This window comes from Haemaphysalis longicornis, unplaced genomic scaffold (assembly GCF_048455015.1).
Source record: "Haemaphysalis longicornis isolate Haplotype H1 unplaced genomic scaffold, Haemaphysalis longicornis Haplotype H1 scaffold_11, whole genome shotgun sequence".
Lineage (NCBI taxonomy): Eukaryota > Metazoa > Arthropoda > Arachnida > Ixodida > Ixodidae > Haemaphysalis > Haemaphysalis longicornis.
The window spans coordinates 3,926,110-3,998,198 of record NW_027526214.1 but is presented as its reverse complement, the minus strand read 5'-3'; the positions used below and the strand labels follow the sequence as shown (position 1 = coordinate 3,998,198).

The window sequence follows — 72,089 nt, the reverse complement described above, 5'->3', positions numbered from 1 at the left end:
AATCCGTTCACTTCAAGGGGGATCGCTCCTTTTTCTGGCCATCTGAAGTGTTGGAGAAGAGGGGACCTGCCTCTTTCCGACTTGCAGATGGCCGCACATGTAACGCCTCCAAGCTGTCCCGGGTTCAAGAGAGGGGCACGAGTCCACCATAGCAACGTTCGTAGCTACCTGCACCGCAGCTTCCGGTTCGAGTGCCGCAGCCTGCCCTGCCACCACCGCCCCCTCCCGGGTCGCAGCCGCCTCCCACTGCCATACTGAAGCCTGGCGTACTGCAATCATCTGTTCCGGATCCGCAGGTGCCTGTTCCGGAGCCTGCCGTGCAGCAGCCGCCTTCTCCTGGGCCGCAACCACGGTCTCCTGGCGTGCTACAGAGCTCTACGAGCTCAATAGCATCTCCAGCCGTGCAGCGTCCCCATCGGCCGTCCCGAGAGCGCCGGCCACCGGCCTGGCTCAGACTATCAGACCCACTAGTTGTCTGTGTGTATAGCAGTGTGTATTTAGAGTGTATATATATATGTGTATACAGCGTGTAAATATGTATAGTGAATGCATAGGGGTTTCTAATGCTTACTAATAACTAATCACTAAATATAATGGAGGGAGTTTGTTATATTCAGTTTCGGTTTTACTTTGTATTCTTTCACCCCCAGGGGGCGCGTCTGCCCTTTATGTATATATTTGATGTGTGGTGTACAATAAACGTCTTTCCTACGGTGGTGCTGCAGTGCTTCGTACGTCCTTCGCAAACACCACAATTCCCTTCAATCGTTCTGCACCGAACACCAATTCTTTCAATGTTTTTGCAGTTTCTGGCTTTGCAGAATGGAAAGTATCCCATAAACTGACCACGATTTCCGCTGAATTGCCCAGAAATCCTCCCTTTCTCTGCGATGCAGCCGATGACCTTCCTCCTCGCCATGGCGGAACTTCTGCGCCCTCCATGGACACTTTGGGTGCCATAAGCGCTGCTACTGATGTAGCACCCAGGTCTGCGGGTTTGTCGTCACCGAATAAAGGAAACGTCTTGGAATCAGCTTCAAAGAATGGGGTGGAACACCTGGAAAACCCAGCACTCATGGGCGTCTTGAACACAATAGGCCGGGGCCCACTAACGGCAACGATGGATGAGAGTTTTGGAAGAGTTGGCCGTCAACCTACACCTGGCTTTCCGACAATGCACAAACCAGTAAGATGTATTGTGACATCTGCGTACGTGCTACTGACAAAAAGCTTCCACTCCAGCGTACATTTCGAGAAAAACACTAGTTGATCGCTTTTGTCGAAACTGGCCTAATCGGCGATAATGAACAGAAAATCTTCAAGATCCTGCTTGCTTTCTAATAAAAAATACCGAAGCTTCCCATGGACACCATGATTCGCGTATGACACCCTTCCTCAAAATGTCTTGAACTTGTTCATTGATGATTTTGCGTTTTCTTAGAGACACTCGAAACGGCTTTTGTCGAATTTGTTGTGCGGTCACGGTGTTGATAGAATGAACGGGGCGAGAGGGTGGAATCGGGGATGGCTCTTCCTTACTTGAGAAATCGAATAGTGATGTGTACGTAAAAATGGCATTAGGCACGATACATAATTTACTCCTGGGCAGATTCTTCTTGATCATGTGTAAAAAATCCGAGTCGTCGGGGGAAAGGGGTGGCGGCGTAGTCGTTCACATAGAACAGGTACTGAAGGCGACACGTATTCGTCCAAGTGGGCGTGGTTCAACCCACAAGGTAAAAGGGCCGGCTGAGGTGAGTAATTCATCGCCCAAAGCGCCGAGAGCCCTAGTTCAACCTCAGGACTGCAGTAAAGAACAACGATGTTTTTCTCAGCTCCGGACACGCCGACAGCATAAATAATAGCGTCCAATTTGTCAGAAGCAGCGTTTGGGGCACCTAGTGCACAAACCTAGCGCACAGTCCCGTAATAACCCTTTACTCAAATACGGACAACCTGCCGAACCTTCCTCTCTTGCAGTCCTACACGAGAGCCGAAAGCGAGAGCCATTGACATATATTTTACGACTTCCACAATCAACGGATCACCACTTCAACTATAAACAGACGCAAGTCACTGAAACTCTACTCGGTCGGGCATGTGTATGCATTGAGCTCAGCTACGTAGCTCTCATAAATTATCGGTGCATATATTTGCACTGGCACGTCACCGTGTACTTCTGCGTGCGAGCCCAGATAGCGTACTAGACGGTCTTCGCAACGTCGTAGAAGCACTTCCGTTCTCTTCGTAACAGATTATGCCGTTACCCCAAACGGCGTTGTACGGCCTCCGTACCATATTTCTTCACGATAGTTCACGCCCCCTGTTCATTTGGCTACCCGAGGGTTGTCTTGCGATTCTGGATCACCGGTGGCCCAGACCCACCAACCCAGTCATTCACTAACCTGATGCCTAGAAGGCGTCCTAATATTGCCGTGAACCATGTATGGCCTCGCTTATTTATCGTTTGTTTTTACTTCCGGGCCACGACCGGCTGTGTTATCTTCATTCCAAGCAAAGCCCGTCTTCCATTCTTTATTTTTATGCCTCACGGGCTATCACATTCAGATAAGCAAACTGTTCTACCCTAAAGTCGCTAGCCAAGAATATTCGCATGTGATCTACAATGTTGTGGATGTGAATTGGCGGTTCCAGAAACACTCGCGCCGAAAGATAAAAAGCCTGTAGAGCAGACGCCTCGGCCTTCGATTCTGCAACGCTCTCTGACGCAAGTCACTTTTTTGACCGCTGCTTCGCCGCCTCTGTAATCTTTTGAGTTGTTAGGGGAGCACAAGTTCGCTCCAATAAACTTGTTTCTCCTTCAAGACAACTACGCCGTCGTTGGCTTTGTGATATCTGGTGGAGGTGCGGGGTACTCACCCTTTATGCTCTATGACATCAAGAAGCCGCCAAGCCAGCCCAACCAGAGAAAGCCGCCGAAAGGATTGCTACCCGAGTTCGGTGTCATGCAAGAAAGGCCCAAGAGAAGGAATGCTGCAACCAACACCATGGTGCAAGAAACAACGTCGCCAATCGTCCTGCAGCAGCTCCGGGAACCGCTATCGTTGCGTGGAGCCCCCGCTGAATACCCCGAAGAGTGGTTGGAGAAGCTGGAGCGCGTCCACATCTTCAACAGGTGGGAGGACGGCCTGTCTTCTTTTACTTAGAAGATGCTGCTCGAACATGGTTCGAGAACCATGAGAGTTCTTTGACCGACTGGACTAAATTTAAAAGTAAGTACCTTAAGACCTCCACTACCGTTGTAAGAAAAGCGCGAGCTGCGCATTTGCTTGAAACTCGAACGCAGCACGCCACCGATGGTGTCGTGATCTTCGTTGAGGAGATGAAGCGATATTTCGCCGTTCGGACCCCGAAATGACCGAAGGAAAGAAGCTCAGGTTTTTAATGCGAGGAGTGAAGCAAGAGCTTTTTGCTTGTCTAGTCCGTAAACCGCCGAAGACGGTGGCTGAATTCGCGTCTGAGGCGGCCGCGATGGAGAAGACGCTAGAAATTCGAACGAGGCAGTACGACCGCCCTGTCAGCGCGCATTTCTCGGAGACCATCGGTGCCGCAACTGGAAGCTCGCATACATTGCACGAGACCATTCGAGCAGTCGTCAAGGAGGAGCTTCAGAAGCTTTTTCCAAGAACTCCGCCACCTCAAGTGGCTTCTCTGACCGACGTCATCCGTGAAGAGGTTCAACAGGCGCCGGAAACTTCTATGCCTTCAGAAGCACCCCGTCAGCCCCAAGCGATGACTTACTCTGCAGCTCTTCGTCAACCCCGCACTGCTCCAACCCGTCGTCAAGAGGCCAAGCCATACCGCCGTCCAATGCCGCCCGCCCGACGCCCAGTACACCCATACCAGACGCCACGGAAGACCGACGTGTGGCGAACGCCCGATAATCGCCCGCTGTACTTCCAGTGCGGAGAGGCCAACCACAGCTACCGTCGCTGCCCTTACAAGAGGCTCTGTCTGCGAGGATTCTCCGTCGACGCACCACGCCCCCGACCCGGCCAGCGCCCTACTGAGATGGACGAATACCTGTCCAATACGAACCGAGGACCTACCCGCCTCAACCGTTCGCCATCGCCCTACCGGTACCAGTCGCCAAACCGCCATAACACCGCTGACTTCTCGCGGGACGTGACTCCCGAACCCGACGATGACACGACGCGACGCGTACCCGAAACGAAAGAGCCTGCCGCTGAGAACATGACGAGATTGACGACGCATGGTGCCCGACCGTCATGTTCCCAACCGTCATGGTGCCCGACACACAAAAGCCGAGATACAACACGCCGACGCATCAGAAATAGGCGTCCGACGTCCAATTGTCCATCGGTGGCTTTGACGTAGTCGCCCTCATCGACACGGAAGCCGACTAATCGGTAATGAGCGGCTCATTCGCGTCGAAGCAGAATCAAGTTACGACAACATGGGGCGGTCCGCATATACGCACAGCAGGAGGCCATCTCGTAACGCCAATTGGAACGTGCACATCACCCGCACCATAGGCGGCACCACGTACCCTGCTGAGTTCTTTATTTTGCGTAACTGTTCCCGTGACGTAATTCTCGAAATGGACTTTTTGACGGACAACGGCGCAATAATTGATCTGCAGACCAAGTCGATAAGTTTTTCCTCCGACCACTCCACGACGCCGCAGCCGAACCTGGCAGCCGACGATCACATCACCCTGCCACCCCCAGCAAGCTTGATGATCGCCGTCTATTTTGAGGATCCTGCTTTTGACATCGACGCTATCGTAGAGAGTGATCGAAGGTTGCTTCTCGACGGCGGTTTCTCTGTCGGAAGAGGCATTACGCACTTTAGGCAACGCCAATCTCACGTTTTAGTCACTAATTTCACCGAAGTGTACCAGCATTTAAACAAGGGAGCTGCAATTGCGTTCCTCGAAGAAACGCAAGAAGCAAGTGACGTGATCGCGCTCGCCGACTTTGAACGCACACCGATGACACCTTAAAAGCTTCGGCATCCCTTCGACGTGAATCCGACGCTACCGCAAGAACAACGGAACAAATTATTGGCTCTGCTGCGTCGGTACAGCGAGTGTTTTTCGTCGAGTTCAAAATTAAGTCAGACGCCCCTAGCGAAGCACCGTATTATAACTGAAGATGGAGCCCGACCTACCCCCCAGTCACCATACCGCGTCTCTTCTTACGAACGGGAAGCCATCTGGACTCAAGTCGACGACATGCTCAGCGACGACATTATACACCTATCGAAAAGCCCCTGGGCTGCTCCGGTCGTAATCGTAAATTGAAAGAACGGCACAGTAAGGCTCTGCGTAGACTACCAGCGACTAAACAAAATCACCAAAAAGGACGTGTATCCCCTGCCACGAATCCACGACGCCCTTGACCATCTCTGCCATGCCAGTTACTTCTCATCGATGGATTTGAAGACCGGCTACTGGCAAATTGAAGTGGATGAGAGAGGCCGAGAGAAGACTGAGTTTGTAACCCCGGACGGCCTATACGAGTTCAAGGTGATGCCTTTTGGGCTGTGCACAGTGCCAGCAACGTTTCAAAGAGTAATGGACACGGTGCTAGCTGCCCTGAAGTGGCACACTTGCCTCGTATACCTTGACGACGTTGTGGTATTCGCCCAGAATTTCGATGAACACCATGGAAGTTTGGAGTCTGTACTCGAGGCCATTCGTACATCGGGGTTAACGCTCAAGCCTGAAAAGTGTCGTTTCGCGTATGAGGAGCTGAAGTTCTTTGGCCACTTTCGTGAACGCCACGGGAGTTCTACCTGACCCGGCAAAACTTCGGCCATTGCGAACTTCCTAAGGCCGAAAGACAAGAAGGGCGTGCGAAGATTTCTCATACTGTGCGCATACTACCGGCGCTTCATCGCAAACTTCACCCGCATTGCAGAGCCACTCACACGGTTGACAAAAGATAGCACGCCTTTTAGCTGGGAAAAAGACGAAGAAAAGGCATTTTGCAAGCTGCAAAAATGCCTGCAAAGCCCTCCCGTGCTCTCTCATTTCGACGAAAACGCCCAAACAGAAATGATCACCGACGCCAGCGATATAGGCTTGGGTGCCGTTCTCGTCCAAAAGCAAAGCGGTAGTGAAAAAGTGATCGACTTTGCCAGCCGTGGTTTGTCGAAGGAGGAGAAAAATGACTCAGCCTCTGAAAAAGAGTGCCTCGCAATTATATGGGCCATTTCAAATTTTCGCCCATACGTATATGGTAGACCATTCAAGGTTTGAATCTTTGAATCTGAATCTTTATTCGACATCAGACTTGTTACAGATGTCCAGAGCACAGACAAAAAGCCTCAAAGGATTGGGCTTGACGAGGGTCTGTGCCCCTTCGTCGGATGTTTGTTTATAGTCAAACAAACAAGGATGCTTAGCAGCGGGAGTAACACAGAACTTATAAATTATTATAAAGAACATGAAATGAGAGCAAGGTGTGCATCAAAGGAAAAAGCAAAAAAAAATAGTACAGCAAGAATTTTTTTCCGAATCATAACATACTGTATGTAATGCGCAGTGTACGTGCGACAAAGACCAAAGAATTGAACAAAGCACTGGCAGTCACAAGGTAACAAAGTATTCACATGACATTTACAAGTGCAAAAATAAAGCAAGGATGCCAGAAACCAGGGTAACAAAAAATAAAAAAGAAACAAAAAAGAAACACCGGAGCGTGATGGGCAATGTCCAATCTCTACTATTTGAAAGGCATGCACGATTATTCATTTGTGTGATTATTGTGCAACTGTGTTTAAAAGAGTTGGTAGGGTATGCTGTAACATCTGAAAACCACAGTTAGTGCGTGCATGAAAACCATAGTTAGGTTGTCACAGACCACCATGCGCTGTGTTGGCTCGCCAATTTAAATGACCCCACTGGCCGTCTTGAGTGGTGGAGCTTGCGCCTGGAAGAGTTCGACGTTACAATCATCTACAAATCGGGCAGGAAACACTCCGACGCCAACTGCCTGTTCCGCGCCACCGTCGACCCGCCACCACTACACTATGATGAAGACAGCTAGTTCTTTGGAGTCGTTAAGGAGAGTGACCTAGCCGCCCAGCAACGTGGTGACCCCGACTTGCGAGTCATGATCGACTTCCTCGAAGGACAAAATGTCGCCGTGCCTAGGGCGTTCAAGCGGAACTTGCCAGCATTCAGCCTCAAAAACTCCGTCCTCGTGAAGAATTTCAGCCCCGGAACGAGACGCATTACTTGCTTGTCATCCCTGCAGACCTCCGTGACGAAATTTTGGAAGCGTGCCATGACGACCCGTCTTCCGGACATCTCGGCACAGCTCGCACGATTGCAAAAATCAAGGCGAACTACTTCTGGCCCCCCCTTACATCCGACGTCAGCCACTACGTGCGGAGTTGCCTGGACTGCCAGCGACAAAAAACGCCGCCGACAAGACCCGCCGGCTTTCTGAAACCGATCGTCGTCCCGTCGAGGCTATTTCAATAGATTGGAATGCACCTTCTAGGCCCGTTCCCTACATCACATTCACAGAACAAGTGGATTGTCGTGGCTACAGACTACATGACGCGCTACGTAGAGACCGCCGCTCTTGCGAGGGGCACTGCACAGGAACTCGCAAAGTTCGTCATAAGCCAAGTTGTGCTGCGACATGGAGCCCTGGAAGTCATAATCACGGACCGCGGAACGGTCTTTACTGCGGAGCTGATGCAAGGAATATTACACTACAGCAACACGGATCACAGAAGAACGACGGCGTATCACCCCCAAACGAAAGGACAAACGGAATGTCTGAACAAGACAATCGCAGATATGCTGTCAATGTACGTTGATGTTGAACATAAGACTTGGGATGATGTGCTCCCGTATGTCACGTTTTCGTACAACACGGCTATCGAGGATACGACGAAGCTGACGCCGTTCGAGCTTGTCTACGGAAGACGGCCAACTACGATGCTTGACGCCATTCTTCCGCTCGCACACGACGACGACCTCAACACCGACGTCCAAGGATATCTTCAACGTCCGGAGGAGGCCCGCCAGCTGGCTCGAGTTCGTACTACGCGCCAGCAGCTCGTGGATGCCGGGCGCTACAACCTGTGACGCCGAGACGCCGAGTACCACCCTGGGGCCGTGTTTGGGTTTGGACTCCCATCCGACGACGCGGAGTCAGTGAGAAGCTTCTCCGACGATATTTCCGACCCTACCAAATTCTACGACGTGTCGGCCAACTTACCTACGAGGTGACCCATGAAGGAGATTCCGGAACATCACGACGGCGCACGCGGCCCTATGTAGTCCACGTGGTTCGCTTGAAACCTGACTATGCAAGATGACAGACTCTTTGTTGTTGTTGTTGTTGTTGTTTGTTCGGACTATCTTTTATTTTAGCATCGGGTCGATGCGCTCTTAGAGGGGGGTACTGCCGCGAACCATGTATGACCTTGCTTATTTATTGTTTCTTTTTACTTCCGGGCAACGCCCGGTTGTGTTATCTGCGTTGCAAGCAAAGCGCGTCTTCCATTCTTTATTTTTAAGCCGCACGGGCTATCACATTCAGATAAGCAAACTCTTTCACCCTAACGTCGCTAGCCCAGAATAATCGTCTGTGATCTACAATGTTCTGGATGTGAATCGACGGTTCCAGAAACACTCGAGCCGAAAGATAGAAATCCTGCACAGCAGACGCCTCGGCATTCGATTCTTCTACGCTCGCCGACGCAAGTCACTTTGTTGACCGCTGCGTCGCCGCCTATAAATTCTTTTGAGTTGTTAGGGGAGCCAAGTTTGCTCCAATAAATTTGCTTCTCCTTCAAGACAACTGCGTCGTCCTTCGCTTCGTGAAATTATTAATTCCTAGTAGTCGTTAGTTAAACAACAATGCTTCTGACCGGTTTGGCGCAAAGTCCGTCAAGTGTAAAGGGTGATAATGGTATGTTTGTGATCAGCGTTGCCGAAACCAACAATTTTTTTAGTTGTTCTTTCCACGAGGTGGTTTTCAACGGCAAGAATTTCGTTCAGCGCTACCGTACTCGTTCAGGTGCACCCAGTCGCCGTCGCGCGTCGACAGTATAACTCGTGGACCCGCCGCGGTTGTTCAGTGGCTAAGGCGTTGCGCTGCTGACCACGAAGTCGCGGGTTCGATTCCCGTCCGTGGCGACCACTTTTCTGATGGAGGCGAAAAGCAAAAACGCCCGTGTGTACGAGATTTCGGAGCACGATAAAGATCCCCAGGTTGTCAAACTTAATCCGGAGCACTCCACTACGGCGCGCATCATCGCCTGCGTTGCGTCGGCGCGTTAAACCCCACAATCAATCAATCAAATCAGTATAATTCGTGGAATGGCTATCATCAATCATGAAATTGCCGGCCTCCGTTGGCGCTGTGTGCTCAGTCTTTCCTTCGAGATTGCATACCCTACTCCGGGTGTTAGGGCTCGGGAATTACGCGCGCGTGCCGCCTATAGTCTAGTGGCGCACATACGGCGTCGTGGTATACGTGCCTTACACGTGAAGCTTGACAACAATTTCAAGAGTCACAAAATTGCCGTATTTGTTTGCTTGTCTTTTTCTTACATTGATACCATAAAGTTAATCCTAAACCGCATCGTTCATTACGCGAACCTTGGTAACCCAGATTACTGCGTACGACTTCGAAGAGGGAGTAGGAAATTTGTTTGGTGCAATTATTTTTGTTTTCTTAACAATCACGTAACGATCACACTGTAGACGTCTATAGTGCTGGCAGCGCACGCCGGAGTGCAATTACGGCAATTTCACAACCCGCAAATGTTTTGTCGATCTTTGTGAATACGGCGCGCACAGACCGACGGCCGTGAATCGCTGGTAACAATAAATAGTACGTCTTGCATGTTAAAAATTCCGTCGCGCTTGAAACCTGAAGTTCACGACCGCGAGCAAACACAGAAAACAGCGGCAATATGCACGGAACTGTCCTCATTTCAAGTGGCTTTCTGCGTAAAAAAATAAAAAATAAAAAATGAGTTAGTGCCCCACCCGATATTCACCCTACAAATAAAAATCGAAATATTACGGACACGTTTGAGGAATCGAAAGAACACAGGTTGGCAACTTATTGCTTTACATGAGAAGGAATGGATTTTTAGTGGGGGGGGTAGTTTATGCTGCCGGCTCAGCGCCAGAAATTCACAATGCCACCCGCGGCGGTATGTATATACTGTAAGGTAACCTCTGAGGCGCATATATATAGTAGGCACGAGAGCCCCTTGAATTTCTTGTGCATACGGACGGAGCAGCAAACACAGTGGGGGCCAAAATGCCAGCAATGCACTAAACCCAGCGGCTTGCCAAGTGACCCTGATGGCGGAAAAAAAGCTGTCGTTAGAGGGATCGAAGAGAGCAAACTAGGTGACACTAGAAAGTCCCTCCTTCCGCTGGCGGTGGAAGGGTGGGACGCGTGGGGATACGCGACAAACTACAAAGGCCGCACAGCAAGCAGTGCCAGTCGCCACGTGAGATCAGCAACACCACCTGTGGACTGCACGTGGCCAACACTGGCAGCCCTATTTTCGTCCGCCCTTCTAGTCACCATGGCACGGTCCAGAAGTCATGCATCGACCTAACCCTGGTGACGCAGTGGGGCGCCTATTCCTGGGAGGCCATCGCTATCACGTGGGATTCTAAACACTACCCCATACTGGTCATCCCTGGGAACCACCGCAAGCGAGCCGACACAAGGGCATACGCAGTCAATAGCTGGATCGACTTCCGCAAGGAAATGACCAAATGCACAGAAGACCCTATAGTCGACTTCATCGCACCAGTCATGCGGAGCGGCGACAAGGCAATGGTGCATGCCACTCCCAGATATGCAGCTGCTACGGCTTCGGGCCCGCCGCCACCAGCTACAGAGGAAGGCTTTGCGAAGGAAGCGCCCAGAGGATTGAACGGAGTACTGGCGAGCGGGCGTCCAATGCCCCCGACGGGCCCGGCAGCGTCGCAGGCAGGGCTGGGAGTCGCTGTGTTCGTCGATGGACTCTCGCAAAGACCCGGTCAGAGCCTCGCGTATCTTTAAGGCAGTGCTGGGGCCTACGACCACCAGCCGGCGTCCCATGCCTGCGGACGCCATCTCCCTTGGAATAACAGAAGGGGTTCTGGCGGAGATGTTCTCCGACCAGTTTGCCACGAACGCTCAAACCCCACCTCCATTTCCTGCAGCCTCACCTGACGCGGCGGCAGCCGCCCCACACGACCAGAGAGTGGTGTTCCTCTGTTCCACGAACATCACGCCCTGTGAGCTGAAAGCCGCCCTGAATCGATGCCCCAAGCGGCGGAGCGCTCCTAGTATGGACGGGGTTACGTACCAGATGCTGCGGAACCTGGAGGCGACTCAGTTGGAGCCGCTTCTGCGACTGTTTTTTCGGGTCTGGCATACTGTTGTCCCCCCCACACCCCGGCTCGTTGGGCTCGTCTCGCCAATTCTGAAGGTTGGCAAGCCCCGGCGGAGCCAGAGTCCTACCGGACCGCGTTCCTGACGTCGGCTGCTGTGAATGTCACGGAGAGCGCAGCACTCTCCCATCTCGAATGGGTTGCGGACCGCAGCGGCGCCTTTTGGAAGCAGCAAAGCGGCTTCAGGCAGCACCGCGGCACGACTGATTCCTTGGACGATGTCATGTTCATGCTGAAACAGACCCATCACGACCAACGAGGTAGCATTCCTGCTCCTGCTGGACATGCAGTCGACATTTGACACGGTTTCCTACGGGGCCATACTGGAGGCGCTGGACGGCATGGGAGTTGTGGGGCACCTAGTTGGCTACACCCGGGCGTTCCTCCGTGACCAGACCCTGCGAGTGAAGGTCAGCTGGGCGACGAGCAGCCGTCGAGACACCGGCTCCCGGGGTGCCCCAGGAAAGCGTGCTAAGCAAGTTTCTTTGCAACTTGGTGCTGGATCCTCCACCCGATTGCATCCCCCAGGCTTGAAACACTCACTGAAGGTGGCGGTGCACGCTGACGACGTGGCATTCTGTACCCACGGCCCCACGAAAGACTGCCACATAGTCAAGCCGTCGCAGTGTTCCTAGAAAGCCGTGGCCTGCAGCTTTGGGAGGCCAAAATGCAGGCCTTTATGCTGCACCCGGCCGTATGCAGGGTTCGACGAGCAACACCGCCCATCACACTCAACGGGCGGCCTCTTCCCTGGCGGCGGACCGTGAAGTGCCTTGGCCTTCTCATTGACTGCCGGCTCACATGGCTGGCAGCTCTCATGGCCCTCCGGGCACGCAGCACATGGGTGCTCCAAGGGGTGCGGCAGCTTCTGCCACGAGGCAATGGCTGCTCACACCAAATGGTGCACCGCGTGTTCCAGGGCATGGCCTCCACATCTGTGCTGTACGCGCTTTCACTCGCCTGCCTGAGACCTCAATGCTGAAGGAGCTAGAAATTGACACAAACCGCGCGATCCCCCTCTGCTTGGCCCTCCCCTGCACGTCCCCGCGGGCGGCCACTTACACCGAGGCGGCACCTGGCTCATCCAGAAGCGGGGCTTGCAGACGAGGCTGCGGCACATTCAGCGTCTGCTGACCGTACGCGATGGGGTGCCACTCCTCAAGAGGTTCCGTAGCCGGCCAAACTCGCAATTTCGAGCGCTGCCCACTATCTTACAGGAGGGCATTGGGGTTCCGAACCGACCCCGTCGGTAGCCACCACCACCAGACACGAGGGAGGCACTGGGGATCCCCACGACCCTCCGCGGGGTCCACAACAAGCGGACCAGAACACCACACGCCACCCGCCACGAGGCAGCCACCCTGCTGCAGCACGAGCTCAGCAGCTACCTGCAGCTCTTCACGAGCGGCTCCGTCAAGCACAGTACGTGTGAGCGGGCGGCTCCGTGCTTGGTGCCTTAGCTGGTAGCCAGCCGGAGTTGCCGTCTGCCCATCCCGATTTCCTCCACACAGGCGGAACTGGCAGCTCTGCATGTGCTCGCCGACGTCCTCCTCGAGAGGGGGTCCTATAACAACCCCATGGGCTGTCATATTCACGGACTGCAGAAGTGCCCAGCTGCGGCTGCACGCGGCCGATCAACCCACCAACACTAGCGGCTATCCGGGCGCTCCCTTGCAACGAAGCTGCGCACTGTGGCCTCCCGAGGCTTTTACCTGCGGCTACACTGGGCTGACGGGAGACAGTGCTATCTGGGGCAACGAATACGGTGACTCCCGCGCCACGGAGGTCCACCAGGAGGGCACCCCAGTCTTCCAAGACGTCATCGCGTTCGACGACGCCTGCACTGCCCTTGCCCGCATGGTGCAGGCGATGCACCCTGACCATCGGGACGTGAGTGGCCTGGTGCCCACACCGTTGCCCGCACACATCAGCAGGGACGCCAGCGGACTGCTTCTCCGCATGCGGCTCAACTGCTGCAATGTGGCGGAACGTCTGCACCTACACGGGCTCAAGGACTCTCCTACACGTGCGGACTGTTCCGAACTGGAGACCCTCAAGCACCTACTCTGCTCTGCCACCCCCCCTCCTGGGGCCGAGAGCAGAGCTCCACCGAGCGCTCTAGCACCGAGGCCTTCCCAGCGCCGGCATGGCAGATCTGTTCTCGAAGGTGCCTGCGGCAACGCAACGGGAAGTCTTCGCTTATCTGCTCCATTTCCTGGAGACGACCGGCCTTGCGCAGCGGCTGTAGCCCAGAGTGCATTGCCTGAATGATGTGCCCGGACCTAAAGCTTTCTATGACTGACAGCTCTCTTTATACCTTTTTCTCTCTCTTTCTACTTTATCCTATCACTCCTCCTCTAGTTCCCTTCCCCTCCACTGGGTTGTTTGAGGCGAGCTCCCTGCCGAGCTCAAAATATTCTCAGTGAATTTCCTTTCCTTTCCCGTCACAATCCACAAACACCGCCACCAATGTATGCCCTCGGAAGGTAAGACACCGTCTTAGGTGAACAGCACCTTGGAGTGTTTTGCTGTACAAGTGCGTCGTTCGGCGGAATGTTTAGTGTGCACGAGTGGGCTGCCTGCCAACGTACCTCCGCGGTGCCTTTCATTTTTTGTTTCGACCTGACAAAAAGGGTGATTTTTTAATGTCAGTCGCCTCTACTTCGTCATGTGGGTTGAAGCACGTGAACCCTCGACGATTGCAGGAGATTCCTTTTATTTGTAGTGATTGCAAGCCATGTTCCTCGGCGAGCGAGTTTGGATTCGTAAACGAAAGGCCTAAGAATGGTCTCGACAGCACATGTGCTCCCGCGGTTTTGGTCGAAGTGTGGTATCCGGTGGTGGGCCCATACTGCTGAAGGTATATGCCTTCCCCCCATCACGTACGGCGAGCTACCGTTTGACTACGCTGAAGGTATTCGGTGATAAAGCCCCGATTGCAGGCACCTTGAGCGCCGCTTGCGCGGTAGGCACGCCCTCCAAGCTCACCGAGTTTTTAAATGCAGCAATAGGGCGGTATTTAGCGCCGTGTGCCCCTGTGCACAACCCGAAACTGCGCACCGGCAGGACTGTGAAGTGCAGGCACCCCTTTTCGGTGAGGGTTGTGGGTTCGTCTGGCATGAAGTGCATCACCAACGGACACAGTGAATTCCTGAACCTCGGAACTGTTATTACACTCATTGCAAAGATAAAACAATAAAAAAGCCGTCTTTTTAAGAACGGTTATCGTAACTTTAACACTTTCTTAAAATTGTGGCTTAAAATTTCTTAAGGTCCACATATTTCCTGTGATTCATTCTATATTTTCTTGTTTATTTCACAATATCTATAAGTCATTCCCCGTAACAAGACCTAAAATAGGGCAACTCTTTTTATTCCTTCTAAACGAAAGTTTTTAGGAAAACTGAAGACATTGCTTACGGAAAGTCTCTGAAGTAGAATTACGCCAACGAAATACATGACTTCAAACTTTCAAGAGCACGAATAACATAAGCACAATTTTTAAGTTGGAGTGGTTAGAATTCGTAAACGTATTGTTAAAATTGTTTATTGTGGATTGGCTAGTGCTCCATAAAAAACTAAAAATGTAGCTACTACACATTTCTTTAGAGCTTTATGTAGCAATCGGCCGTGGTTGCCATGTCATGGGAATGATATAACAACAGTATCTTATATTCTCAGCAAACAACACTTGAAGTTTACCCAGAGCGCATTCAAAAAAACTGTTTCTGCAGTCAGAGTTAAATTGTCTCCAAAAATTTGCTGTCAGTCAAAGAAGATTCAGGCACAGAATGCCTGCAAAAAAACTTTTGCATAGGTTTATTATTTAGCACCGACAATTTAGCACCGACTTAATACTACGCAACAAAAGCACACACCAACGAAAAGGCCATAGCTATATAAGATCACGAAAGCAGAGCAGAGCACCAGGGGAGGAAAACAAAAAACAGTAGGCATTTGTGAGTCTGTACCACATGAACTAAGAGTGCGCGGTGCTAATAGCGCAGACCAAAGCACATGTTCCACAGAACATCAACACTCTGAAGGGTATATGATCCGGCCGCCCACACAAAACATATTGTTGTGTTCCTCTAGAACTTTTCAAGTATAACGGGAATAAGGAAGACGATGCGCACAATTTGTTATTGTCTACCGCATTGTTTTACAGTTAGTAGACCTTGAGTTGCCCCTTAACCCATTAGGATAAAAAAACTACACTGCCAATTTTGTTTATTTTTGCACAAGATGTTTCCTAGGCACAAAAAGAAGATTCCTAAAGTTTCAAGAATATTACTGTATTCATTTATGATTAGCAGTGGTGTAATTTTAAAAGTACTCTCGTTCCTTCACATTGCAAAACGGCCATTTTTGATGTGTTTACTTATACACATTAAACTGATTGAAGCAACCGTGGTTCAAACAAAAGGTAACATTGCTCTTCACGCATGCCCACATGGACCTCTTGTGACAGTACTGGCAACGTAGTTGCTTCTCCTATTTGATTGGAAGTGTCCTCCTTTTTCAAGAACAATGTCACTCACAATAGAGGCTGGCCGCTGGTGGTTCTGGTTTTTTGTGCCAGGCCGTAGGTAGTGCCGTGTGACATTTTGTGGGAACATAAGGAGGTCGACGGGCTCCTCTGCATTTACCTGATGAATTGTACATGCATTTATTATGGCCCCATTCAGAATCTGCGTAAATGAAGACCGACCGCACTTTTTTCCGTGAATGCGAACTCGGTAGTTGTTGGCGGCTTGGTCTAAGAAGTCTACATCCCCCATACCTCAGTTATAGCTGCTGAAGAGTTTTGGTTGTTGCACATTCACTTTCTCCTGAGCTGAAGAGGACCACAAAGCAAGCTGGTTCAATAGTGCCGTTGTTGGCAGCCATTGTTACCATGCTAGTGTCCTTCTACTTCATGAGAAGAAAATCACCGTCAGGATTAAAATTAAAAAATGTCCTTTTTTGTTCGTTTTTTTTATTGCTTGAAAGAGGGCACTTCATTTTCCTCTTCTCAGGAACTTTGCCTGTAGCCCTAAATGTCTTTACCCGCAGGGTAACAAGGAGACTGTGACTGGTAAAAACATTCTTAAAAATTGCAATATGGTCGCTGCGGTCAAAGGTTGCCTTTCGCAGAGAAAGAACGACGCCACTCCCTAGAGGCTTGTTATCGGAGTTTGCAGATTTTCCGCGGTAGGTATCAAAACCATAACAATACCCACCATCACTGCACAGCATCCAGTTCTCGTACCAAGGACGAATGGGCTTGCCACGCATAAGTTGTTTGCACGGATGGTGGCCGATGTGCTTCGCCAAAGAGTCATCTACGGAAAGGTATCGGTGAAAGGTACCATGCTGCTGGAACCGCTCGTTCAGAAGGTTCATTAGTGGACGTACTTCGTGCATTCGATAAGCTGAACTTTCGATCAAGTCCTTATCAGATAGGTGGAAGAATCTTTTCATCTCTTGAAGCCTGTTGTGGCTCATGCCCTCAGCTACGTGACGCCCACCAACATCTTCATCAACACACCGGTGTGCTTCTGACAAGAACCACAGATCAATACTCAGGAAGAAGCCATGTTCGTTTTCTATTTCGCATTGTTGCCAGTATGTACGATTATGTAAGAATGTTACCATCAATAATGTTGCTGAAAATTTGGCTGGTTGAAAAACTGATATACCGTGTTCTCAACTTAGCCCTCTGCACTAATACTCGGTTAATTGACTTTCCCCAAGTGTACTTCGGTTCTTTTCGGCTCCAGTTCACGGCTGAGACATTTGTCCGCTTCACCGCAGGACCCCGCTTGTCGTCTTTGTCTTTAGCACCACAGTGAACTTCCAGAGTGCCTGCGAAAAAATCGCGACTTTGTTCTTTTACACCTATAACAGTTCAATTTACAATTTCACAAGAGTAAAACGGAATGACAGCACGAGTAAAAGCCCAAATGAGCGGTGGCAGAAAAGCATAAACAGAAGTAACAAATGTTCTGGAAAGTACATTGCGCGAATGCATACTGTGTAGCGGTTGTCAAAAAACATTCATTAAGATCAACTCACGATGACACACAATTTCAAATTGCAACCCGTATCCACATACACCGGTTCAACACCCTCTTTGTAATTATAAAGCCCTAATATTTCCACTCTAGAATTACATATATATGTTGCAGAGTGGCTGCGGCACAAAAAGAAAAATCGATGCTCTGTTAGCGCCGCGGTCACCAATACCGATCATTGATAACACCCAAAGTAACCAAAATATTGCAGGCCCAGTACAAAAGAAAACATTTCTCACCAGGCCAGTCACTTACGGGGTCAGAACCCGTGCAGGAGGTTAAAAAAAATTGCTGGAGTGGAAGTCACCTATACCAACCAATGGGCTCGGCTGAAGCCGCCGGCGGCCATCTTGCTCGGGGAAAGAATCCAGATGCCGATTGCTTTGCAGCAGTATTGCCGACTTTCCCAGCGCTTTTAAATTACGTAACGGATTCTAATGCTCTAATTCAACACTGCGAGCCATGTCCGACGTCTCCGTATTGATTTTCACCAAAGAAATTTCGTTAAAAGTCAGATCTCCGAGTACAAGGACATTGTTTTTGTTTCACCACATGGCTCCGATATGCAGCTGCCACAAAGTAAAAAATACATAAGAACTCGTTTATCTTCTTTATTGTTAACTGTTCAAATGCAGAAATTGATTGTGAAAGTTCTAAGAACAACAAAAAAACAAAAACCAATAGAGCTACAACTCTAATGTGAAAAACAGCAGTCATGACCAGAAAATGCAGCATTTTCCGAAAAACAACAGGAAACACCCATAATTATTGTGATAATAGACATAATGAAGTGACAAAAAACCGATACAGAAAACTTTCATTAGTGTAAGATAGCAACCAATGCTATTACGTTCATTGCAATGCTGCCCAACCTAACACAAAAAAAAACTGCAAAAAAGAACCAACACTCTTTCTGGTAAATCACATCATGAGGTTACATTGCCAGTGACATGAACTACCGAAAAAAGATTAACCAATTTGTCTTTTTGGAAACAAAGTGTTTATTTTTTGAAAGAAGACTGGTTTATGATACCAGACGTCAATTAAACTACTAAAACATACTATCAAATGGCAAACAAAAGACACCGACAAAGGACAGTGACTCAACATCTTTCGGAAGCATAGCAGCAAAGAAATTAAACATTGAAGGCGCATACTACGCGACAAATGCAACGAGCATGACCGCAGCTTGGAATAAACTTGCTCGCGTGCATGTTACGTGCGCATTGCGACTCCCGGGGCCGGGTTCACACTGTTTGTACAACCATAAGCCACACACGAACCAACCATCCTTGTTTTGATCTCGTTACATGGCGCGCACACGAATCAATAACACTTTTTCGTGCACGCAAGGAACGCACGCTGCAACGACTACGCGTCTTCACCCCTAGCAAGATGGCGTCGCGGCGGCTTCACTTTACGGGCGCCCCTTCCACTCCAGCAATTTTTTTAACCTCCTTGTGCAGTCCTCCCCTCCTTCTTCCTCGTCTATTTCTGGAGGCGAGTTCGGAGGAATGAGGACAATATCCAGGTTATCTTCAGCATTATGTGTAATATCTGCAGCAGCATCGAGAGCTTGGCTGATAAAACAAAACGGTTTTATTTTAAATAAATCCCCCTGTTTTTTAGAATACAGAAAGTGTAATGATATCTATAAACTAAATAATGAAGTAGGCATGTGCCAAAACAGTGACCTGTAAATTTCCTGCAACAATTGACAGAGAATATGAAGTGTAGTTTCGCAGACTATCAATATACTTATCGCATTGCAAATACGATTGTAATGTAGCCCTATAAAATTGAAAATTTCCTTTCTGTTTACTTTGTGTCTCCTGCATGTTGACTATGTGGGGTTTCTTTTGACTTTTCCTTTGTGTTACCTATAGGAGATAACCGGGATGTGGACTTTTTATAGACTGATGGAAAAACAGTTATGATGTTGTACTTTTAAATGTACTATGGTAAAAAGGAAGTTTAAATTGCTATACGACAGATTTTATTTCGGACGAGGAGTATAAAGCTTTAAAATGACTTGTTTTTTTTTTTCTTTCTGAGTTCCACAATATTTTTGCTCATGTGTGTACTGAAGGCAAAATAAGTCAAGAGACTGGCCTACTTCCCCTGTATTGCCTATCGGACATTGGGTGGAAGATAGAACTTAGATTTTCTGTCTTAATTCTTTTTATGTGGCCCTAATGCTGTTGCTCTTGTATGTAATGAAGGCAAAATGAAGTCAAAAGACTGACTTATGTCATTTGTGTTGCCTCTGGTACATTGGGGGGAAGATATAACTATTTGTGAAGATATAACTATTTGTTGCCTTACATTCTTTTTCTGAAGTGCCGTAATATTAACAATCCTGGTGTGCTTCCTCGACTAAACATGAAGTCGAGCATGTAAACCTTAATAATACTCGAAAGATTACCGTAATTACCCGATTCTAACGCGCACCTTTTTTCCGGAAAAATAGGTCCAAAACTCGCATGCGCACTAGAATCGGATGCGAAACCGAAACTGCTGAAACAGCAAAAATTTCATCCAACCAATCGCCATCGCCATCTCAAGATGGCGCCAAAGCCTTTAGCAACAATGTTGTGAACGCCGGAATTATAGGCACCTAGGCTTTTCTATCGGCGTTCACGGAAATCGTCAAATCCTTCCACTTGCGCGCTTGATAACAGCAATGGCAGCAGCGGCTCTCACGCGTTTAAAACGAGTGGTCGGCTGAAGCGTGCGCCTCTGGAGAATATGGCGTGATGGGCGTGCGAGGCGTGGACCACGATCTCATCGACCATGGTTGAACGTTCGTTCAGAAGTCTAGCATCGCGAATGCGCTTGACGGCACCGAGGACGAGATGTTGTGCTTAGCGGAGAGCGACGAAGAGTGAGATGAGTGAGATTATTTCGGGAAATAAATCACCCGTTTCTCTTGCATTCGTTTTTCTTGCTCACATAGTTCCGTGCGCGTTACAATCAGAGGTGCAAGTTTTTCCGGTTTTCTTGCCAGGAAAATTGGGTGCGAGTTAGAATCGTGGGCGCGTTAGAATCCGGTAAGTACGGTAAGTTTTTTATCTTGGCTAGAGAAGGTAAGAAACAATAATGCCGATGGTTTTTTGGAAATTCTGCCGCACTAGTACTGTGTAGGTTATTTCGTGCTAGTGCGGTCTGATAAATTCGTAGAAATAATATTACGAACTGGTACGTTTGTATGAAACAGTGGCGTAAGAAGGATACATATTGAACGAGGCTATTCGACGTGCCTCCTGCCTCCCCTTACAAAAAAATGGGAGGGAGAAGAAGAGAAAGACCAGAAAAACTAAAAAAATCAAATAGCCGAAAAGAAAACAGAGCAATGAAAACGAAAACAACCTAAATAGCGGCTTCCGATTGTCCTAGCCTGCGTTTTTCTTCAGGATCGTTGTAAAATTGCTTATCCTTGCAACTAAACGCTGAAGCCGTGTACGGCTTATTGGGGTAGAGCTTCCGGTAGAAAGATATTGCGACAGAAAAAAAACAAGGGACACAGCCAGAGGGGAGCAACAACAGCGTCAATATATAGCCTAATGCAAGAAAACGTCAATTAAAACGCACAGTTTCAAAAAAACAGAACAGCGCACCGGCCTGGTTTCAAACCTCCGCCCTCTGGGTTAGGAAGTGAACACTTAACCTGAAAGCCACATAAAGGGGGGGCGAGTGGATGCTAAACGTAGGTCTAAATATTTCAGCTTGCCAAGCCTTGCTAAGCCTCCATTTCAGTGATGCGCGAATAATTTGACGCATGGTGCTTTTGTGTGCGTGTGCGTGCGTGCATGTGCGTGTGCGTATGTGTGTGTGTGTGCGTGCGTGCGTGCGTGTGTGCGTCCCTGTGTGCATGCGTGCGTGCGTGCGGGAAAATCATTTTTGTTATCCGCCCGTTCTGTTTATGAAAAGTAAAGAAGTGAATGCTTGGACGCTGAACAAAACACAAAACTATTCTAGGCACTATAACAAAACAGTCAAGCATGATGTAGATGACGATGATAATAACGCCGTTTGTTAATCGATTTTTATTTCCTTTGAGTAGCAACAACTTACAACAAAAGACGTCGTTCGCATCAAGAAAATAAACCGCCATTATATATATGTTTGCTGTTATCAACTTTAACAAAATACAATAATGGCGTCTGCCTAGTTTGCTTGAGGGGTTATCATGGAATAACTGCTATATAGCCACCTGCAGTAATAAGTCTAGTCTAGGCTAGCATTATGCAGTCACTCTGCTGGGCAAAAAAACGTGGCTGATTCGTTGTGCGTGGTTTTGGTGCTTTGATTTAGATTTGCTGGTGTTACATGAATTACTACCTGCTCCTCCGGCCGTAATATTACCTGTTAGTGCTCTTGTGGCACCTGAAACGTCGTGAGTGCTGGCAAAGCGTCTGTGTCGTCGCCGTACTGCGCTGCTGTTGCAAACGCACATCGACGTCGCCATTTGACAAAACACCTGACCAGTTGTGCGTAACTACGTGAATGAAGAGTCTCTACTGCAAGTTCCAGGCTGTCGGCGCGACGTGTCAAAAATGCTCTGTGTTCTGCCGTACGTGATTGTTTATTGCGGTGCATGTTATCATTTTCGTCCGCGTGGCTTCAGCGCCGTTTTTTTAAACGTTTTAGCATTTTTCTAGGTGTTCTGGTCACCGCGCTTCTTTTATCGTGAAAACCGGCTGCGTCGGTGCGGTCACATGAATGAGTTTTCAGGAGCGGTAGCCATTATGCTGTGTGAGTGATCGACCTCCTTGCCATTGCCGGCAACGAAAATGTTGTCATTCTGACGGCCCAGCGGCCGCCGCTTGGCTTGGGTATGTTCAACCGCTAAAGCTTGTTGCATAAAAAAAACTGCGGTAATGGTTATAAAACAAGGCGGCCACTCCCCGATTTTTTTTTTTTTTGAGGAGGCAGTTGACCCACAGTACATTTTTAAAGGACATAGGCAGCTTAGCATTGTTCTAAGAGGTACTTTTCGTTTAAGGGCAAAAAATGCAAGAAGACTGCATTACATTTGTAGTTATATTAGGTGAGAGATGCATATACGTTGAATTTTCAACATTTAAGCAGTGCTACCAACTTTATGAGTTACCAACTTACCACATGCACAATTTCTTTAGGCAGTGAACATTTGACCTGATGCTTGATTAAACGTCGCAGCTTTAAAACACGCTGTTTCAGCCTGCCTTGCTGGTTCAGTCACAGGGCTGCTTTCACTTTTGAATGCAACAAATTTTTCCACATTCCTAAGCTCATCCAGCATCGTCATGATTAGACAGAAAAGCTTGTGTGGTGTGACGTATTTGTAGCTGGCTTGCATAAGCTGTGTTGACCGAAACGTGCAGAGCATGGGTTCAACATGTTGATTTTTACAAATATGCATGTGATGGGGGTACAGTCACGGTGCGAAAAAGATTAAACACGGTGTGGGCTTACCATCGTGCTGCTTCGCCATCCCGTTTTTTCGCTTCGTGAGCATTTCAACTTGTCTACCCTCGGTGGTATGGCACGCCGAGACGTTAACGATGTGCCTCTGAGAGAATTTTAATGAAGCCATGAAGACAAAATACAAGTTTTTGTTATTCGAAAGATTTCTTGAGTTATAGTGCCCCCGAAACTTGTCGGAACGCAAACGATGCTTTATTCACGGAGAAAAAATATTTCATTGAAAAAAAATTTTTAATTATCCCGCTAAATAGTGCGCTTTCGTGGTCTGCGATGACATCACAGGAACCTACCGGTCTGCAGCCGATTGGGAAGCCTCGTTTACCATTAGTGAACCTAGATGGTGCCACCATACCGTGACAAGCCACATGTTGCTTTTGCTTTGTTTTAGAGCATATTTAAACCTGGCTTGTTTTTGTTCAAGAAGAAAATATTCGTTTCATGAAACCTAGTACCCACTCTACAAATATGGTCAGGTAAGACACCGTTGCTTGGGTCAATCGGCCAGTGTTGTCTGAGACAACCCCAAAGCCCTGCAGTCCTGTACAACTAAACCAAGCATAGTGCTCGCCGTACCAACAGCAGTACGCATCGGTACTTCTATGTTTTACGTGTGCTTTCCTAAATTATACTTTTTGTCCCACCATTCTCACTGCTGTAAAAAGAATGTGCCCTAAATTTAATTGCAAATAGCTTGTTCAGCAAGCTTATAGGCTCTGCCTAATAGGTGTTTGCTTTTGCCACCCTCTTCCAACTGCAGAGCGGGCTGGTATGACATAGGTTCTGTTGCGGGAAATGAGCTACTGGGTCGCGTGGCCATTCCATTTGTTCCTAATTTGTAGCCTATTTGAGTGGAGTTTACATTAAAAATGGTGTCAGTATAATTCTAGCAAAGCAATCCTTTGAAAGAACCAAACTTGTGTTTTCTCTTCATGGCTCCTTTAAAAGCTCTAACCACGTTTCGCACCCTCTGGACCAGATAATATGCTTGCACAGTTGAAATCTGGGGCCACCAATTTCTACCACCTAGAGATATTTATTAGGCTGTGAAGGGGGAAGGAAATACCCCCTCTGCTGGTTCTTGAGTAGGGTGTGTTCGGTGGCGAGTGGGGCTAGCCACAGTCGCCAGTTAATCAGACGAGGGCGCTTTGTGAGGTTACGAAGAAAACATGCATTTTAGAACAAAGCACGATGCAGACAATAATACGTAGACGAGAGACTACCAGAGAGCTAACAACAACCCAAAAGGAATAACCAGTCTACTAAGGCGACATCAAGAAACCAAAACGCTAACTAATGTACAGAAAAGCCTATAAATCTAAACACCAGAAAAGAGCAACAGAAAAGTTCATAAACAGTTCACCGTGACGTGGCGTAGTACTCGGGGCGTCGGGGTGTCGCGTTGCGTTGCGCTGAGGGCCGCGTCGGGAAGTCTCACGCGCTGGGCCGTTGACGGTGCAGCTCCGTCGCTGCTCTTCCAGGAACGGTACTTGCGGGAGCAGTTGTGGCCGGAACCTGGTCACCACCAAGCGCCATGTCACCGAAGGCCGCGGGCAGTCGGCACCCGGTAGCCGCAGGTAGACGATCTCCAGGCCGTGGTCGTTCAGGACGGGGCACGACGCAGCGCGTGTGCCTGCCAAGGGACAAGGCACTGGGGAATAGGACGCTGGTCAGGGGAGGCCTTGGCGTCAGGTAGATACCTCGGAGCTTGGGTCCCCGAGACCCGATGAGCCCTCGATCTGCGCCTGGACGCCACTTTCCTCGAACCGTCCTCTCTGAACTCCACCACTGGAATGGCCGTCCTTCCTCGTCCCCGTCTGGCCTCGTCACCGCTCCGTTGTGGCCGGCCCTCATAGGTCACTCGCGTTCACCGTCATCGGCTCGTGTAGCCTGCCACTTCTTCTTTTTCGGCCCTTTCAAAACGAAGACAATCCCTTCACGGGCATGTGTCCGCGACGTCGTCGTCGTCATCCCCGCCGACTGAGCGCTTCACCTTACATAGGCTTAGTTGAACATTACTTCAGTGTAAAGGTGCTTCGGTTTCTTTAAAGTATGGCTCAAAGCCTTGTAAGGATTGTCATGCATGTACGTATTTTTTAGCCTGAAACAACTGAAGGTGCCTTTCTTGCACTTACCAAAAATAAATTGTGTCATGTACTGTCAGAGCGAGTATTTCACGGCCTTATACCGCATTTTTGAGGTTTGTTTACTATTTGAACATCCATTTTTTACAGGGCCAGGTTTTACATGGAAGATGTACGTTGTGACCTACCAAAAGAATTGGCTGCCTCCTGTGTCGATCTATCCTGCACAACCTGTAAGTAAAGTTCATCACGACTGTGAAATGTATAAAAATCTCTATTTTGAAGGCTGAGAGAACATGAAAACATTTAAAACCATTGTGGCATCCTTGTGGAACCGTAGTGACATTAAAACATAAGAACATTGCAGAAATAGGAGAAAAAATAAGAAACTGATAAGGTTGGTAAACTTCCTGATGCCTTTATTATTATTTTTTGTCACATCAGGGCTCCGTCGTTGCTTCATGAATTAATTAATAACGACTTTGTCAGCCTATAATTATTCATCATTGTTACCTAAGCGTATGAATGTTCTATGTGCAAACATATGCAAAAAACACCCGCATTTCCCCGAAGGGGAGCATGGGGAAGTGCTTATGCATGGCGATGCTATGAGGGGGAGTTATTTTGAACTGTGTTGGCATTCGCCCGTTAGTTGCATTTAACACCCCCGCGTGATCAAGTGGGGATTCACACACCCCGTTAGTCGTTCTCTGGAAACCTTGGTGAATTAAAGTGTATGTTCGAGGAGATCACACACACACGCAAGTAAAGTGAAACGACAGTATTGTTTATTCAGCGCTTGTTGGTGTTGTCGTTGTAGTTGACGGTCATTATGACCGCCTTGTGGTCACTGAAATGTACGGTCAAGAGTTGTTGCAAGACCGCGCGTATCAGACAGTTCCTCGCAAAGGCCAGGTCGATGTAGCTGCCGTTCATGGTGGTGGGAGCCTCTAGCGGTAGGCACGTCATAGAGTGGTTGGCGAGCATGTATTCCATCAACCACTCACCGCCCTTTCGCACGTCCACGTTAAAGTCCCCAACAACCACGACTGGGTCCGAGGGATTTACGCGCCTGGCCACACTCTCCATGCGAAAGGTGGGTGATGCGAAAGAATTCTTCTTGGCCAATCGCCATAAGTGGGTATGTGCTAAAGAAATTAAGAAACTCTTCTTGGCCAATCGCCCTAAGTGGGTATGTGGTGCGGACGGACGGACGGCGGTGGACGCGTGATTCAGGGTCGCTTAAGAAGAGCATTCGCACTTAAAAAGCTTGTGTGTTTTTAGCATTCAAGTCCACCTTACAGAGTGGTCAGCTCACGTTACTCACCGCGGTAGCATGCCTCGTTGCCTACAAGCGTAAACCCTGAAATTAAATTTGCTGTATTCGACCGTTTTTAACTTTTCACTGTCACTGACGTATTGGTTTGTTTTCGCGTTTCCCCTCCACAGTGTCACTGGTATACCGGTGCATTTTTTGTTCTGCTTTGAAAAATTCGTGGCATGATGCAAAGTTGGCGCACCTGCACTGTTTGTGCCATCTGTGGAATCTTTCTAGTAGCTTGTATTTTCACAAAGTAGAGAGCAACCGCGGCCAGCTTTTGTTGTTTGGGGGCATTGTCACTCCGTGCGCTGTACATCTGTCGGGATAAGTGACCACGTGGCACGCGTGCAATTATAGGTGCAACAGTTGTTCCATCCACCACGGTTTTCTAGGGTTGTTTGTAATTTCTGTTCATATGTCTTCTACGGCGCGCCAGGTTAGCCTAGCGCACACCTCGTGTCAGCAACAACCTCTTGTTTCAGCAGCACATGAGGTTGTTGTATTAGGTTTGTATCCCCTATTGACCTCCATCCGTAACATGATTTCTAAAGGCACCTTTTCTGTACGTTGAGGGGCTGCTGAAAGTGCTCCCTCTACATGTGCTGTTACTTTCGAATGGCTGACCCTGCGGGGCCTTCGACTGCGGATACGAGCGATGGTTCTTCGATTCCAAATCGAATACGAGCTGAGCTCGAATTTGCACTCCGACAGTTTCTCATCCTAGGAAGGGGTGTGAGTTTCACAGCATCAGATTCTGATGTTGAAACATTGAGTCATCCTCCGGGAAGTGTGCACGGCAAACTGAAGATATCTGAAAAGGCGAATCTTACCCAAGCTCTTTTCTTTCGACGGGTTAAGTTCCAGATACTAACGTAGTCAAATAAATCACTATGTTTCATCCCTGATATTCCGAAAACCATTCATACCCTAGGGGTGCGTCAGCGCCAGAAATCCCCAACAGTGAAAGGGTTAATACTGCTGACATAAGTATTGAAAAGCCCCCACCCCCCGTCACAGATCTCGGGTATACATGTGCACCTTTTTAAAGGAGTGCATTACCTATCAATATTACCTATTGGCCCACCAATTACAAAAATCGAAGCGAAAGCCGTCAGCCGCCAACACAGAATTAATTATAGCACGTTTATTGCAACCAGTTTCAAATTTGGTCGCCGCGCGGGAAAATGGCCGTTCGAAGGCCAGCCTGCAAACGTACCAGTCTGACGTCACGGTCTCACCCTTGACGTCAGGGACGTTACGGGTGAGACCGTGTCCCGGCCATTCCCGGATGAGTCGCTGCCATCCGACAGACAGAGCAACTTTATTTGGCCAGGCGATTAGGCCGGCGATGTCTTCACCGTCATCCGTTTTTAATATCACTGTGGTTCGAACCGGCGCAGACCGTGATAGCAACAGCTTTTCGCCACTCTTATAATCAATCTGTTCGCGAAAAAGAAGCTCCGCATGCGAGAAAGGAGATGTTAGTGTGGTGAAAAATTGGGCTAGGGGTTGTTATCAGCACTGAGTTTAAAAGCGGCGCTCAGAAGTTTGCCGCGATGATAAGCCTACGCTGACCGGCGGCGGAGGTTCGGCGCTCCCACCCAGCACTGCCGGCACCGCGGTGCGGCGAGCGGCCGAAAGATGGCGCCACTTGCGAGCTAAAATCAAAACAGGCCATGGCAGATGTCACCGACCGCTGAAATGGCAATTATCGCAAAAATAAAGCTGAGTATTCGAAAATGGGGACGATAGTGTGGTTCAAAGTTGTGTAAGGGATGACGAGTCGCAGTTTTCCAGATCTGCTGCTGCTGCTGTTATCGGCTGCTGTTCAAAGGAGTCTAGAATAATTTTCTTAGGTGGTCATTCGCAGTTTTACAGATACCGGCGCTCAAATATTCACCACGATACTAAACCTGAAGTTCCCAACACCCAAGCTGACCCGAGCATCGCCGAGCCCGCTAGCTTGGGCAACAGTTCTTGCGGCCGCCACCGCGCACGAACTAATTTCACGTTTAGCGCTGCGTGTAGTCGCGTGGAAATAAATGCATGTTGTCGTCGTCGTCGATGTGCTCGGACAGGCTTCTGCGAGCAGTACTCCGCATTCCGCGAGCTTGCCATAGCACAACTTGGGCGAGCTCGGCGACGCGCACCTCCGTGTCGCCGTGGTGCGCGTCGGCATCGCGCACCGCGCGGTGCCGGCACCGCGTAGTTTTCGGCACCAGTGCAAGGAAACACCATGCGCCCGCAACGAACTGAAAAGCAAAGACGTCGAACACGCAAAGTGCGCAAACGAATACCACCGACAACAGCAGTGCAGGATATCGTTTCCGGTTCCGAAAACATTATACGACGTCGCCCTGAACCGGCCCGAAACACCGGCCGATGTTTTGTCACGCCGAAAGCGATTTCGCTAGTGCTGCCAATTTCTGGAAGCTTGCGCCCGGGACAATCAAAATCGATTTTAGATGTGATTCCGGCCTCTGATCGCTGCAAAAATTTCTGTGAGGCAGCTGTGCCAACTAATGAAGCCAGTTATATCGTTTTTAGGTGTCAAAATTTGGTGTCAGTACTCCTTTAACGCCAAAAGAATGAATTTATATTTGTATCCAGCAATAATTATAGAATTCACAAGGGGTTGTACACCTCCTTCTGGTGTATTTACCCATGTTCTGGTCGACACCCTCGGCAGAAGGAAATATAAAAAAGTGATGAGCCAACCTAGAGCTTGGTCAGTTGATGGTGATGTGCGTTTAGTCAACTCTGAACATTTTCCTTTTTGACAACAAGCACACAGAAACAAACTAGACAGTGCAAGTGCTGCCTCGTAAACGATTGGCACACTATAACTGTTGCCATAATAGGTTTCAAAGAACGCTTAGACACAAGCAACTACTCATGATGACGATTGATCAATCCCTGTCGTGGCATGTTCATGTAATATGATGTGGCCTTCTATGCCCCCCGCCCTCCGTATTGCTTTGTTCCCACTAGGCCACTTCAATAATCTGAACACTCAAAGTTCTTGCGAGACTGTATGAATCACCGTCATGAGCAGGCCATGAATCTTAACAGTACTTAGTTCTGGGTTATGTTGCCTATGTAACAGTACATCATATTTGATGTTCTTAAGCTCAATAGGTAATTTATTTGGCCTAAATTTTTTGGCTACTTTTGCAACCTATAAGTTGCACCTTCTCTTTCAGCATACTTGGTTCAGTTTAGTATGGGAACACCTCCTCATATTTATAAGCATATCCTGCAAATGTTCCAGAGACATGTTTGTATGAACCCCTTCTTATGCGATCAATGCGTTTGTCATTTCAGGTTCACGTGTGGCAGTGGCAATATGTCTTATGAGGGGTAAAGAAGAGGAAACACCTTGTTGTGGCAGGCGACAGTAGCACTTGTGGATCCAACCTGAATAAAATAGTGAGGCTTGCAAGAGTCATATGTGATTCATGTGATTTTCCCCAGCTTGCTCTTACAGAAACAACTGCACCATGTACCAGTGACTGTGGAGCTGCCTGACATTTTCCGCACGCAGCTGGCAGTTGGGCGCTGTTATTTGACAACATGCGAAGGCACTCAAAAGGGGGAACCTTGTGGGACATGTAGAGGACGGAAGCATAGAAGATTCTTGGAGGACGCAGACAGTCGGTGGGGAAATTTCAATACAGGGGCCACACAAGGGACAACTACAGTCGGTTCACTTCGAGACATACGGGGGACACACAAAGGCAGTATGATGTCTGTTGCCTTTCGAAGATAGACTGGACGCATGCAGGACGGAAACACACAGCACGCTTGGTGGAAATAGAAAGTCGGTGGCGACATGCCAACACCGAGGAAACACACAGGATGCACACCGTCTATTTCCGTCGGGACGTAGACTGTCTTTTGACTGGACGTAGAACCTTTAATAACGGTGATCCCGCCGGCCCCCAGATAACTTTCCAGTGCAGGTTTTGTAACTGAATTTATGTTAAGGTGACCAAAATTTTCATAACGTATATGAACAGTCCCCGCACATTGTTTCCTTGTTCGACTGCTTATAAATGCGTTATTTCTCTGCCATGAGAAGAAATTCTGCACGAAGGCTTTCAGAAAATGCAGACTGCGAACCGTGAAGCAGGTTACTTCCCCTTGCTTTGAAGATTGAGCTATACATCCAAAGCGCTATCGGCGGTGGTATGCGACATCCATCAACGTGATGGGGATCATTTAATATTCTTGATTTTTTCAATGAATATCGGAAATCAGAACATCTTAATTCGTGAGAGAGGAAGGCAAACATTTCTGGATGGCTTCCTCGTGTATTGGGTTCACAGCAGTAGGTAGAGTGTTTTTGATGATCGCCACTGATCGTTTTCCGATCCATACTTTGATGACTTAGGCGTATAATCTGTCCTTGATGTCTGCAATGTTATTGAGACCAATAAAAAGGCCGATCTTGCTGATATAATTATGTTGGTGATAAAATAATACATATAAACAGTGTGTGACAAAAGATTCCTCTTAAAAAAGTGTACATATTATTTTAAATACGATATCTGTAGCCAGTTGCTTTTTGTTCACTTAGTAAGCCATCCTCTGCAACATGATCAACGGGGTTAGGACCACAGAGTTAGGGCAACTTTAGTAATGTAAAAAAGTATGATTGGTGACCAAAAGTTCACACTCGACAGTAAACGTGCCCGACAGAATAGGTACACTAACGTCGGCAACTAGTAAGCCTGGATTTGGGCAGGCAAGATCAATTTCTATAAGTTTACGCTCTAGGGTGAGACATCTCTGAATATTTCAGCTTTTTTTTAAGAGTGGCCAACGATAATGTGTGTCGAAAGGAAACGCAACTACTTTTTTTTTTCATTGCGTTGTGACCATTAGTAAATCAGGAACAATCGAACAATACCTACTGATTATATATATAAGGAAGAGCATTGCCCTTAGTTGTGTTCATAGAATTGTTAACGAGCAAACGCTGACAGTTTAAAGTTATTACGTTTTATGACAAATTGGGCAAGAACTTCTTTGGAGGAATTGTAGAATAAAGTTTTACCAGAAATACAAGCATATTGTATCCTTCCGCTTCAGTAATACTTAATTCCCGGTTGTGTGCGTGCTGTGTATGATAACATTCTCGGTGCGATTGCTTCTCTAAATAAGAAGTTGTAATAATACTGATGTTTTCGAGATGTTTACAAAGTACTAATTTTGCTTCCTTAACAGATACAGAGTTTATAGTGTTGATTGGTGTTTCTTTCTATTTCACAATTTTATTTTCAATTAGGGCAGCAAGAAAAGAATATGTGTAATCTTCGCATTAACCACAATAACCAAAGTATGGCGAGATAAGTGAGATTAGAGAATAAAGAGAAAAAGCGCAACACTTTTTTTATTTTTTCTTCTAGTTTTAAATCGCAGTTTCCGTCTTTAAATTGTGTACTTTCTAAGTAACATTATAGAAAACTACATCGCCGATAATAAACTGAGCGTCTTTCTGTCGAATATTTAAGCAATCCTTTGAGATCCCTGCAACAGTTCTTCTTCAGTCGTGAAAAGGTTTTTGAGGCTATTCGCTGCGATGGCAATGTTCGTCGTACAAAACCCTCGTTTGCAAGCATTAAAACGAAATCACCATTCCGAAGCACCTGTTTATGCCCTCAGGAGAACAGACTGTTGATGGTACTTATATATTTCTAAATGAGACTTCAAGAAGCCCCAGTCACACGCCCGTTTCAGTAAACTTTACCTTAGCTGACGTTCAAAATTGTGTCCTTCAAACCTGCCAAAAAGCTTTTGTCCAACTTGTATTATTTTCACCCACATATAAGTGGCCGGTGTGAGAAGAATCTATCCGGGAACCTGAACGGTCGCTGTCAGACTTTCTTTCTTCAAACTAGCGGCAGGTGGTTCTTAGATTTACAAGGCTCAATATTCATATTTATATTTTCCTTACTCCTGTCAACAATTTACTTTATCTTGGACCATGGATGAAACTGTGGTGTAAATAAAGATTTACCTGTTGGCAGCGAACTTGAGGATTTCCAGATTACTGCCACCATATTGACGAAGACCGAAGTTACGAGAACGATGCGTCCCGTTGGCACAGACAGGGACAGTGGGTGGCACGCGAACGCGTTCTGACTACTGATACTTGATCACCAGTCTCGGCTTATGTTCGCTCATGAGCATCACGTATGACCGGATAGATTGGCCTTGTTGATGCCGTAACCTTACATTGAACCACTGATCTTTAAAAATTCGGAACATCACTTCGGCAATGGTAAAATGATCCCCCCAAAATACTTTAAAAAATTTGGGGTATCTAAGGCCTGTCTCGTCTGTAACGAACGTGGCCGCTTCGAGTATTCTTTCCGACTCTGATCATAAACCTCATAAAACTTGAAGTTTGGTCATGGTTATGTCTTATTGAGAGGCTATTGTGAGTGAAGTGCGTCCAGAGGATAGGCATGACCGCATGAATATCGATTATTTCAAACAGAAAAGCCTTTTCGCGAGTGAGCCCCAACGAGAAAGCAGATGAGATCAGAACAGATGACAACGGGATGTCCGTCTTGCGAGGCACTAGATGAGATTTCGTGTAAACAACAAATGGAACACACACATAATTTCCTTGTTTTGAGCGGTCGTAGACTGCATGGGGAAAGCGGTCAAGACGGGACCAAGTGACCTTGGTCCTCTGGAGCACCGTGTATTCCCTAAGCTACTGCTAAAGCCGCAGCTACAACTCACGCATTTATTACCTGTGAAATGAATCCTGGAAAGGCTAGTGTACCTTCACTAATGTCGAGCTCTCCAGCACGCTCTAACATAAAACCAGCGTGTAATGAATACCTGCGTGCGATAAAAAATGGGGAACTTTGACCAACTGTGTTGAATCGAGGTTTACCTGTTGTTATTATGATGTGCACGCATTGTAAGGCCGATAACAAGTTAAACCTATAGCGAATCATATACATGTGTAGCCGGTTGCTGCCACATTTTGACAGCATTCCGCAAAAGCCAAAGAAAATAGGAAGGTCGTTTAATATGGCTTTTCCGTTCGGAAGATCTAAGGGGGCCAACGAATAGGATAGCTCATAACTAGGATATACCCGCGTGGTCAGGTAATGAACAGTTGAATGTACACAAAGAATTTGAGCAGGGCCATTATATATAGCTATAAAAGTGTGTGGTACCTCTATATCAACTATTTCGGTGACGCCTACTGCAAGAGATAAAGGCTATATTTTTGCTATATCACTTTCAAATTAGGAGGAATATCAGTGTGCGAACAGTATTTGTGCGATACACTGGGGAGGCTTGGTCAGCTCGAGAATAACTCAAGAAACACCAACAGGCCCGGCCCGTGGCACTTTTATAGAACTAATTAGCATGTCCCAACTGCGACTCTTTCCATTGTCGGAGAGCAACCTACAAGCAAGCGATATAGCGCAGTCTGTGTTGCTATCGCTTTTGAGTGGTAAATAGCCTCAGGAGGAGGTTGTTATCAGATATCACACTCCAGAAGCGCGGCCTTTCCATGAAGAATTTGAGGCGTCACACAAGAGCCCCGCATGCATGTTTCCATTATTTATTTAGGGCTGGCAACTATTGCATTTTAATATCAGGCTGCAACACCTACTATCAAGATATTAAGCGGAGGTTGTTGTATCGATTCTTTTTCTAAAGTATCTCCGGATGCGATTACATTTGCAGCGAGTAAATAGTATGCATACTCAATGCCTGATTGCAAAAACGTTGTGGGACAAAAACAAGGAGCAGCTAGAGCAGCTTTCCAAAATAATATTTGGCTTGTGGTCTGTGTACTTTCACCAGGTTATGAGCAACGTCTAGTAGCAATAGAAAGCACGAAAGCCGCTTTGCAGTCCCGATAAATTTCGAGAAATATTGCAGCGCAAATAGCGTTAATATCGGGTTAATAGGTTGGTCACCCGTGGTCAGCATAATACGTTATGCGTGGTTTACGAACAAATTCAAGCATAATAGCAAAGGTCGACCCAAAGTGCGTTCACAGTAACAATAGCTCCTGTTACTTTCTTTATGCTGGTGTCTTTACGTGCTACCAAAAAAAGTAAGTGGCAGCGGTTCCAGAGTTTTTTTCCAGATTCCACGGTAATATTAATATCGGTTTATTTTGAACACAGGGATACGTATATACACAATCAAGCGCCAAACGAATAATTTTTATTGTGTAATTTGATGCTGTGCCGGTTATTTCCTATAAATAATTGGCCCCGCCAACAAGCAAATTTAAAAAGTGGGGTTACTGCTGAACAACTTTTAAATATTAAACATCTCGGGGACCGAATAGTGTTCATAGTTGTTAAATAGCATGTGCACGCGTGTGAGATAGCAAACAACTTCAGAGGCTTCAAACAAGCCTAGCTCGACTGCCTACGATGTTGAATATTTATCTCCTGGTGCCTGTGAATTCGGCCGTTTCCTTGGCGTCGCAGGCAAAGAAAATCTATTGCAAAGGTAGTTCTAACCGTGCACGTGAATTTTGAAAGACCTCAGTGCTAGAATGATAGGGGATTAATAAAGTATTCATGGTAGACGGGCCGTCGTTGACTTGACGAGATAAAACTAGTGTTGCGCCAGGTCTTTTTATATTGTATTATTGGCAAATTGACCCTGATACTTCTACCGTTTTGGCAGTGCGCCCTACTAGCAAGTCATACGGTGGAGGTTGTTTTATCGCTTTGAAACTCCAGAGATAATCAGGGCAATATTTATTTTATAGGATGTATTCCCTGGTGAGGCACGCATGCCAGCCACCATGTGTGTCTCCTATTTATGCGAAACGCGGCCACCATCATGGCGGCAGACGCACAAGGCCCTCCCACCGAGTTCAAAAGAAGAACCTTATGGCGAAACATAGGTTTATTTCTTTCACTTTAAGCCACGTAACACAAGTGTTACTATCGATAGCAGAATGCACCCTCAGCCGCGCGTATTCGAATGGTTCCACCGCGCGTATTTGAATTTGAAAACAGTGGTCGTGAAGGAAAGCTTGACACCCACCGACATGCCGTTAGGTGGATGTCAAACTTTCCTCCACAGAACCTTACTCCACCTTGGGGATTTCCCCTAAGTCTGGTCAATTAACACCTGTCCTTCACTTCGAGTTGTTGATCAGTTCGCTTTCGCGCTACTAACGACTAGCCTCCTGTGTAGCTAAGTTGGTAGAGCAACTGCTCCATTAAGCAGTGGTCCCGGGTTCAAATCCTGGACCAGGACGAATTTTTTTTCAACTGCGAAATTTCCGAGAAAGCTGTATAGCTTTTCGTTGTAGCCGTATGGCTGCATATACGTGGATGTCAAACTTTCCTTCACAGAAACTTACTCCAGCTTGGGAATTTCCCCTAAATCTGGTCATATAAGACAGCGATTATCGCGTACCGCTTTATTTATGTTTTTATGTATTCAGTTTATATACCATCGTGGCTCAAAAGGGCATTGGAGAGGGGAGTGGTACAGCGTACGTTTTTAGCAGAAAACAATGTTTAACAAGTTTTCCTACACACATAAATAAACTAAAAAAAGATAGCGGTATTACCCCATACCAGACAAGGACAGAAAAAAAAGGGAACAACTTTTGATTAGAAGCAATGCAACAATCAGGAATTTCAACCGTACAAAAAAACTAAAATTTGTACACAATGACAACAGTGCAAACGAGGCAACTAATCAGCAGCCTGTACTCGAAAGTGCGCGCGCAGCCGGTTTTTGAAATCTTCTAAATTGTTAGTTTCAACGACCGTTGCTAGGAGGTGGCTCCAGTCTGATGACGTCTTTGAAATGAAAGATCATAAGTAAGAAGCACTAGGACAAAAAGGCGTGCCCACTTTGTGACGATAATCCATGCGCTATGAAACGTAGGTTGCCGGGTGAACAATGCATTCCTTAGATATGAATTCATGTGATATATTTTAAAGAACAAGCCTAAGCGTGAAATTTTTCGGAGTAGTTCCAGGAGTGTCAACAATAAATACTGCTTCATAAGTGTAACACTAGCTGTACGAAGGTAACTGTAAAAGGTAATAAATCGAGCAGTGCAGTTATAAACAACCTCAATAGCATTTTTAGTGCTTTAGTTCGGGGGCGCCATATAGAAACGGTCTATTCCAGCTTACTGCGAATTAACCACTTGTACAGAAGAGGTTTAGCAGAAGGTGACGTCATATAATTTTTTTTATACCCCAGCATGCTGTTAGCGTTGGCGATTACGCGGCTGACGTGGCTTGTCCAAGAAAGATCAGAAGTAAGACACCCAGGTATTTGTACGATGTTACTTTTTTTAATAGCGTGTCACTAAGGATGTAGAAAGCATGGTCAGTATTTTTACGACGCGAGTGCAAATTAATGCACTTACACTAAACACTGAACATTAACAAGGCAAACTAATGCACTTGTTAGTGTTAAGTGTAATTTTCCATTTGGAGCACCAAGCCCAAAATCGCGTCTAAATCTGTTTGGAGCAACACGCTGTCATTAGCGTTTTTAATCTCTCGGTAAACAGCACAATCATCAGAAAAAGGTTAGCGGTTAGCACCTATCACGTATCGCATACCCTTTCTCCATCGGGAGGTCTCGAAGGAACTTCGTTTTGGCGGCCCATTGTCTTCGTTGCCAGCGTCCTCGATTTCTATGTCGCCCGGCTTTTCGCCGGCAGGTGTGGAACGTCGAGTGCCAGCTCCCGCTCCGCAGAAACCTCCTGTCGGTCAAAGTCTGTTCAACCGATCTGCGAAGTTTGTTTTTGTTGTTGAATACGCCGCAGTCTTCTAAACACGTCACAGCAAGCTCGCTCGCGTCCATGGTTCGGCGTTCCCGGAGAAGCTGGTTGTCTCCCGGACGCAGTATGCCGCCACCAAGGAGTGTTCGAGGCTGGTTATGTGCTACAAGATTATCCACAGTGGAACAACTTTTCCCTAATGTTTACTCGCCTTTTCATTCCTTGCTTATCTCAATTCTATTTCACCATCCGTTGCAAAACTCGATGCTAATATTCCTATCTGTTGACACCATGGGTGAAAAGACGGAAGCGGTGTTCGAAGACCAGTAGAACGCGACCAATTAAGGGGAGCGAAATAATCATATCTTCCGACAATGCAGATTGGTGTTTTTTTCTGCAGCATGCGCTGGCACACAGCATGTTCGCCCACACGGGCCCCGGTTGTTGCTTTTTTAAAGGTTGCCAAGCGAACAAATCCCCCACAACTTATAAGTGACTATCCACATATAACGGGTGAATAGGATATGTACCTTAGTTATATAATAGATAAGTGGAAGAAGCACAAACTGCACGTGGGAGCCGCTTCTTGAAATATTAGCGTGTTGAGCCTGTGACTGTCTTATTTGTTTGTAAAGATACCCACTTGGCACGACGTATTGCATAAGATTTGTTGTTTTTTTATTGTAAAAGATGTTTTGCTCGAATAGTGTTCCTTGTGTTTGCAATGTTAGCGTACACGAGGTCAGGTTATGATCAACTTGAAGGGACACGTGAAAGCGCAGCGTAGATAGCTTTTCTAATAAATCTTTGAGTCAGTATACCCACTTTTTTTACAATTTTGGCGTCCTCGAAAAGCGCAAGATCTAGCGAAGCCTATAATATCGCTGACAAACAAAGCGCAAGCCTCGTCACCTGCAGCGCCTCGTCCTTCCTGCTTTGGCGGTGTGGCCTGCCCTCAAAGGACATCACAAAGCTTTTTTTTAGATTTTTTTTATCAATCAATCTTTTTATTTCAACAACATCTGTGTTGAGGACCGTGCACAAATAATCGATTTTGTAGAATTCAAATTTCGCGCCCTTGGAAGACCGCCTCATAGTCTCTTCAATGGCAGAAAGTGGGCGCCAGGAGTCCGCTAGAAGTAGGAGTTCCTGTATAAACATCCCCCTCGCGAGGCGCACGATCAAATGCAGAGCATTTCCGGGGGCGCACGACGTTAAGTAGTTTGCGTTACGTTAATGTTGTTGCACTTGTGGCAACTGCTGACGAGAGAGCGCTCGTCAGCAGTAATTTGAATGAGTCAACGATATAAGGCGCGTTAGTAGCGTCCCATTCTTTGTCGGCTTTGTGGCGCAGTGGGTAGAGCACCATGTACATTGCGTTCCGCCCGCAGGGTCGAGGGATCGAAACCTGGTGCCGGATAGTATTTTCTTTTTTATATAGTAGGGACAACGACGGTGCGGACTACGGATGTCAACGGGGGTGACATCGTGAGTTACTGAAATACTCTGCATTTAAAAGCCACCAAATGGGCTTGACAGGGTCCACGGCCCCGTGTACAGGGCAAAACGGCAGCAGCGGCTTGCTGCCAACATAAGCATGCACATACATAGACAAAGTTACAATGCATGGATATTAAAACACAAATCCCATCGCAAGATATGCGTACGCACAGCAACAGACTATAACAAGACGAAGCAAAACGCAACCAAAGTTTTCTAAGATAAAAGAAGAGGAAGTAGGAGAAAAAAGATAAATTACATCAAGCGCATAGGTATACAATCACTAGACGAGAAGTGGGTGTCAATTTCACAGCACGGTAAAAATAATAAAAAGGCACTGATTTTTTAAAGACTATTCAGTGTCAAAGCTTGTTTAGATAAAAGGTAAGAAGGTGACGTTGCATTTGTGTGCCGTAGTTTGTGCGGGCCCGCGGCATTACTCAGCTTGCAAAAGTACGGAAGTTACGCTGGCACTGGTTTGCAGGTTATTTTGAAATTTTCGGCCGAAAATTGTTACTTTGTCTTAGTCCATTTTTATATCGTTTGATCATTGTGGTTCTGTAATATTCAGGCATTGGAACTAAACTCATATCTTTAAAAATAAGGTAGCTGTGGCTATCACATGCTGCGTTTACAATTATTCGGGCTGCCTTTTTCTGCAATACATGAAGTTTAGTCATATTGGATTGCGTATTTGTTCCCCATACGAGATGACAATAGTTGACGTAAGATAAAAATAACAAGTTATAAATAAGAATTTGAACACTTTTGGGTAAACAAAATCTCAGTCTAGACAGAATACCGGTAACTGTAGAAGGCTTAGTAATAACTGAATCTACCTGAAAATTCCATGAGAAATGTTAATCAATATGTACACCCAGGCATTTAAAAACAGGTATGAGCTCGATGTCTCCATTGTCTAACCGTAGGGCAAACGGTATTTCAAGTCTCTTATTTCTTGCCCGAAAAAGGACAGCTTTAGTTTTATTTGCATTTATTTTGGGCGAATTAGCACTACTTCATGATGACAGACTCTTCAGAATGTTGTTTGCGTGAGAAAATAAGCGACTTAAACTTGATCCGCTCAGAAGGATCGTCGTATCATCAGCATATATAACGAATTTGGCTGTGATGTGAAAGTGTACTACGTCATTTATGTAAATGCAGAAAAGCAAACGCCTTAGAATGCGTCCCTAAGGCACGCCGACACTAACTCTTTCCAGATCTGAGTTGTGTTGATTTATATGGACTGACTGCCTCCAGTGCTGAAGGTAAGACTAAAGTAAATTTAGAAAGGGGCCTTGGAAGCCATAGTGGCACAATTTTTAAAAAAAGTGTTGAGTGGTTTATTAGGTCAAAGGCCTTCGTGTAATCTATAAATTTGCCTAGGGTTAACTGCTGCTGTTTAAGGGAGTCTAGAATAATTTTCTTCGGTGCTAAGAGAGCGGATTCAGTTGATAAGCCCTTAGTAAACCCAAATTGAGAACTTCTAATTAATTTATGTCTGTATAAAAAGGAGGACATGCGGTTATGCAGTATTTTTTCTAAACCCTTTAAAAAAACTGGTAGTATCGAAATTGGCCTATAATATTTTAGACAGTTTTTATCACCGCCCTTATTAAGAACTATAATTTCGGCTATCTGAAGACGTTTAGGGAAAATTCCACCGCACAGCAGGAGATTAAATATGTTCCAGGAAAGGTAATATAATATCTAGCATATGCTTTATAGGTGGAACCTGGAGTCCGTCTATGTCTGTACAATTACTACTTTGACAGAAGTAAAAGAGTTCAATTTTTTCAGTTGCAGTTTTGGGTGATAGGAATGTACTTTCGTTTGTTCTCGTACTTACATAACTACCATTCGCTCGGTCGTGAGCATTCCCTTCTACAGAGAAAAAGCAGTCGTTCAAAGCATTTGCCACTGCCGAAATGGATGTGGTTTCACCGTCCAAAGTTAAGTGAATAATTATTTCAGTATGCATACTATTTCGGTTTAAAATGCCATTGAGCCTTTTCCATGTAACATCCGATCTTTATAGCACACCTTTAATAAATAGTTTATGCCTGTTCCTGCGCTTCTCCGAGCGAAGAAGGTTGGTCACTTTGTTTCTTTGAATCTTAAATTATTTTAATGTGTGATGTGTTCAATTTTTTATAAATCGTTTGAATAGGTTATTTTTAATGCGTATTTCTGTGAGAGATTTCTTGGTCATCATGGGTTTTTTTTTTCATTTAGTGCCCATTTTATAGTTTTGTATAGGAAACATCTATCGTAAACGCTCTTAAACTTTTCATAAAAATAATTGTAGACAGTCTCAGGATCAGTTATTTGTCGTACTTCGGACCAATCAGTTCCAATTATTTCCAGACAAAAATGCCTAGACTCCTTGCGTTTATGTAACGAATGTTGATGGGAATTTTTTTTGTCACCGGAGTTGTGTACAGGTTTTTTACCACAAGAAATATTGGAAGGTGGTCACTTATTGCAGCAATGACTATGGCTGAGCGCAAATTCGAGTCGATAATGTTAGTAATGAAAACGTCAATCAGAGTAGCTAAAGTACCACATACACGAGTTGCAGCATTGATTACATTTCTATAACCATTACACATCAAGCAACTACACAGTTCAGTTTGCAATGACGCTATCGTAAGAAGGTCGAAGTTCAGATCACCGTCTAGTATTATTGATGGTTGCAGTCATTATTCCAGCCCAGGTTATCATCCAGGAAGGACATAACTTTGGGGGTCGGTAAAGGACAAAAAAAACAATATTACCGCATTGAACCGTCAATATTTTATAGTCGCACGTGATCCCTGAGAGAGATTCAACTAAAGAACAATTTATAGTGTTTTTAATCATTAACAGCACGCCTCCTCCTCCTCTCTGTGAAGCCCTTTTGAAAGATATTTTGTGTAACCTGGTGATTTTAAAACTTCTAGTCCATTCTGGTACCACGTTTTGGTTATCATTAAAACATCTGGATCAAAGCCAAAGTTCGCATGTAACGCAAATATTTCTTCTTTTTTGTTTCGCGCAGACCGAGCAATAATGTGAACGAAACACAAACTGCTACGATTGTTTCCCCGCAGAACGCCTACTTGTTCCGGTGTAAGATAGTCGGCATCCATTTTTGAATCAGTCGGACGCTATGATCAGATAGGGAGGAGATGTGCTCAGACAATCTTTTCTAGGTCACTAAAGCGGGTTACCCTGATCGCGCGCGCGAAGAGTCAGTTTTCCTTGCGAATACTTCGCCACCCTTAATCCATGCATAGCGCCAATTTGTTTCCTTTTTTCTCGCGACGGTCATGCCCAGAAGGTTTTTAGTTCAGGGCACAAGTGCTCATTGACGTACACAGCCGCAGCTGGCTTTGGGTAACCGATATCAGTGCTGGACAGGCCGCTTTTCCGAGCTTTTTCAAGAACTTCGTCACGTGTTGTCCTGTTATGAAACCGCACAATGATATTTGAACGCGTTTTATCTTTTGTGGGCACCCTGTGGAGAGCGTCGATATCAGCAGCACCGATTGGTTCTTTTGTGGCAGTGCCGATAATTGCGAGCATGTCGGTCAGATTTTCCCCGTCACAACAGGGAATGCCGGTTATCTCGACATTTTTGTTTCTTGAATACTGTTATATTTTCGTCAGCCTTTCTTCGCTTTCAAGGACTTACCTTCTGAGTTCAGCGCATTCCCTTGTTAGAGAAGCAGTTCCAGCCCTTATTTTGGCATTTTCATCCTGAATAGTGTTGAGGTTGGCATTCATTTCCTCAAAGGATTTGTTCATATATTCAATGCTAGAATTCACCTCCCTGTTCACTTTCCTAAATTCCCTTTCCACGCTGCACGCCTGTCATAATTTCTTGTCTAACATCTTTCAACGCTCTTAACACGTCACGGTTTATGACGAGACAAAGATGCACTTCTTGGCAGCAGCAGCAGGATCAAGCCAGACAGCAAAGAAAAACAATGCGCAAACAAGAATTCAAACCTGCAACACAGAAGCGCTGTGGTGAGCGTGCAGTTCTGCCCCCGCTGCAGCTGCCAAGTGAGGCTGCCGGTTGCTTGAGCGTCTTTTATGCAGCTTGCACCTGGTGGTCAGCAGCAGCAGCTCTGCCACTGGTGATCCGGTGACGTGGCTGTGGTGGTTTGCGGCTGCTCCCACAGTGCAGCGAAGACGAACGCTGACCACACGTGTTGATAATAACCTGCGACACAGAAGCGTTTTCTCAAGCGTGCTCTTCTGCCCCCGCTGCCGCTGCCGTTCTAGAACATCTTAGAGTGCGGATAGTGTTTATAGCCATCAAAATAGGAAGCGCACGCGCCGTTGAATGGGGACAAAGTAAAACAGAAGAAACACTAACGAACGTCTCCCGCTCGCTTAAAAAATAAATAATTAGCATGCCATGTGTGGTACTCCTCCCATTTCGCCGCCGAGCCTAAGCGGAATAGCTATAGCAAAGGTTGTTGTGGTATTCTTTAAAAACCCAAATGCCTAGAGGGCGAATAGCGTTGATAAAGTAATAGGAACCATGCGCGCGGTCAAATCTCGAACAATCTACATTGACAAAAACAGACATTACAGAAGGTACAATATTAGCGGACACTTTCACTGACGTCTTTGTGTCCGCTCCAAACATTCCTCATTCTCGCAGCTGTACAGAATACATGGGGCGGAAAGTCGTTAACAGCGCATTATTAAGCCTCTGCCAAGCGAGGAAGTGCAGGAAATGCTACTACTACTTAACAACTGCCAAAGCTGTGATATTAATGAGCTGTAAATACAACCTGTGAAGAATCTATTCGGTATAATTGCCTGTCCGTTGGAATATGTTATAAACCCAATCTTTTCATGTGGTATATTTCTCAGAAAAGCTTTAGATTGCTAAAGTCAGTACGATCTTTAAAGACGGCGATCCAAAAAGTTATCTAACAACAGGCCTATGCCTATTTTTTCAGTGTTTCCAAATGTATTGAAAAGGTATCACATAACAAGATGACTCGTTTCTTCAACTAACATGTTATATTAAAATCCTTACAGTTCGGTTTCATGAAAGCAAACTATACAGAATCCGCACTGTTACTCAAAAACAGAGAATTTTAAACTACTTTGAGGAACGTTGTTGTGCAAAAGGAATACTTATAGATTACTCAATAGCGTTCGACCGCATAACCATAAGACTGTATGCTTAAAGCTAGAAAATTACGTATTTCTCGTGTGCTTCCTGAAACTTCTGAACTCATATTTAGTGCACCGGCAACAACAGATTATATTTACGGCTACCATTCCTAAACCAAGCTTCTTCGTTCACGTGTGCTACAAGGAAGTACACTTGGGCCATTGCTGTTCAACCTTTATAATAATGATGTTTTACGCATTGATGGAAACGCCAAATTTGTTGTACATGTTGGCAATTTAACCCTACTATTTTGTGGCCCAAATATTCTAGATATAACAAAAAAGTTCACATAACTCTTGCGCGATTATATTCCTGGAGCAACAACTCTTCCTTAAAATTACTATAATTAAAACAAAGGATGTATTCTTCAGACCCAAAAATAAAGCCTTGGGGTCATCACCCCTCTAATGCTTGATGCGGAGCAAATTTAGGTTGTTCAATCGGTAAAAAGCTTAGGGAATAATATTTCAAAAAAAACATGCCATAGAATTTTCAATTGGCAAACAAAAAAGGACACTGTCTGGGATAACAGGCATGCTATCTAGGATTCAATGTTTAGTACCAGCACCAGTTAAGATGATCATTTACAACTCTTTATTACTATCCAACATTGCATACGGTCACATGGTGTTGGGTACCCCTACCGACTCAAACGCATTAAATTGATGTTGGTACAAAAAAGGTACCCCGCATTGTGGCAGATGCTCCTTACGACGCGCACACGACCCCAAGTTTTAAGTCCTTATCAATAACGCCTGTAAAGGATCTATATAGGCTGCAACTACTACGCCAGTACAGCACTTGTCTGAAAAATAAAAACACGTACCTGAACACAATGGTTATTTTAAGTTTCAAAAAGAAACACTAACCTACGTGTAATACTGATATTTGGAACGTCCCCCCCAACCGCACCAATTACGGCTTCCAAATATAATTTAACAGCTTCCTATGTTAATGGACATGTCAGAAGTTCTGTAACAACGTTTAATGACATTGTTAAAAAATTCCAAGATCATATTCGTTTACTTTTTTTTTATTTTTTACGCAAACCAATGCGCAGATTGAATGTTGCTGACAGTTTTTTGTATACGTTAAGAGTTAATGTGGCGGTGTACTTCTGTGTATCTGCGCAGTATGTTATTTCAACTGTAGTGTAAACTTTACTTATTTGAGTGTATTTGGCGTAGTTGTGCGAAAATTAAAAGCATTTACGTAACTCACGTGTTTCCTACTTTTTGCCATGTATACGGGCACTTTCCCAGTGAAGCCGAGACAAGGCTTATTGATTGTGCCCCCATCCTTGAGAACTCTTGTAGTTGTTCGTGGTTGAAATAAAGATTTGAGATTTGACCTCCATCAGTCCCTTTCATATTGAAACTTTTGCATGTTTTTGGGGTACTCTCTCTTCTAGGCGCCTGTAAAATTGCCTAATTGGGGAGATTCAAAGAGATGTCAAGGCCTTTAAATATTTTATTTTTTAAATATATTTATTTTTAATGCCTCAAGGGTACCAGCCGAGCGGTGTTTCATGGGGAGGTAGCGGTTAGCCAACAGATGATTTGTTTCCAGTGCTTCTTTGAAATGAGGCATGCAGGTGGTATACATCATGTCAGCACCAAGATCATTCAATTCCCTTGATATTTGTACAAAAAATGATGAGTTATGGGCAGGAGAAGGCCTATGGGGAGAATGAACAGCTTTCGAGTTTCTGATAGGGCATGAAAGAGGATGAGCTCGAACAAGCGCATTGTTTTGCAGCAATTTCTGATAAATTTATAATACACAAATTCTTAAAATTTTGATGCATGATGTAAGCTTGAGATTTCAGTTTGGTGACACTGGTATAGTGGGAGTGGTCTAAATAAATTATTCCACTTGGGGTTACCTAAGCGTACACGTGTGCTCAAATCCCGAAAAGTTCAAGTTAAAGCAGCAGGCATTGCGCGAAACGCTTTTCTTTAAATACATATGTTCCAGAGAAGTTGCAAGGCGTTACATCTCGGTGCAATGCCTACTCAAACCACCCCTGAATTGTAGAACTGTTTGCCAGAACTTAACTATGCAAGAAAGCAGAAAAAACTCAAAATAGCGGAACAGATTCTTGTGGTTTCATATATTTATGTAAGGTGAGCTTTTATTTCAAGTGAAAAATATCTTTACCGGAATGCACTTGCAGTTCAAAGTGGAGTCGGCTTTCAGAATATAACTGAAAACGATTTTTCTAGGCAGTTTTTTTTTTCACGCTAAGTTTTGCACAGTGAATTTTCGCCACCTAACAAGGCTGCACGATGAAACAAAATAGGCCCAACTCTTCTAGTATTGAAAGTATTGCACCACAAACAATTTCATGAATAGCCGCTCAGACAAGTCCACATTTAATCCGAGTTAGGTTCGCTCCTCTGTATTATTACACACTGAAATGATAAAAGTTAGAAAATATTTTTGCCACATTGACCCTGTGGATTACTCCAAATTGCCGTTGATTGTGCATTGCCGTTAGCTGTGCATTTTCAGCGAAGATTATGTGTAACGCCCTTTCCAATTAGCTATCAAAATAATGTGTGGTATTGAATTGTTTCACCCTTTGAAAATTGCACCTGCTGAAAAATGGTGTGCCAAAATGTGCAACTATCGTTTGCAAATCGTTCGCACTTGGAACAAACTCGCGTCAAAATATTCTTGCCAACAATTATCTTCTTAAAATATTGTCCAAGGCATGATTTGCACAGGAAAATGTTACATCTTTTCTATCAAAGCATTGTCCATCGGTGCAGCTAGAACGCAATATAAAGTCACAAACATGCTGGTTAGGAAATGAAAAAAAAAAAACCATTCCTTATTGATTCAAGCGTAAAAACGTACCATGCACACACTACCGTGTTAGACGTGAAAATAGCGAAGGAGTAGGTAATATTCAGAACCATAACAACAGTTTAGTCCGCGATTCCAAGCGATTTGCTCCTGCTTTGGTTTATAGGTTTTTTGAGAGTGATATTCAATCCACATTCTTTAGAGGGGTTACGATGTGACGTGTGCTCTCATTCCCAGCAAGTGTTCCAACGATTACCGTGGACTAAGGTGTCATTTTGGGCAATCGTGGTCACGCTTTGTAATGGGTATTATTCTCTTCACAAACATTTATCGAGTACGCTGGACTGTAGGCGAGAGGCACGCGTAAATTAGTTCATGCCGCATGCCGCAATTTTGCGCAATCGCCCTATATGGGTATGTTGGCTCGGAAAGCTGCGGTGGGACTTTCCGCGATACCTGCAATTTACGCACACACTAGCGCTAAACGGTATCTTCAATCTTTACTGGAGGGCCGTCACAGCAAGGAATGCGCACAAGAGGGCATCCTCGAATGCGCTTAGACTTTTCTTTATATTTTTATCCGCGAACATGAAAATAACGACGAACAAAAGACCTTTGTTTTTGAAATATTTGCATTGTGTTCTCCCGGAAAAACGGGATTCATGCGGACCCTGACTGGCGCCAAATGGGAAGGCAAATCGCATTAAGGGAACCAAATGTTTTACTGCTGCTGTTGGAGAAAAGCTTCATTTATTTCACACAATTAAAAACAATAAAAAAACACTAAATATACAAAAGGTTCTGTTGCACCAATTTTATATTTATGACCAACACCTTCATCTGTATCCTAATTCCGCCTTTCTAATATCTCTGATGAACTATGGCGGCACGGTTTATGGGTCAATCACTAAAACATTGCGAACTGCACCACCCAAGGGTGTCGTTCAGACTTCACTTTTTTGTCTGACGCTTCCGTACCAGATCTGTGCAGGGTTTTTGCATTAGGTGCGTAACATGCTGCTTCACGACCCAGCGAAATTAAGTTACTTCTTATACACACATATATATTAAGTCTTTTACGGATATTTGAAAAAAAGTTTTCCTTTAACAACGCAGGAGCTCAGAAATAGGTCATTCAATTTCATATCCTTGAAATACGCTACAGAGCAAGGAGATAAACTGGCCGTCGACATTTTAAACACCTCTGAAATATCATGAACTAATTTTTTCCACCCTGACACGACCTGAATGTGCCATGAAACAGCGTTTTTTAAAAATTTAGAAAAATTTAGCAGCCAAAATTGCAATTCTGCAGAATGTTCTTTTTTTTTGTAGGGCAAATATTGATATATATAATATTGAGGTATACGTTGAAATCGGCCTTTACCGCTACCTTTGCAGCGCAGTACAACAATTTTATCCAATTAGAACTGCAGATGTAAGCGCCAATAGTTTTACGGTGAAATAGTATTGCATTTTTCTTGTGGCAAGTCATAATTTTACAACGTATTCGTATTCTTATCATTTGCAAAGATTCTTGAATTGGTCTGTGCACAGGGTCGTTCGAAAAGACAGCGTTAAACTACATTGATTGGTTTGTTTTTAGGACAAATAAAACGGCGTATGCCTCGAAACTGGAATCGACTTAGTGTTGGCTGCTGCGCCAGTATGGGTTGAATGGGAATAAGAACGCTCATAAAATTTTCCCGGCTTATCCGCTTATACAGTGGAAATAACAACGGCACCTACAACAAAGCATTCAACGCATCGTACACCTTTGTAAAAGGTGGCGGTTTTACTGCAGCACACAAACAGACAAGCTACCCATAGTAATGCCACCCTAGCGCTGATAGAAAATGGCTGGTACATCAGAAAAACCGAGGCAACAAATTGCGGTTTGACACATAGGCAAGAAACAAGTAACGCGCTGCCACTTGCGCATTGGTTTTTTGTAACATTTCTGCAACATGTCTGGAGACCGAATATCTGAGACCGAATATCTGAGACCGAACACGTGGACACATTTCTGTATGACCGTTCCCAGAAGCATTCGTCTTTAGGACATAAATGATGTCTTTTTGTGGCGTTTCTAAACAATATACGGAGTCTTTATTTTCAGAGATGATTTGACATTACACACAGTCAGAAACGGGAACCCTACGTATCTTTATAGCTTTAAAATGATTTCACACTTATCTTTGCTTGCCGGCTTTAAAAGTAATTTTCTTTCATTTATCATCACTCACTTGTTTTTGGTAATTTCTACCAACACGCTTGTTCGTAAAAATCACGGTATCATAATTATGCAAAAACGTGTGTGCTTTGAGTACATATTCATGCGTCCAGAGAGGTTTCAGAAAACTGCTGCAAACTTGGTTCTACTGGAACTGCCCGGAAAATCAATAGATACAAATTAGCCGCTCCGACAATTTAGAATATTGCGCCAATGCTTCACCTGTGGCCATCCTTCTTCAGAGGTGAAAGAGAGAAAAGGAGAGAGAAAGACTTTATTACCGGTCAAAATATATATCATTGAATATCACAGAGTGTTGTCGAGAATTTCCGCACTAGCAATTTCTTTAAATATGCAGCCACACCTAAATGTCGGTAGAAAAAGCCTCTCCACAATCGTTAACAGTAAGAAAAAAGAAAAAAAAGTGTAATATCTTTATTGGATGTTTTTTCCTGTGAGATACCAATTTGAGACCACAGTAAAACTACCTGGTTAATGCAAATCTTATTCATGTACCTATACTATTGGGTGGCCATTTTCTCTGGCCGAGCACGAATTTGTGAGCTTCGGTGGTACAAACGTAACAATAAAATTAGTTTTTAACTTGTTCTCCCGTTAATTGCAATTTGGGAGTTTCTCCGATGTTAGATAAGACCCGAGGTTACCAATGAAATTACGGCGTCTTTCGGACCGATTTCATGCAGTATTGGTACCAATCAAACGAGTCTTCGACACAAAAAAATTAATAATTTACTTACACAAAAGTCCTGTAGAGAAATACAAACACCGCTATTCACCCCATTTAATGCTTCTTCCCACTATGATAAAGCTAATAGGACTACTACACGGACTCAACGATTACTTTACTTATCTAAGCAGAATCAGACTACACAGCCATCCCACTTAATTGCTCGCAAATAGCTGTGACCTATATTGGGTATAACCTTCAGGGGCAAAACTTGTAGCCCCAATAGTATGTTTAAAGAAATCAGTTGCATTAACAATATTATGCACGCTTCTGCTTTTATTCCTGTACAGACTATAAAATCGTCAGTTTAACAGTAAACTGAGAATCTGTGCACAAATAGAACCACTGTATCGGTGAAGAAAACGGGTCTAGTGACGGAGCGTGATTTAGGCAAGCAAGCTGAGCATTCTTTGCGCTCCGAATATATTTATGACACACAGTTTCTGATATCCGGCGAAAGGAGACAGCTGGCAATGAAGACGAACAAAATAATGTTCTCTACAACTACCACATAAACAAATCCGGTTAGCAGTTTGAGTATTATAAATGGGGAGCAGTTCTTAGGCTCGCCTGGTCCTGCGTTGTTGATGGCGGCGCCGTCCACACGCTCACTGCGCATGCGCAACTCTCCTCCTTACACCCACAGCTCCGCGATACAACACTATAAAAAAGAAATGGTTAGCGGCGCCCTGTTTCGATCCCCCGACTCTCTAACCGCAACGGGAGGTACACGGTGCTCTTCCCACTACGCTACAAATCTTTTTTTTTCTTTATTACCGTTTGTCTCAAATGAAAAACTAGGTTACAGTGATTTTATACCTTTCGCCACCTTTGCGATAAATACAAGTTTAAAATCTCTTCAGTTGAACACCGTCATCAAGCATTGGTAACCATTCAGGTGGTTCGCTTAGCGCTTTGTATACTTCACGTATGTTGCCCATGCTCTCAATGAAATACTCTCTGGCGGGCCGCGCATTGGGATCGGCATGCCTGCAGCCATCTTTGTGCACCACAAGCTGTGCATGCTGATCAACATAAACATGTCGAATGGCACGCTCCCTCTATCACACACAGACAAAAAACGGATCCCAAAAGGGGTTTATGGGCAGGTCCTTCTTAACAGTACGCTGTAGGATGTCCCAGTAAAATCTTGCGTCTGAGCATTCTAGAAAAATTTGGTCAGTAGTTTCCGGCTTTAAGCATATACGACAGTTAATGTTCCAATGTGTGTCTAATCCTTTCTTGTGGAGCCATGGCTTTACAGGAAGCGTGCCACTGTGGAGATGAAAAAAGAAACTTTTAACGGAGGCACGCACTGGTATTATCTTTACACTCTCGAGCACATCACCTTCCCTTCCCACTGCATACATAGACCTGTATAGGGGAATGGGTAACATAACATCAATGAGGTCCTTATATAACTTTTTGCGTGGTTCGTTGCTGAAGTACTCAATCGAAAATCTTACTTTCAAGAATTAGAACGCCCATACAACTTCGCGCTCTGTTTAACAGAGGCGTATTTCCAGGCTTCACAGTGCATTGCCCGTGCCGAACGATTGTTTAAAAATTAGTGACAACAGGTGATCTGATGTGCGGCAGATAGATTCTGCACTAATTTCGTCGGTCCACGGTGTAGTCTACAAGAAAGTCGTTAGATATTGTTACCAGGCAGGTGCGAATAAGCTGTCTATTTACAGATAATTACAGCTGAAGGCCCAGAGACCAAAGCCAAGGAATCTAATGCAGCTCGTGCCAGTCCGTTTCTGCTCGATCTCTTCTTCGTCTTTCGGCTTGCTGTACGCGCCCACTGATGAAGCACATACCCATAGGTGAAGTGTACGATGGATTGACCACCTGGTGGTCCAGTCCAATGCTATGTGAAATGTTCCGGGTGTTACGTATCATGACCCCCCCTCCGGCGGGGTAAGCACCGTCTCGGTGCACATTTGAAATTAGGCTCAGGGAGCAGGTGTGGCCGTTGAGAAATAGGGCTTGAGGCGGCCGACGTGGACTAGTTGAGATGCAGGGTCCAGGGACGGTGAGGACGAAGCAACAGGAACGATTTCGTAGGTGACCGGTGTGACCATGCGCTTAATGCGATAGGGGCCTTTGAAGCGAGGCTGCAGTTTTTCGCAAAGTCCAATTCGGCGGCATGGCGTACTGACCAGGACCAAGGAGCCGGGCGTAAAATGGGCGGTGCGATGTTCCTGGTCATAGCGGTGCTTCTGAGCGGACTGGGAAGCCGAGAGCTTGGCACGGGCAACCTGGCGGGCCACATCAGCGTGAGCGACAGCATCACGAGCATATTCTGTAGCTAGAGGTGTCGCATCAGGAAGGAGGGTATCCAATGGAAGAGTGGGTTCGCGGCCGTAGAGAAGAAAGAATGGAGAAAAGACGATAACGTCGTCCAGATAGCATAGGCATGTCATCCATTTAAATCCATGAAGAAGCGAGTCCATTATTCTTTCAAATGTGGCTGGCGCATTGCACAGACCAAACGGCATGACCTTAAATTGGTACAGTCCGTCTGGTGTGACAAAAGCGGTCTTTTCTCGGTCCATGGGGTCGACTGCAATTTGCCCTGGTTTGAGACAAATGAGCACACATTGACCAGCTGGGACGCGTGCAAAGCGAAGTTGCGCGAAGTATTCGGCCGACCCGTCGAACTCCAGCTCGCCGCAAAGCAACAGCTGGCATCCCGTGCCCAGTCGACAACCGAATCCTACATCACGTACATACAAGATGTTTTGGGTCTCTGTTCAAAGGTAGATTCGCAAATGTCCGAAGCCGATAAGGTGGGTCACGTACTCAAAAGCATTGCTGATGACGCCTTCCATCTGCTGATCTGTAAGGATTGCACTACCGTTGATGCCATCCTTAAGGAATGCCGACGGTTTGAGGAGGCAAAATGTCGTCGCATTGCCTACCAATTTGCTCAACTGCCTCACACGGCGGCAACGTCCTCTTGTCAAGATGTGACGCTGCCACCGCGCACACCACGGCGCCAAACACGGCGGCTCAGACTGAGAGCCTGACCAAAATAGTGCGCCGGGAGATCGAGGCTATGACCCCAGTCGCTGCTTCTCCTTACACGCATGACCGAACCGCCCCCACGATTTCCCTCATTCATGCCGTCGTTAGAGACGAGATCGCCGCCCTGGGCCTTCAATCGGTTTGTGCCTTGGGACGCTACGATCCCTGCGACGGGGTCCGCGCACCCTCTACTCGTAGTGATGTCCCGCCGCGCTACGATGTTCCACCACGGTTCCGACGGCGCAGCCCTGGCGAATGGAGAACAGCCGATGACCGTCCCATTTGTTTCAACTGCCATCGCGTTGGCCATGTCGCCCGTTACTGCCGTAGCAGCTGGTCGTCATCTCCACGTCCACGGTTCTTCGACAACCGATACTCCGACTACCACCCTCGACGATTTCCTCCCGGTCCTCAGCAGCCCTTCGCAGCCGACAACACAAGACGCAACAGCACTAGCCGCTCACCATCACCTTAGCGTCGCCAGTCGCGTTCGCCGCAGCCCCGCCGCCAAACCCCGCCGCCTACTTTCTCGACCTCTATCTCGGAAAACTAGCCAGTGCAGCTCCCGGAGGTGATGCTGCATTAATGACCCGGCCTGAAAATCCTCTGTTGACTACGATTACGAAACCCAATTTGATAGACGTTCACGTTGACGGTGTTCGTGTTAGCGCGCTAGTCGACACAGGCGCCAATATTTCGGTAATGAGTTCGAACCTTCGCCGCACTCTTCGCAAAGTTATGACGCCTGCTGTATGCCGCACCGTACGAGTCGCCGACGGAGGAACGACCACCGTAGCCGGAATGTGCACCGCCCGCGTCGTAATTGCCGGAAAAGACGTCCCTGTCTGATTCACTGTCTTGGACGCATGCCCTTACGACATTATAATCGGACTAGACTTTCTGACTGACCACGCCGCCCTCATTGATTGCGCCGCGGGGGTTTTACGTCTTGAGCTGCCCACCATGCCCCTTGATGAGACCAAGCCTGTTTATCGGCTTTGCTGCACTGAGCTTGCTCGATTAACACCGAACACCATGACCTACGTACCTTTATCGTCGCGCCCGCCAGTCCCAGATGGTGAATACCTCGTCTCTCCCGTCACCGATGTACTCCTGGAACGTAACGTGGCTCTTCCTTACACAGTTGTGACGGTCGAGACGAACCAAATAGGCCTCCCATTTTTGAACTTCGGTTTCTCCACGCAAGTTCTTCCCCGGGGAATGTCGCTGGCTACACTCATCCCCCTGGCTGAATGCGAGCTTTCCGCTGTTACCACTGACGCCTCTGACGGTGAACGGGACGGCCAACGGGACATTTCACCGACTACCAGTGATTTTATGAAGATGATGGCGTCGGACCTTCCACATCCGCAAGCCCATGAGCTCCAATGTCTTTTAGCGTCCTATCGTGACATTTTCGACTTGGACAACCGTCCTTCAGGCCAGACGTCTAGTGTGACACATCGCATTACACTGGTGACGCGACCCCTATTCGCCGCCGTCCATATCGCGTGTCCCACGCCGAACGTACCGTCATTCAGCAGGAAGTAGAGAAGATGTTGAAAAAAGATGTTACGAGGCAGATGCGAATAGGCTGTCTATTTACAGATAATTACAGCTGAAGGCCCAGAGACCAAAGCCAAGGAATCTAATGCAGCTCGTGCCGGTCCGTTTCTGTTCGATCTCTTCTTCGTCTCTCGGCTTGCTGTACGCGCCCACTGATGAGGCACATACCCATAGGTGAAGTGTACGATGGATTGACCACCTGGTGGTCCAGTCCAATGCTATGTGAAATGTTCCGGGTGTTACGTATCAATATTTTTGGCAACTCCTTTTTCAGTCATTCTACAGAAAGAAATATGCTCGTGAATATGAAGTTGTGACAGTGTCGGTGAGTATAGTGGAAGTTCTACCTTGAATGCAGAGGAAAAATGCAAGTTGAAGCAGTGAGGGCTTCTCTCTAGCGAAAAAGCATCGCCTCTGTCACTCAGTGGTGTTTACTGAGTAAGGTCGGCTGTAGGGTCACCACGAGTCATACTTTTTGGTGGTCAGTTTTAAAAAGTTGGGTAAAGTGACGTTAAAATATTATTCCTTGGCCTCTTTAATAGATGAGTGAGCTTGTTTGAAAAAAAAATTATAATTAGGCCAATATTCCGGAGCATAGCCTTCGTAAAATATCGTTTTTTTTTTAATTTAAGAATCTTCTGAAATCGTGTGTGAACCACTGGTCATTTCTTTTGGTGGTAATTGTTGTTTACTGTACGCAGCATCATTCTATTTTTTGCGTGTGTCATGGTATTGAGGACATTATTGTAAGCTAGCATACGGTTCCTCTCGTCGATGTCGGCTCGCGGAGGAGTGGGGCAGCGTGGGTTCTAGGTGATTCATTTTCTACCAAGAGTACCACTTTCTTTTGGACAAATAGTAGATTATCTCAATTTGCTTCGCCAGTTGTTCCCGACACAAGCGACCAATACCTGAGGCGAGAGTGTATTAACGCGAAAAACAGGTGCTTTTTTAACCACGTGGGGATAAGCTGTTTCTGTTTATGGATGACGCCGATAGTGGGGGCACATCGGTTCAGATTCCATTGATATTAGCTGAGCAATTTATATTATTATTAAAGTCACACCAAAAATTTGGGGTGCAGGAATTTGTTAGATGGTCGTATCATGAAATGTGATTAAAATTTGGTGGCTTACTCCCTTATTCTTAAGACAAAAAGCGACAAACTAATGTAATTTGTGTTCAATGAAAGCTTGTTTGCTTCTGCCTACAGCTAATTTTGGATGCCAGAGATTTTGTTAAAATCTGGAGTGGAGCAAGATCACTGCTGGAAAAGAATATAATCGTATCGTCGGCGTATAATTTTAAATCTGCTGTAGAAGAAATATGTCCGATGTCGTTTACGTAGAACAATAACGACAGCGGGCCGCGTATTGTCCTCTGTTAGACTCCGAAATTCAGTTTTTCTTGTTTGGATCTCGCATGCTCGATTTCTGTGTGTTGAACAGGGTTACACAAATAGCTTTGAATATTTTCGATCAAATCGCGGTAATTCCATACCTGCGTAATTTTTGCAGTAAAACGTGGTGCTTTATAGAGCCAAACGCTTTCTTATATTCAATAATGTCACCTATTGTGTATAGTTTCTGTTATCTGCGGTCAATTACTTTATCTTTAATTTTCAAGAGCGCTAACTCAGTACAATTCTTTTGGAAACCGTAGTGTTGCTCTGATATAAAGTTGTTTGGCTTACGAAAATTATATATTCGAATAATATTCAACGGTTTTATAATTTCTGACATTAAAGAAAGAACTGAGATTCATTTTAATTATTCATATGTGAATCTCCTTATTTGAGGATAACGGAAACTTTGCCAATTTTTAGTTTCTCGTGAAGAACACGTGTATTCATGATGAGGCTGCAAAAGTGCGGTAGTGGTTGGCGAAGGAAGTGAGCGGCTGCTTTTAGGCGTCCACTTTCATTTATTCTTTTCCGCAAGCTTCTTTTTTTTTAACTCAATTATGATATTACTGACCTCTGATTCTAAAACGCGAGAAAGGTATATACATACATACATACATACATACATACATACATACATACATACATACATACATACATGCACACATACATACATACATACAATAAAGAATTCTGTATACTCATTTTGATGCATGATTCCGGATCAGCAGCTGCATTGGTCGTGGAAGCTGCGCCTAATACTAAGAAGTGCTCAGTGTAATTATCAGCAATTGCAGTTCCTTTGACTATTTTACCATTCATCTGTAGCTCCGAAACACCCCTTTTTTGGTTTTTCATCGTTAAGCTATTCGGAATAGTCCTGATTTTTTAGGGTAGTTAATTCTGCCAGCAAATATGTTTTGATTGTATATGCAGCGTGCTTTTCAATATTGTAATTTAGCCTATTTCGATTTTTTTTTAATTCTGTAGAATGATAGTTTTTTCTGTTTTCACAAATAACGCAAATCGCTTGTAACCTTCCCTGACCTTTCTCAGAAAGGTGGCGTCAATCCATGGCTTCCTAGTGTTTTTACATTACTTATTAGTACAAGGGGAAATGCCACATTGTTGAACTCTGACACATTACTAATAACAATTTGTAGCAATCCGAGGCTTTCTGTGTACTGAGCATATCAAGCCAATCTACGTTTTCAATTATTCGGTAAAACACAGCGATTTTTTTGGCATTTATTATTGTTCGACAACAGGCGCGGCAGTTGTGTCGTGTATACGTCTTCCATGATGAGTGAAAAATGATAGAAATCGGCAAGTGGTCACTTAAGCAGAAATTAAGATACCAGCTTTTAAATTCTTGGTGGGGAAATTCGTGAAGCATGGATTCAATAGGGTCCTAGATGAGGTGATAATGCGTGTTGGGGCGTTAATAACGTTTTCATAGCCACAGGAGAAGAAAATATCCAGCAGTTTTTGCTTGCTAAGTTGTGAGAAAAGTAAGTCTATGTTTAGATAACCCGTAATGACGATTCAATTGTCACCCAGTTGATTGCTATAGGGTTGCATATCTTCAAAAAATTCCAAAAATGTTGCTACAGCACCGTAGGGAGGCCTGTAGATAACTGCGATTATAGGGCTGGCGATAGTTATTAACAGCGACTCGAAGTCGCAGTTTAGTACTGAATATTTTTGAACTGCGAAAAACCTTATATGGTGTCGTACGTATGCTGCCACGCCCATTCCTTTCGTACTGTTTCTGGACAGTGACGCGCACCTGAACCCAGGAAATTGCACGACGTGCGAATCTCTCGCAAACCACGTCTCGGAGAAGACCAGTATATCAAAGTTATGGCGTAACGCATGAAACAACACTTCCACAGAATCTTGTTTGTTGTTGAGGCTCTGCGGATTTAGGTGGAGCAAAGAAGTATGTTTCCTAATACGTGTGGGTTTTAGTGCGTGAAGGAAACGCAGTCGTACTATGTGTCCGGAGTGACGCCCCTTATCACCCCTAAATTGTTTAGCTGGGACGGCATCGAACTGTGCTCGCTTCAAGATATCATTTTATGCGGTCTTAGTGGTTGAATGTGCTTATCCTGATCACCTTGTCACGAGGGCCTCTAAAAATGAACAGTCCTCAATTTCGGTGCAAGTGAACTGATATTCCCTCTTCATTGCTTTAGTCCTCATTTGCCAAAATAAGGCCTTATTCTCGGCTGTTAGTTTATCATTGAAAAATATCTTGCTTTTTGCCTGTTTTAGTTTCTGTTTCTTTTCAAACCAAGTTTATTTTGTTACACGGGAAGGAAAGCGCACAAGGTGTGATCAAGACTTAACTGCTCCGCTTTGCTTTGGTTTAGACGGAAGCCGATGGACGACTACAATGTCCGTTTCGGAAATCTGTGGAAGGATGAGTTCTGTGGCCAATACATTTAGATTGTCCAGCAGGTTTCCGTCAGTGCTCGGGAGCAACACATGCACGTCCACGTTCATCCGTCCGCTATACTCCTCCAAATCATTGACATGTTTCCTTATCCGGCCGACCTAACGTTGTTTAACGTTTTTCTTGTGTCTTTTTACGCGCTTTTGTCAGCAGGATATGTCAGTGTGTTGAAGTTTCATCCGAGCAACAACTTCGTCATACTTTTTTTTCATTTTCTTAATTGAACTCTCTATGACATGAACGGTCTACTCAATATTTTCAAAGAATCAACCTTCGATTTCATTTCCAGGAGTGTCGAAAGTTTGTAATAAATTTCAGAAAAATGATTCGTGATGCCTATTTTCGTTTCATCGCCTGATCCAATACCCACCGCCGTCCGTGCAGTTTGTTTACAGGCTTCGCATTTTTATGATTACTTAGCAACATCAGTTTTCTTTTTCTATGCCTTTTACTATTCCCCTGTGCATGTTCCAACGAGATAGATTGACAGTCACTACTTTTTCAGTATGCTGCACTACTTGCGAGGAGTTGCTCGCAAGTACGACAATTATCTGACATACAATTCCCCCCCCCCCCGGGGGGGGAATTATCGGCGTCCGACCACGCGCTGGCATCAGCGCGAATCGCCATGGTTGTGCGCCGCAGTCGGAACGGTTAGCTTTCGGCAGCCGCCGCCTTTCGCCCCCTCCTCCAACCCATGCCGCCGCGTGATTTCTCGAACGCATGCCCGGCTGTGGATGCGAATGTGGTGGCGACCTACCTAATATTTCGTAGTGCGCTCAGTGACAGCTGTCGACGTAAATTTGAGCCCTTCTTCACGTGTGTGCGGAAGATAGAGAGGCGTTGCAGGGGGAGAGAAATACCGAAGTGTAAAAAGGTTGAACTTGGCCGAAAAACACCGTTCTTGTGGAGCTCTCAGCTAGGCTGGTTTCCGGCGAGACAAGGACTCTCGACCGCTAACGCTAGGTTGGGATTTTTGAGCCCTCTGAGCAAAAGGTAGACCTTGGGATTGCGTTAGATGTTTAGGGTACAGCTGTGTACCGGGCAACTAGACGGATCCAGCGGCGGGAACAGAGCTCCGGCCGTAGGTACTCGAGTGGTTTGTGTACGCTCCCAGGATAGGAGAGTTGTAGGAAGTTAAAAAGCTTGAGTGACTTGTTGGCACTTTGAGCTAGCGTATAACTTAGGTTGGTTTTTTTTTTCTGGTAATACTCTTGTACCCAGTTATCGTACTGTAAATAGCTGTATAAAAAACTGTTCGTTTCACTTCATCAACTACATCGCGACGAGTTCGACCATTCGACTGCCATCTCCAAGATCTTCAACACCATCGCCCTGCCAGCCTCTTGCCAAATCACCCGAAGCCCAGGCGATTGAGTTCCTGATCGACCCCGGACTGCGGGGAAACAAACATCTATTTTTACTTCCTCAGTCGACAGGATTTGGCAGAATAAAACACCAGGACACAGCCAAGAGCAGCCAGTGGAGGCAAGCCCGCCTACATCGGAACCATCCAAACTTCACGCGGAGCGATTCGGTTGAGCCAGGCCAGCGCGCGGGAATCGGCTGCACGGGATCAGTGAAGCGGCAGCCAATAACAGAATGTTCGGGTAGGTGGGATTTCTTGCACTTCGTTGGGGCGGTGTAGGCTGAGTATCAGATAACATGGCGGAAGGAGACGGAAATGGTCAGACACGCGAGGAGCCACCTCGAGCAGGTACGACGGAAGAAGGGCTTGCCCAAGCGAAATCCGAGGCGATCATTCTTAGAATAAGGGGACTAGAATTTCAAATACGCTACAAGCGAAGAAACGGGACAGAACCGAAGCGCGCGAAGCGGCGGAACCAGAGAGACGAGGAGTGCTGGAATGGAAGGAATGTGTACACAGACTGAAGCTCGAATGTCAAGAGCGGTTGCGAAGGCATGAGTTTTAGCTAGAGCGGAGAAGGCAAACGCCCTTACTCTCGGATACGCGCATTCAGAAACAATGGGGCACATACCCAGCAAGTTGTGTAGCGACAGCGAAGTTGAATGGTTGGAGCCAGTGTTTGGAAATTGAACATTGCGGTGACAAACTAAGCAATCGTGACTTCCTACACCAGGCTAGCAATTCTCGTGGTGTCGAACATGTGGAGACGGTCATTGGGATGAGCAGCGATGAGGTAAGCGCGTCCGGTGATACTGTAAGGCGGTATATTAAAGCGATGCTCGAACATTACGACCAGCCTGGCGGGCGAAATTTTGGAATGTAGCTTCAGGGCATCAAACAGAACCCTTCGAACGGGCCCAGTTATGCAATGACAGCAAAATTGAATGGGGACAGCCCGTTTTTTTTAATTTCAAGCTGCGGGAGAACGCGATAAGAGGCCGTGGCTCCGTCCAGGAATGAGCGGATCAGCCGGAAACAGCTGCTTGGAAACAGAAGCGATCATCATGAGCGTTCCAGCGATCGCGTTCCGTATAAGAACACAGTCACAGGGTAGCCCTATTGCCTCAGGTGTAGACCCGCAAGATACATGTGCATCTGCGACTGAGCTTATATATACCGAAATTGCTAGCACGGCCAGCACCCTATTTGTAATCGGTGGACCGCAGGAGACTGGCGTCGCGCAGGAAGTTCTTGTGGCCTACTGCGTTCCATATTCCGATCGAAGGTCGAACGAGAAACTGCACTCAGTGTCAGAAAGGAGAGAGACGACGACAAAGCATGTGATGAGACGGGGAGAAGAAGAGACGCAGTTCATGATCAGGCTGAGGAAAACCAAAATTTAAGGGCGGATAAGAGAGCTTAGTAGGTAGACCTGGTTGGACTTGCAGAAAAGGGAGGACAAAGTGAGAGAGAATGCGAGAAGGTGGAGGATAAGGAGCTAAGAACATTTAAAAAGGGTAGGAGCGATACGGAGATGTCATGTTAGTTGGGTAGTTTTGATAGTGAGAGTGTACCCGAGGAGGTTGATGGAGAACCCCAAAACGCATGCGTAAAGATGGCGAAAGAAGAATGAGAGCTCTCGAGGAAGTTAGGAAGGCGAGAGAAATACCATGTGAGAAGGCAGATACCGAGAAGACAGGGGAACGAGACGGAATCAGCGGTCTAACAAAACCGGTGTCTAAGATAGATCTTCGTAGCTTTAGTGTTCGTTGTGGCCATTACGAAAATTTGGTCGGGAGACGTGATTTAGGGTTGACACACTAAGTTCTGCGACCTGGCAATGTATCACAGGCCCGAGTTCTGAGTTGTGCCAGGATAAGTGCGTGCTGGGACAGCAGAAAAACTGGTTTGGTCAGGCCGGTGCTTTTCTCAAGAACAGATGCTTGTGAGGTTGCTGCTGTGGGGTAGTCGGTACGTAAGGGGAACAATGATACCAAGAAGGTCGTTGCGTTCGCGGGGAGCTATTCTGCTCCAACACCAACCCTTCGCTCATGCGGCCAGCACGAAGCAGTGCCTTACGTTTGGGCATTTTAGAGGCATAGTCACTTGACCTATGGGACCGAAATTGAAGCCGCATTTTGCGATACCACTCCGTCTTCCCAGAAACCGCGTTCGTCCCATGCGGCTAAACTCTCATGACTCGCGTTGAAATTGCAAAGCTACACAGTCCTCATCATCAGCAGAGGGAGCTGGAAGTACGCGACTGCACTGCCCTGCCTTCAGAATGTTGCTTGGGGAGACCATTATTAAATTGCCTCACAGCCTTAACACCGCCACGACGGACGTGAACGTTCCCCTTCACCCGTCCTTTTTCTACGGTGGTGTGTGCATGTGTGTGCGGTGTATGTGCGCGACGAGTTGTCTTGGTTGATCGATCCGAGCACCGAACTGAATTTTCTGTGCACCGTGCGTCAGCTGAAGCACAGCTGAACATTTTTAAAGGAACGTTTTCATGCTACGCAATGAAGTAGAACATTTGCGAGCTTGAGCCTAGGGACAATGCAAACTTTCGCAACGTTTTTTTGTTGGCGGCAAAATTGTCCGTGTTCTTAGCCAATCCTTCTTTTTCCGTTCCTGTTGTTGAGGGCTGGAATGATTGTGTGTGTTAACCTATATTGCGAGCTTCACTGTTATAGGTTGACGTGTCTTGTTCGCCGCGTTTATTCGCCCCGGAGACACGGACCCAATTTTTTTCTCACTCCAAACTAGTAGATTTAGAATTTCTGTATTTTTGGTTTGCTAGATTGTTCCTTCATTTTTGAAATGTTAGTGAATAAGTTGTGTTTGAAGTTGAGGTGAGACGGAGTTCGGGTTAACTGCACTGCAGAAATGGCATGGGGCTCATTTGTGGTAATACCGAGCTCCTTCCAGGTGTTTTTTTTTTTGCTGTTACTCAAGAAGGGCAGATGAACGGAGTGGCCATTTTAATTTATTTTCGGATTGACTGAACCAGCAGGTCTAGAAACCTTCCTAAAAGTGGAAGTTGTAAGGTCCACTAATGGGATCAGTGGCCACACGACCGGGCCACGCGGGGAAGGGAAAGGTCCCCGCTGCTTCGTAGAGGCATTGCACAACCGACACCACGCAGCGGTAAATGCCAATTTGAGAAGACACGTACACGGAGCGAGCTTGTCTGGCAGAAGGAACGCCGCCAGTATAGTCCCCCCCTGGGAACGCTGATGGCCCCGCCAGGTTCCGAGAATTGATGACAAAGCAGACAACCGAGCGCGGTATCATCGTCACCTGACCGCGCGGTGGCTTCAGAATGAGTCATCAATGTTGTGCGCCGCGTTCGGAAAGGCTAGCTTTCGGCAGCCGCCGCCTTTCGCCCCCCCCTCCCTCCCCCTCCAACCCTCGTTGCTGCGTGCTTTCTCGGCCGCGTGCCCGTCTGTGTACCCGAAGGAGCTGCCGCCTCATTGAATATTCCGAAGTGCGCTGAGTGACAGCTGTCTACGTGAATTTGTCCCTCCGAAACATGTGTAAGGAAGATAAAATGGCGTGCCCGGGGGTGAGAAATACCCAAGCGTTATAAGGTTGAACTTGGCCGCAAAACAGCATTAGTATCGGAGCTCTCAGCTAGGCAGGTTCCCGGCAGGACAAGGAGTCTCGACCGCTAACCCTAGGTTGGGATTTGTGAGCCCTCTGAGCGAAAGGTAGACGTTAGGATCGCGTCGGAAATTTAGCGTACAGCTGTGTACAGGGCGGTACCAGAGACTGTTCCAGAGGCAGGAACAGGGTCCCGGCCATAGTTACTGGAGCTGTTTTTGTACGCTCCGAGCATAGTAGAGTTAAACGGATTCGGAAAACTTGAGCGACTCGTTCGCACTTAAAGCTAGTGTCTAACTTAAATTTGAAGTTTTTTCTTTTATGACTCACCTACCCAGTTACCCTAGTGTAAATAGCTTTTTATAACATCTTCGTTTCCCTTCATCAACTACAAACGCCACGAGTTCGACAATTCGACCGCCATCTCAAAGAACGTAAACAACATTGCCCCGACATCCTCCTTCCAAATCCACCAGAGCCCGGGCGATTGAATTTCTGATCGACACCGGACTTTGGGGAAACGAACAACAATCTTAACTATTTTTATGACAGACGTAGGAGCTGAATATTAGTTGATGCGTAGATAACTCGCCTCGAAGCTAAAAAGTTGTGACCTGTAGGTAAGGTCCGCTCATCCCCATAACAGGAGATTATCTTTTCCGGCCGTGTGAACGCTTAAGTTGCACATTACTACGGAAGGCACAATGTACCCTTCTGCTTTCATAATACTTCTGAACGTCTCCCGTAATGTATTGCTCGGGATAGAATTTCTCTTATACAACGGGGATAATTGTGATCTGCAGGACAAGTCAGTAAGGTCCTCTGCCGATCAGGCCAGTGTGCCGAAGCCACGCCCTCAACACCGTGTTGTTTTAGAGCGCCAATAAACACGTCACCCTGCCTCCTCGTGCAAGCGTGATGGTCACCATCTCTTGCTAAGATCATTGTCATGAGACGAATACAGTTCTGGAAAGCGACCAGATCTTGCTACTTGCCATCATCGAGACGAAGCTCCTTAGCATAATCAATTTGTCCTAGAAATCAACACGTAATAGGTCGAAATGAAAACCGACAACACTGTGGCGGAGCGCAGTGTCTTTGAGCAGCTCAAACTACTCATCGTTCACAGAGACGTGCAAAGAGCCATATGAGTCTTGTGTCGTATTTAGCCTTTTGCAAATAATAGGGTCGTCCCCCACAACGAGCAGGTCATCGAAAACGTGCGAAGAGTTGTACAGGCCAACACTTTTTTCGTGAGATTTCCACAGTTGGAATCCAGCAGTTTCGGTTCTTTCGAGACACCAATAGCCAGGAGACGGAGTACTCAGCACTTCGGGGTATGCCGGTGAGTTGGCACGGCAGGTCGTAGAAATGGTTCTTGAGGCGCCAGCTTGGTGTTGGAGGAGGCAAAAAGGCCTGTTGAAAAAAGCGAATGCTTCGGGGTCAGCGAGGTGAAAAGTTTGTATCTGGGGTCCGAACGTTTGGAGGTTCAGGAACGTCACCAGTTGAAGCGCCCACGAATCCGACCCAAGTCAATGAGCAGTAAACACCCCTCTTTGTGCCGTGTCTTTACGTCAACCACATAAGCATCTGTCTTTGTCGCGTTTTCCTAGCTCAGCTGCTGCTCATTGTCATCCCCCCATATGGCGACCTTGTCAGACACGAGTAAAAATCGCCCTATTACGTCCATATGGAGGACACGCCGGCGGAACAACTTGGCGGCGGAGGCAATGAGTACGATGGCGGTGACAGTCGGAAAAGGCCGACTGAAAAGATCTTGAAGCTGACATCATTGGAGGAGGGGTGTGTTCGTTGTTCGAACGCGACGGCACAGAGAGTGGCATTGTAATTTTGCAACAATAACACATGACGCAATGTCGCGTGCGGACGACGCACGGCCTCCACACTCAATTTACTGTAATTTATCGTCATACAATCGTATGCATTATGCGGAAGCATGCGTGTTGCACTCACTGCAAAAAATAAATGTGAATAATTGTTGCGTATGATATTCTTGCATGTACGCTGTTTCTAATTCCAACCGTATGATCCCGGGGATATTAGGATTTTTTAGTCTGGTGACCCCCCAGGAAAAATCTTGCGGATTCATGTCACATATAAGAATTTAGTGTTCGGGAATCTGAACTACGAGCGACTCGAAATCAAACGTGAAGAGTTGAAATTCCGCTGGCATGCCAAGGGAGGATTCTGGTAAGACATATTAACGTATGTTACTAACTTTGAACCACTCTTTTAAATAGCACGCTTTTTGTTACAGGTTACCCATTCTAAAAAGTTCTGCCGAAAAACGACGTGCTCATCTTTGTTCAGTTCAGTAAGAGAATATCACAGCGAACACAACACCGCATCTCAACAGGCTTTGGTTATCTTTTCGTGTGATAGGTCAAATATTTCTCAAAAAACTTTGAATACATCTTTTTTTAAATATTTACCCTAATTTTCTCAAGTGAATTTGTAACCTTACAAGCATCTGTGTTGCATGTTTTGAGCCTGCTTTATGCTCCTGCTGTGAATGCTACCGGCGTTTCTCTTTTCACATGTGTTATTGTTTGTAGATACAGTAAAACCAGAGGCTATACCTGGAAGTTTTATTAAAAGGCGTAGTCAAGACCGCTCCAAAAAGGCTACACAAGAAACGTTTTATAGCAAACGAGACACAGTGAATGCTCCAACCGAAAAAAATGTGGACGTGATACATCGTTCACTGCGGGTAAGCATGGGAACTTGGAGAACAATTGTGGGCGGCCACTCTGAGTTCATTTACTGCGAAGAGGAATATAGCTATTTGGATACATTCCACGGTTTCTCCACAACTGGACTTTGTTGCCCAGGACGCCCGCAAAAAACTCCCGATCTCACTTTTCGGTATACATTATGGATGTGTGGTACTTCAGTGATACCAGCAGAAGTGAAGCAGTTATTGTAAGGGAAGTGTGCATCTAACGTGCTAACCACACTCCCGCAGCATGTTGTACCAGTCGCCAGTACCGCGTGAACAAGGGTAAGCGCCAATCGATGGGTAAGGCAAAACATCTCCGCTAGAAAACAACGGCATCAGCACAAGGCAAAAAAGCTACCGGGGCAGCTAATGAGGCATGGAGATAAGAACGTGGTAAATTCTCACGTTCCACAGCAAGTTTTTTGGTTTATACACTGTTCGGAACACTTAATTTTTGTTTTCTTAAAACCTGATTTTTAACTTTCTTGCGCGAACTGCTGTAACTTCTTAATAATTTTTTTATTGGTAAAGAAACCTCCAACGATGTTTTTTTTTCTGCACTGTTCAAATAACGAGGATTTGTGAATAGGGACTGTTTTTTCAACGTTATCATGATTTATTTTATAAAGGGATAGACTAAACGGACAAACTTTTTGTGCCTTTTATATTTCCAGAATAACTCCATTCGGGATTATCGGATGGCGGAGATCCTCATTATATGAACAGTACCGTTACCTTGCTACGCCTGTATTAAAAAGTTTGGAATTCCTCCTATTCATTCAATAGTTAAGGATGTTCCCGTAACTGCAATTTCAGAGATATTTTTAGGAACCACAAGGACAAAAACACTTATTTTATATTTTCTTGTTTTTATATATGATCCAAAAGGGTTATTTGTAAGGTTCGTAGGAAATAAACACTTACCGGTTGAAACTTAAAAATGTTTTGAAAAGGTGGTTACACCTTATAATTGCAGCGAAGAGAAAACTGAAATGTTGTCCCTGTGTAGATCTGCATCCACAGGAAACAAAAGTAGTGGTGTTTTAGGTAGTAAGTTCTGTATGTACACACAACTTAAAAAAACCAAAACTCTTAGTCGGTCTACATACCTACTAGCAACCTTATAGGTATAACCCATCAAGGTTGTTTATGCTATCAAAATTTGAGAGAAAAGGTAGGTTAGAGGTGTCGGCTAGAAACCCGGCTTTTCAAGCTTGGCATGCTGTTGCCTTCACCGGAGAGCTCACATTGTGTGAGTGCGACAGATTTCTTCAACTAGGTAAGGTAATTAACATATACGTGACCGGACAGAAATTCTTTGTGTGGTGTGACATTATTTTCGATGGGCTCGCATAAACCGTGTTGAGAATATCGAAGCAGGTTGGGTTCAGTGGTTTGATTACTTCATATATGCATCTAATATGCGGTACAATGATCGTGAGAAACGGAATAAACAATACCTGGTCTTGCGCGTGTGCTCATTAGCCATCCCGCTTGTTCTTTATCATTGCAAGTTTACTACGTGTCGGCACTATTGTACACCCACATATTCACCATGTGCTTCTAAAGTACGTTAAAAGCCGTAAGCACCTCTTCCACCCTCTGCATTAAGGAATGGGATTGTATAGTTTACAGCTGGCGCCACAAATTTGTGCTACCTGAGGATCTTTTACAGGATGGATTCTTGGAAGGATTGCGTTTGGCTTGTACTTGTTTCTTATCCTGAAACAACTGAAGCTCCACCTTTATTCCACCCACCAAAAAAATATTTGTCCTGACAAAGCCAGTCGTTCAAGTTTTTGTGACATTACATAAATATTGCTTATTTACAGCTTAAACTTCTATTTTTTAAGGACCTGGGTTGTAGCTTTACATAGTGAATGTATGGCGTTAGCCACCGACATAATGGAGGCATCCTGTTTTCTGCTATCACGCAGAGTCTGCAAGATAACATAAAGTTCAATATGAATATGAAATGCGTATAATCTTCTTTTGTAAAGGCCCAGAGCACATTAAAACGTATTGAAAATGACTACGACATGCGTGTGGTGCCTTCACAGGAATAATAGGTGAGAAGAGCCACCCAGCGGTTGGGACAAAAAATAAGTAACACAAGAGCGTGATAAATACTCCCGTGTTTTTGTTACTCATTTGTGCATCAGGGCGATGTTCATACGTTAATAAAATCAGACGATAGGGTTTGTCCAGTTTCTTAGACTATTTATTACCCAACAGTTCCGGAAGTGGAACTTTCTTTACCACGGGTTCTGTTAGAATGACACACAAAACTTCTGTGCACACGTTACATACGCGGGACTCCTTTTCTTTGCTCCCTCGTAAAGAAAGGAGGATTCTTGGGGAAAGTTAAGCAGAGAGAAAAGGCAACAACAATTCGCCAATATACAGCAGTGGTAACGCAGAGTGTAGAGAGAAAGGGAATGAAAAAGAAAACAAACCGTAGCCAGTGGGAAGCAGCCCTATTCGCCACGTTGAATGAAAGGAACCAGACTCACAAAGTACAACCGATGCATGTGCACACAAACGACATCGCGTAGATTTGGGAAAGGAATAGTCTAAACTTGCAAGCCCGACCAGAAAAGCTATAGAAGTCTATGGTAAAAACAACGAAAAGTGTAACGAAAAGAGACTTGCTGAGCTACGCTTTCAGAAAGTAGTACGACATGAAGACAAATGCCACATTGAGCACAGTGGACCTCGGAAATCTCTAGAGAAAGCAGCGAACATTGAAAACAAATGGGGAAGCACTGATTGGGTAATCAGGGGAGCACTGCGGTGGACATTCCATGTGTGAGTGATTGGAAGTTGTAGCTAAAAATGAATCCTTGTTATCCCGATCAAGGTTCTTTCGGTATCCCGATTAAAGCAGCACAACCTTGATGTGTTCGACGCTGTGGCTGGGAAGTCGTAGGTGCTGTGAAAGCGATAGATTTGGTTTCAAAGCCACGTCTGACTTGTGCTTTTTACACCGCATTTGGAATGGTGTTCCCGTTTGACGAAATTAATTCAAGCGGCAGACATCGCACCAAAGGCTGTATACCACGTTGCTCGAGACATAATTTAAGTTTTCCTTAATGTTATAAACAAAGTCGGAACAGCTGGACTTTGCCTTGTTGGTTTCGCAGTGTGAGGACCAACGTCGCAGCTTTGTTTCCCATGGATGGCAACCCAGTGTGTTATCTGGTGGGCCTGTTTTTCCTTCACTACTGTGCCCGAAGTTTTTTTTTCTTGCCGGTACACGACTGTGGGTGGTCTTTCAAAAATTGTGGGCAACTGATTGCTCTGTTTTATTATGTAGAAATGTTTGCTCAATATGTTGTTAACTCGTGGAGCCATTGCTTAGTAGGACAGTACAAGGTTTGTCTGAGATGCGCTGTGAGTTCGTTCTAGGCTCGGCCGTGATGAAGCTGCAGTGCGATCGCGGCTTCGGGCTCTCTCTGTTGCATCCACAAGTACATTTGCAGGATAGTTCTGTTCCAGAAGGGTGGTTTTCAGTTTTTGCATATGCCTGTCAAACTCAGAGCCGTTGGAGTAAATATTGCGGTACCTGTTGGACTGAGGATGTCTAATGATGTTCTTACAGTGCAGGGGATTGCTGCTATAAAAATCGGGATATCTCTGCCGGTCCGTTGGCTTCAAGTATAGTGTTGGGGAAAGGCGGTTGTTCTCTACAGACACGGTAACATCTAGGAAAATATGGACCTGGTCAGATATCTCATGGGTTAAGCTGATTTAAGGGTGAACTGCAATAAAATTGTCGATAAAACGTACGAGGCTTGTTTTTCCGGAGCTCCACAAACGAAGTATATGGTCTAGAAACCTTCTGCAAAATAGAGAGACAGAGAGAAACAACTTTTTTGGATAGTTTCCTGCAGAGAGAGCAAGGAAGGGCTCTGCGGAGCCAGCCTACTCTCCGACGCGGCCGCTCACGACTTCAAGGGTGTGCCCTGCCGGTGTCCGCCGGTTCGCCGCTCGGCGGGTCTCCGGAGAAGTCCCCTTTGGATCTTCCGCACTCGCCTCTCCACACTTCTGCCTGGCAAGGGCTTCCTGGAGCTGCTGGACGGCTTGTAACTGCACCGCGTAGTCCGGCCATGCAATCACGTTTGCAATATTGTCCGGCAGCCGCTCCTGTGCGGCCGCCTCCACCATATTGCGAGTACCGCCCCACAGAATGTGAGTCAAATTTGTGTTCGTAACTGCGCATACACTGCACAAGGCGCTCTCATAAGCGTCTGGGCACACGTGTCGCGCCAGCGCCGGCGTGATCACCGAGTTGGTCTGGATCTGGCGGTAGAGCACTGACTCCTTTCTTGATAGCTTCGGGTGTGGTGGTGGCCCGGTCCGACGGCATTGCCGGTACCATCTTAGGATCTCGGTGTATTCGACGAGAGGTTCCTGGGGAATGCTGTCTTCGCTCGGTCACCGCCGCTCCGCTGGAGAGACGGGGGAGGTGGGCGGGGCCGCCGCGTGGTTGGTGAGCGCGCGCGCGGCGGCGTACGCCGTCTTGTTTCGGTTGGGGTGACCGCCCTTGTATTTGTCATTGCTTTCCCGTGTGTCCGTGCGCGCCGGGAACCACCGCAAATATGTGGCCGGCACCGATTTGTTCAGTGCACTACACCGCACATTCACAGCACTAGCACCGACGCTATTACGCGTGCAATTTACAATCGCCGAGCGGGAGTCACTCCACACTGTCGTGCATCCGGGGTCCGTGAGGGCCAGGGCAATTGCGGTCTCTTCCGCGTGGCGTGCCGACGGTACGCGCACACTGCAAGCACTGTACACCTCCCCGCTGGTGGCTCGCACCGCCACCGCGACCTAGGCTCCGGGTCTGTCGGGGTACTCCGCTGCGTCCACGAAGAGGGCGTCGTTGTCCCCGCCGCACAACTCCGTGAGGCCCTGGGCCCTAGCAGTTCTCCGGGCTCTGTTGTGCTCCGGGTGCATGTTGCGGGGCACCGGGGTGATCCGGATAATCGTTTGATAGGGCAGTCCTTCAGAAATGGAGGTTCCAACGACGCCATAATTATATGTGCCTAATTTGGGGCCATGTTGGTTCCCATTGCTGTTTCATTGAGTTGAATGTAATGCCTTTTGTGAAATTCGAAATTAGTTTAAATCAATACTCGACCGAGAAGGGCAGAAAGTGTATCCTTATTGATGTATACCCACGGCTCCTTGTTTTCGACTCCTGCAACCGTGGCGGCTATTCCGTCTTGATGTAGGATATTCGTATGGCGTGAGCAAACATCCAGGGTCATGAGAAGGCATCCCGGAGCAATTTCTAGGTTTGAAATTTCGCGCAGAAAGTGACCGGTATCCTTTATGTTGGAAGTAAAGGTTGCTGTAATGTCGCAAATGAGGTAGGTAATGTAGTTAGAAATTTCTTCCGTTGCAGTGCCGTTTCCAGAGACTATGGGGCGCCCAGGTTGGTTTGCCTTGTTTATTTTGTGATAGCAAACAAAAACGCCGGGATATTGTGTATTTCGGTGACATCGCTCTCATCGAAGCAGGACTGATCTTTTTGTCTGTCAACAGTAACGCCAGTGTTTCCTTGATTTCGTTTGAATTTGGGGTGAAGGATCAGTAAGGACTTCTTTGTAAATGTTAGCGTCACTTAGCTGGCGGAACCATTGCTGAATGTAGTCATCTTTGCCCAGTACCACTACTGCGCCGCCTTGTCCGCCGGTTTGATCACGATTTCTCTATGATTTCGCAGCTCCGCGAGGGCTCTTCGCTCCCCTCTACGCAGGTTATCGCGGATGGGCCGGTGTTCAAAATACGCTTTAATTATGGCCTTTTGTACATCGGATATGTCCAGGTTAAAATGTTTATCCCTTTGTTCGTTCGGTTACCAAGATTCGTCCGATCACTTACGCACAGTCCCTCCTCTCCCCCCCCTCCGAATTGTATTCATGAAAGTGCTCCATTGAGCTCAAATTTTCGGAAATCACGTCAAGGGTTATGTACAGTTGAAATTCATCAAATTTACCAGAGGTTGAACAAAACATTAGGCCTTTAGAAAGGAGGGCTTTTTTGAGCTCCGAAAGCATTTTGCACGAGAGAGATACCAGGTTAGTTGGTTGTGTTCTGAACTTTTCATCCATGGGTCTGAGATTGACCTCGTTAGTTGGTTTTGTTTTTACCTTTACAGCGATGGGTGAGAGATTAGCCATGTTAGTTGGTGGTGTTTTTACCTTTTCTTAAAGCATTTTGCACGAGAGGTTAACCAAGTTAGTTGATTGTGTTCTGAACTTTTCATCCATGGGTGTGAGATTGACAACGTTAGTTGATTATGTTTTCAACTTTTCAGCG

General features: G+C 46.1%; 1 protein-coding gene across 1 annotated transcript; it reads right to left on the bottom strand.

Annotated features, from left to right (window-relative positions):
• Positions 1–15,270: 15,270 nt before the first annotated feature.
• LOC144160972 (uncharacterized) lies at positions 15,271–69,926 on the bottom strand. Its single transcript, XM_077692041.1, is given in 6 exon segments — positions 15,271–15,276; positions 16,547–17,010; positions 17,013–17,039; positions 17,042–17,283; positions 18,930–19,093; positions 69,708–69,926. Coding segments are annotated over 6 exon segments (1,122 nt in total).
• Between the last annotated feature and the right edge of the window lie 2,163 nt (positions 69,927–72,089).